Below are 60948 nucleotides of genomic sequence, written 5' to 3'. Positions count from 1 at the left end.
CTATGTAATTGAATGGCCAATTCTAAGCAACTTTGCAGTTGGTTTTCATTTTTTATAGTTTAAGTTATTTGCAGTTTTCTTCTGACTCTTTGCAGCTTTCAAATGGGCATCACTGACCCCATCTAAAAAGCAAATACTCTGTGGCTACACATGTATTGTTACTTATTACTCATCTTTCTATTCAGGCACACTCATTCATATTCCAGTCTCTTATTTAAATCAATGCATGGTTGCTAGGACAATTTTGACCCTAGCTACCAGCTTGCTTAAAATGCAAATTGAAGATCTGCTGAATAAAAAGCTAAATTACTCCAAAACCTTAAACAAATGAAAACCAATTGTAATTTATCTCAAAGGTGAACAACCCCTTTAAGCAGATTAAAAGACAAGGCCTCATCTGATGAAGTATCGACATGATTACGGTCTGAAAGAGCAGGTTTTGCCATTGTAACAATGTATTTATATTTTAATATTAACAGTATTTCCATGTATTTGAAAGTTAAATGAATGGAAATTGCAAAAAAGTTGAAAGATTTCAGTAAATTTTTATGATGTTTATTCATTCCTAAATTACACTGCAAATAATACTCTACAGCAGGGATCCCCAACCTTTTGAACCCATGAGCAACATTCAGAAGAAAAAGGAGTTGGGGAGCAACACTAGCATGAATAATGTTCTTGGGGTGCCAAATAAGTGCTGTGATTGGCAATTTGGTAGCCCTTATGTGGATTGTCAACCTACATTGAGACTCTGTTTGGTAGTACACATGGTTTTTATACAACCAAAACTTGCCTCCAAGCCTGGAATTCAAAAATAAGCACCTGCTGTGAGGCCACTGGGAGCAACATGTTGCTCACGAGCTACTGGTTGGGGATCACTGCTCTACAGGCTCTTGTTCATGCTACTCAATGTAACAATGTGTCGCAGTAGGACCTGGATTTTACCATTGAGTGATGTTCTTAGATCTACAAGGCAGCTGTTAAATTGTGTTAGGGAGCTGTTATCTGGTTACCTTCCCATTGTTCTAAAGATTAAACAAGGGTAACGGGATAGGTAGAGAGGAAAAGAGTTCCAGTGCGAAAAAGATGTGGGCAGTAAGGTAAACTCATCAACAACATCAGGGGCTCAAACCACAGACCTTCAGTTCGGGGAGGCAATGCTAGACATGCAGATTTCAGTGGTAAACTGGCCTTCACCCCAAAAATAGATGCAAAATTAAAGTTTTATATATACATATACATAAAGGAACATCTCAGAGGGAGGCCTTCTGGCACGAAACGCACAAGGCCTGCCTCGGAGAGGTTCCTTTTTATATAAATAAAACTAATTTGCATCGATTTTTGGAGTGAAGTCCAGGTTGTGCCAGTCTACCACTGAAATCTACATTCCCATTGTTCTGTTAGGCTGCTGGGAAGGGGTGATATCACTCCAACTTGCAGTAGAGCAGTAAAGAGTGAAGTTTATCAGAGCACAATTCACATGCCTGGGGGCAGCTGGGAAACTGTCTAGCCCTCTGTAGATTCCAAAATTAAATATAAAAAAAATCTGTTGGTGCTTTTGAGAAAGATTTTAGTGCAGAATTCTGCTTGAGCAACACTATTAACTGATGCGTTTTGAAAAAATATGTTTACCCAAGACAGTATTCCTTTAAATAGCTCATAAATTTTACACTTATTTTAAACACTTGCTTATCCTTTAAAAATAATAAGTATCTTACATGATAGCACATAGACTAGCATGGGTTAACATTCACTAAGCGTATTATATCTATCAATCTATATATCAAATCTATATATAATATATATCAAATTCGATAAGAGGACCAACAGACTTTTTTGTGATGTCACAAATTTGTTACATCACAGTGCCTCAAACATTGGAGGCACTGTGATGTAAAATAAATTTGTGACAAAAAAAACGCTTACTGGTCCTCTTCGAATTTTACACATTATATTTGACCAAGCACCCGAACAGAGTGCAGGTACCATCCATATTTATCTTTGTGCATTTTAGCCAATGTAAGGCACACAGAAAACCAGAACGCAGATTCACTGTTCACTTTTTAATTTCATTATGAATGCAACCATATAAAAACCATAAGTTATGAAACAGTCACAATGGGAAGCTTTGAAGGATCCATGAAACAAATAAAGGGCCTTTCCATACCAAGATCTGAGAAACTTACAAAAACAGTAGAAAACACCAAGCCAAGTGAGTAACCCATTTGTTCCTCAATAGGATGGATGTCTGCTCCACAGAAGGGATAGACGGCAATATTGGTGAAACCAGCAACTGCCAACAAGACAATTCCCAACCAAATAAGAAAAAAAATCCTGCAAAAATAGTGAAAAAACGGGAATGCACAATTTGGAGCTTAATTTGCTGCCCGCAGGGGCTGAATACTTTTGCAGTGTAGACATCCCCTAGGCCACTCAGTAACTGAGGTTTAGGGGTTTCCTATGGTCAAAAATTAAAGTTAAATTCTAGCTATCCATTCTGACTGAATTCCCTACTAAAACAAAAAGAAATGCCTCCGGAGAGACCTGCTAAAAGCAGGACAACTGTTGTGGGGCTCTGAAATGGTACAGTCTATTAAACAGATTGTTTGTTTGTATCCACTATGGATCTTTATTTACATGAGGAATCCAGCAGAGCTGAATAGTCTAGCCTAAATGGCCACTGTGGAGGACAAGATCAGTGCTTTTGGTATAACCAAGGAACTTCTTGCCCTCTACACTGAACTAGGCTTCTAAAACATTCCCCATTTGTGGCTAGCAGCAGGGGTTAAAACTTTTGTACACTATGTAAATAAAACCACACAGCTAAATGTTATACATGATGCATTGGGTTTCAGTTTTCTTCAGGAAGGTCACGACTCGTTTGTTGTTTCAACGCATTCTGTAGTCTGTTGAACACGACAACTCACACAACTGGCCCTTGAAGTCAATGTCAAAGGTAAAATCCAGGTCACGCTGCAGAAAATAAAACATTCAGTTACTTTCCATTCCACACACATTGCATGAGATTAAAACACTAAATAAGTTCTTACATTGTTTTTGGCATTGGGCTTCATGCCGATGGTACCAAAGATCTCCTCGCCAGTCTTAACAGTGAGATAATCTTCCATGTAGAAGACAGTTTGCTTCCAGTGAGTGTATGGAGACTCTGGACCTACAGAAAACGTTTGTTTTTATTGAAAACTTTACAAAAAAATATGAACATAATTTAGGGAGGCAGAGATCAGTTTATACTGTCAGACAAAAGGTCAAACTTGCAAGAGCTCAGCATCACTGAACTGACTGCCTTGCCAACTAGAGCTGCCCATACATGCGACATTCCACTCATTTGGCAACACTCTCCCAATATCAAATCCAGAGGTGGACAATATTGGGCTGATCTGAGTTTAAATCCTGGGCCAATGAGCAGATCATAATTGCAGCTATGCCGACAGTTGGACCAGTGTCTATCAAACTATCAGACCTGACCTTTCAAAATTTCTATTTATGGCCAGTTCTGTTTATCAGGCCAGTCAGTTCTGATCGGTACCTCTGTCAGCCCATGTATGCCCACCGTAAAAATAAGTGAAAGTAAAATTGATGAGGGGTGCTATTCTAAGAACTTTTGCAATGTTAATTTTTTTTTAATTTCCAGGATCTTAAAGGATACATGTACTGTTAATATGAATCAATTGTTACAACAGCACCACCTGCTGGCCATTTTAGTCAAGGAAATTGTCAGGAGAAAGGCTACTCTGATGTTCTTCTGGTATCCTTTTAAGAAAGATTTACATTTTTTCCCCTAAGCAGAATATCAGAGTAGCCTCTTTCTCCCAACAATTTCCTTGACTACTTGGTGGTCAGAAAATGACCAGCGGGTGGCAGAATTCTGCACTGAATCCATTTTTCAAAAGAGCAAACAGATTTTTTGTATATTCAATTTTGAAATCCGACCTAGGGCTAGACATTTAGTCAGTTTTCCAGCTGCCCCCATTCATGTGACTTGTGCTCTGAAACTTCAGTCACTCTTTACTGCAAGCTGGAGTGATATCACCCCCTCCCTTCCCCCCCAGCAGCCTAACAGAACAATGGGAAGACAACCAGATAACAGCTCCCTAACACAAGATAACAGATCCCAGGTAGATCTAAGAACAATACTCTATAGTAAAAGCCAAGCCCCACCGAGACTGATTCAGTTATATTAAAGGAACAGTAACGTCAAAAAATAAGTGTTTTAAAGTAATGAAAATATAATGCAGTGTCGCCCTGCATTGGTAAAACCGCTGTGTTTGCTTAAGAAACACTACTATTGTTTATATAAATAAGCTGCTGTGTAGCAATGGGGGCAGCCATTCAAAGGAGAAAAGGCTCAGATTACACAGCAGATAGCAAATAAGCTCTGTCTGTCTAATTGTACTATCTTTTATCCATTAGTTAACCTGTGCCATATAGCTATTTCTAATTATGCCATTGCTCCACAGCAGCTTGTTTATATGAACTATAGTAGTTTTTCTGAAGCAAACAGATCAGTTTTACCAGTGCAGGGCAACAGTACATGATATTTTCATTAATTTAAAACACTTACATTTTTTGGTGTTACTGTTCCTTTAAGTAGGAGAGATCACAGCCTGACAGAAAGTAGTTCAATCCTAAAGTGCAGGCACAAGTCACATGACTGGTGCAGCTGGTCAGTTCTGTCAATCTGTTTGCTTTTGAGAATTTAATTTCAGTGCAGATTTCTGCTTGAGTGGCACTATTAACTGATTCATAAAAAAAAAAAACTATCCCATGACAGTGTCCCTTAAAAAAAAAAAATATACATGACAAAACTTCTTAGAATAGCACCCGCCTCATCAATTTCACACTATTTTTAAGGTTTACATTTTAAGTCTGTAAAATGAAGCCAACAGAGCAGCATGTGCTTTATTCACAAGATATTTAAACATGTTCTTACTTGTAGAGAAGCCAGTTCTTTTATGGCAGCGGGTGAATTCAATGTTGAAATATGCAACCAGGGCATGGATGTAGTCATTTCGTTTCACTTGCAGGCAGAATGGAGAGGTAAAACTCAAGTCATCCACTTTGACAGTATAAATATCAACTTCCTAGATGTGCAAGAGAAAAGTTAAACTTAATGCCAGTTTCTGCTTTTTTTTAACAAACATTGAACCCTATTGCACAGGTAGTGTCCTAGCTTTTCACCCCAAGACTTTCAAGAAAAGGCAAAAGTCATGGCATGCCTGAAACACATTTGTAACAATGATTTAGAAGGGCAATATGAAAGATGCTAAAGTGATATCTGTACTGAAATAACATTTTAAACAATTACCCATAGATCACTTTTTCCACTAATACAATTGTTACCAGAAGTTCCTAAACCTGACCATCGCCCCATCTTAACTGGTTTCTAAGAATGCTGCAGCACAAATATGGCAGCCCCATCATAAAGAACATGGGGAATCAGATAGTTATTTATAAGCAATGGGCAAAAATGCATGGAAAAATGATCACATGCAAGGACAATGTTACACTTTAGTCAGTATCTTTAAAACATGCTAAATTGTCACTGCAAGAGATTACTCTGCTTATAGGAAAACTATACCCTCCAGACAATGTAGGTCTCTAAAAAGAACCATTTTTCATAATATACTTTTCTAGTAGTATGTACCATTGGGTAATCCTAAAGTTTTTTAAAATTGCCATTTTAAAAAATAAGGGCCGCCCCCTGGGATTGTATGATTCACTGTGCACACAAAGTATACTTGTTAGGTCACATGAGCCAATTAACAGTTCTGCCTTTTGCTTCCACATGTCTTCCTGTTACAGTTAGAGCTGTAGTATTTCTGGTCAGGTGATCTGAGGCAGCACACCACAAAATGGTGGCCCAAGGCAAGAGATGTTAAAAGGGCAAGATTTACTTATATATAGACCAGTTTGGTGAGATTCTTTAATATGCCACTATATGATGTAAACTATCCGTTGCTTAAGTGTTCATTTTTGGGGTATAGTTTAAGAGAAGTCAGGGAAAAACTTAAAAAGGAGGTCCTTGTTAACAGACATCACACAAGACCACAACAGATACAAACCTTTATAAGGCAAGCGTTTGAGACCAGTTGCTTGGGGTCAACAACATCAACCAGAGGCTCCTTGATGGCTACATCCTTAATGCAAGACATATCAAAGCCATAAACATTTTCCCACCCTGCAATAAAGAATGATATAATTATTTACTGAATCATGACTCAATGTTTAAACAAAACTAAAAAGGCGCCAAAAGATCACACTACTACAGATTCTATTTGACCTTTTAAAGCATTTCAAGAATGGATTTGAACAAAAGAGTTTGATGTCCCGTACAGTATAAAGAATGCATACTAGAGCCACCACTAATTCTGCTAGCCACAAAAAAAGCTGAACGCAAGCCATACCAATGACATGGACCATAAAAATTAAGTGTTAGGCAGAACGTAGTTTATTAAGTATTTTCAGGTGCACTTCCATTCATCTCAATGCAACAAAACCTGGGCAATGTTTAACATTACTGCTGGGAATTAGGGATGCAGCGAATCCACTTTTTTGGACTCAGCCAAACCCCGAATCTTTCATGAACGATTCGGCCGAATACTGAACCCTAATTTGCATATGCAAATTAGGGATGGGAAGGGGAAAGCATTTTTTACTTCCTTGTTTTGTGACAAAAAGTCACGCCATTGCCCTCCCCAATTTGCATATGCAAATTAGGGTTTGGTTCAGGCAGAAGGATTCAGATGAATCCTGAACAGAATCCTGGATTCTGTGCATCCCTACTTGGAATAAGTGTGTCTTTCAACGTACAAAAGCACAAGTGTCATTAAACAAAAAACAGGATAAGATGCCACTGGGTTCTTACATGGATTTGCAATGAATGAAAGCTGAATGCAATGGTACGTAAAAAGCATAAAAATGTACTCACAGTGAATCTTGTAGTCTTTGTATTGTCTATCCTCAATAGCTGTTATATACAGTGTAGCACGATCTGGAAATATTAATCCATCTGGAGTCTGGAAACAGAAAGATACACATAAGTGCATCATACTGCACAGCATGCTATAGATTTCATCTTTATGGTTTTAAGCATGAGGGTCACTAATAATTCTCCACAAAGACTATTTTTTTGCCTTTGACTAAGGTGTACACAATATCCAATCATGCAAGAGTAATTCACTTTTACCTGCTCCAGAATGGCACCACCTAGTGATTTTCAGTTTATTCTTTAAAGTTATACTGAATGTAGGAAAATCAGCGCTGCAGTTTTAGTCTAAAATATCAAGATGTTCCCTCAAAAATCCAGTGCAGATAATTTTGAAATAGCGTTATTTTAATTCAAAGTAAGATCACTCTGGCCACTGGCTGGTCAAATCAGCCATGAAACCTATCCCTACTTATGCAAACTCACCAGCCATTTATCACGTGCATAGATAACAGTGTTAAGCATTGATTCATAGAATAGACAATATCCCATCCATTCACTGATTATGATGTCCACTTTTTCTACTGGGAGCTCCACCTCTTCTACTTTGCCTTTGATGATGGTGACCACTAATGAGAAAAAAAAAAGCTGAAAGCAGTCCAGATAAAACATTTATCCACTTAAAAACAATTGCATGGTTACCTACCGTGATCTAGTTTATTTGCCTTCACGATTTTTATGGCGTAGTCAGATATACTTGAGCACTCAATCTAAAAAAACAAAAAAAAAAGATGCAGCAACTTTTTTAACCTGACATATTAAACCTACAAGTTTAAGTACAGTTGCACTTTCCTTCCCCAGCCTAGTTTTCACATCACACTCATTCTCTACTTCCCCATCACTGAAATATACTACATCTATTTTTTATTAAAGCATTCATAGCTGTTCTAAGCTTATTTAAAAATCTCAGCTGTCAAATATTGTCAGCCATGTCCAGAGGCGGGGCAGACCATTACTTTCACTTTCCTTTCATCACTTCCTAGTTGTCAATGCTCTCCGCATACTCTCCCCGTTCGCTACCATTTAATTGTGTAACCAGGTCATAGGAATGGACATCGGGTCCCCCATTCTGGTGCACAAACAAGATTCTGAGATAATGCAAGGCTTGTCTTAACTGTCTACAAAATTGCTGCTGCCTGCTACTATTTAATTCTCAGACTGAAGGAATCAAGATTCAAATCATTTATAGTGTAATTAAAGTTAATTTTGTTTGACTTATGCGACAATAGGATTTGGAATAATTTTTTTGGGTGACTGGTCCACTTTAAGGGCAGTGACGCCAGGAGATTAATCACTAGCAATAAATTGCTGCTTCTCTGGGCAACTAATCTCCTGCACTATCCAGTAAAAACCTTTCCAATAGGCAATAATGTGAATCGCTGGTGGTAAAGCCCATGTGTTGCTCCAGTCTCCCAAAATTGCTACAAGAGGAAACTTCAATAGATTTTGGGAGACTGGAGCAACACATGGGTTTTACCACCAGTGATTCACATAAAAATCAAGACTAAGTTTCTAAATCTCTGCATCTCCAATATGGGCAAAGATTTTCATCTTACCCCAATTACTTTCTTGGCTCCGGCCTTTGCTGCAAACATGCAGAGAATACCCGTGCCACTCCCAACATCCAAGACAACTTTGTCTTTAAACAGGTGTCTGTTGTGAAACATTGAGTTACGGTAGGTCAGTGTCCGAACTTCATCTTTTAGCATCTCCTGCAGAAAGAAGAAAAAAAAATAAACATTTGGTTTGGATTTTAACACATTTGATTATTTTTAAAGATTAGTCTGAGCAAGCGTTCACTTACCTCATGGATGCCAAAGTGAGCATAGGAGTCAAAGTAGTAATCTTTTGATGTCATGTCTTCTGCATTTGTTTTCACACCGCCCTCAGGTGGAGCACTATTAACCTTAAAAGAAGAAAATGCACAGAAGTCTTTTAACAGCCCTATGTCCAGGTGAGAAGCACAAACAAGCATTAACAGTGTCTATAGAAAGATATAATTGGGCCTAGTGATCAGCCTTAAAACTATGCACGGATGATTAGATAAAAAGGTCACTACATGCCAAAAAGTGACAGAATACAGTTTTTTTGTTCATTGGGGTACAAAAGTAAACAAATGGTAACAAAACTTCAGGAATGCCATGTTTACCAGCTGTGGGTAAAAACCCTGAAAAACTAGCACAGTAGCAGTCATTTTCTAAGACTCCAACCCTCTATATATTTAGTCTTCAAGGAACAAAATAGGTACTTTAAAAAATAAATGCACAAATTTTTAATTTATTCCTGCAACTATTATGTTCTTGAATGGCAAAGTCAGTGGCCAAACCTCAGCCCAAAAGGATAACTTAGTACAAACCAAGACTGAAAGTTCAACTCATATTGTCAAATATGGTTTTATTTAAACCGCTGATCAGTAAATGCCAACTGCTGACTTGTGGCTAAATTTGACAGCCATTCATCTTTTATAGCAAGTACTAGATAAACTGGTCCTCAGGTGACCCTAACTGGGAATCATGGCAAGACTGCAGTTAAAATACTTTCACAACTGCTCAGATATTTCAATTCAACCCCACCCCCCAAAAGAATGTACGGCTATAAATGAATGTGTAAAGTATAGGTAAAACTCACTGGGAGAGAGTGACAATTTGTCACCCCTAGAGATACTAATTATGAACCCGCTTCCCCAGGCACCGCTGATGGGTTATCTGATCATCTTTTTATCCTATTTTCCTAGAATCCCATATGCAGTACAGAAATAGCCAAAGGTATGTTGTAGTACACATCTACAGTCCTTGCAGAAAAAGAAGACTGTTGTAAGGTAAGGTACTCAGATGATGGTGCCCAGGCTGCTTTCTTCGGAGATCAAATCAGGAATTAGAAGCAGTGATTTTTACCTGTACTTCTTTAACTCCGCTATAACACTAAGATACAATGTAGTGAAATGCCATTTGTTACATGAACTCTAAAGCCAAGTTGGCCAAAACACAACTAGCCAAAAATTAAAAAAGGATATTTACATCTTCTATTGGAGTCCGCAGGCTCATTCCATTGGCCAACTTGGCTACAAAGTTCTAGAAAAAAGTAACACGAAAAAGTTCAAAATGTAACTTGTTTTTTAAGTTAGCCACGAGTTAAGCCAGCAATTTTTTTTTAACTACCAAGCCTCTGTTTTCAGAAAGACATGGGGTTGACACTAAGAAAGACACCATTCAGTAATCAACAGTTGACCCATCAGGTCATGCTCTTCCTTGGACATCCAAACTTTGGTCAATAGCAAGTTTACAGATATGATAGATGTAAATGCTAATCAGATAAGCTATCCAGACAATTACAACAATATCTAGATCAAGTACTTTACACCCCAAATATCCTGATCAAAACAGGACTTAAAATGAAAATAAAGAAGCAAATAGGCATTGCCTCAAATTTCACCCAGACTTCAGGAGGGCATGCCCTCATTTAAAGGGACACTAACCCAACCATAAAGCTGTCCCACCACACCCCATAGTTCTCTAGAAGTTAAGAAAAAAAAGTGCAATTACACAGAAACCTATTCACCTATGAGAACTCTGACTTAAAGTTTAATTACAAATGCAAGAGAATCTACCAGTGAGAATGCTGATCACCAGCAAGAGGCCATCCATCTTGCTATTGCTATTATCTGACATACAGAGATTGTGTTATTTTATAGGGTCATTACATTACACTGGAATCAGACATGGGGGACAAAGGACAGACTTGGTAGTTCACCTTCCAAACGGTTTCAGGTTGATCACAATAAACACTTTTTTTAACTGCTTTCCATTTTTTATTTACCATTTTCCCAAAATGTAAGTGTTCATGTCTGGTCTGGCAGCTCAGTGATGCAGGAATAGTGGAAATGGTTACAATTTGCTACATTTAGTTGATACAATTACTTGCTATATTTCTAAGCAGTATCTGTGGAATTTTAGCAACTATATCAAGTTGAACAGCTGCCTCTAATGAAACTGATTCTCAGGGACAAAGAACAAATGTATCAATTTAAAACGGTTAAAAAGTCTGCGACCCCCACTCCCAGGGCTACTGTAGAAGGTGAAAATAAAAGTTTACTCTTCAATATTAAAAAAATGTTCATAAATAGAAAGTAATTGGATGAAGTTCTTATTTCAGGTGAACTGTATGAAACCAACTGAACTGACAAAGTGTTTGAAGGTGAACAACCCCTTTAATGATTCCAACTCCAGTCACAGGAACAAAACATGGAGTCAGATTCACCCAGGTCAACTAGGATTCTGACTGGAGGATTATTTATCTGCTCTGGGCACTGAAGAGCTGGGGAAAAGCTTTTTATGCAATACTGCTTTAAGAATACAAACCTGGGACTACAGCTCCTAGCAGGTACTAAAATAAGGCTGTTAAACTGTTGTATTAACTAAAGACACGAGGCCTCAATAAAACGCCTACTTCTGACCCTGTACTAAGTAAATGGCTCCTTAAAGGGCCCCTTCACCTTAATAGGTTATAAATTGCCAATTCTAGGCTACTTTCCAACTAGTCTTCACAATTTATAGTCTTTAAAATGTTTGCCTTTTATCCTCTTTTCCAGCTTTTTCTAGTGGTGGGGGTCACGAGACAACATAAAGCAAAATTAATCTGTTCACGGTGGCCATAAAAGTTACAATTATGATCTTGCCTGGAGAAGATCTTTCCAGGAAAGGGCATTAGTTTTTAATAATTGCTTTTAGAGAAAAATCATCACATATACAGAGAGAAAACAATAGCACTGTATCCGACTACAATGGCCGATGTTTGGTGCCTTCAATTTTTCTGGCCAACCTGACTGATATCCAGATCTGTTGACTCATCTCCCACCATAGACACTGAAAATCATGCGAAAATTTGTTTTATTGGCGCAATATCCGTTAGTTTATGGATTCTTTTTATTATTCTTTCTATTCAGAACCTCTCCTCTTTATATTCCAGGCTTATTAAAATCAGTGCATAGTTACTAGGGTAAATTGAAAGAGGGCAGCCGGATTGTTGCAATTTCATTGTAATTAACTCAGATGCCCAAACACTTTAAAGTAGGGCAGCTCTACTGCACAAACAGACTTCACTTGGGATGTTGGTGGAGCAGAAACCCCAGATTAGTTTTAACATAATGATAAATTCAGTAGCTGCTAGGAGCTGTAATCCCAGCAAAATCAGGGCTGTATTAAAGCAATATTGCATAAAAAGCTTTTGGCATAATTAACAGGGGAAGGAGCCCTTTACTTAGTACAGGGTCAGAAGTCAGCGTTCTATTGAGGCCTTGCGTCTTTGTTAATACAGCTGAGAGTTTAACAGACTTATTTTACAAAAGCAATCAACATATAGACAAGAATTACTACTATAGGGCGATGATAAAGGAACACTACAATCAATAAGCCATGGCTTGGCAAGAACAGGAAGGCCCGGGCTCCGCCAGTAGATCTCAGCGTGGGACCCACGTGCGCAGCCTCGCCTAAGGCCTGGCTTTGTGCTACCGGCATGTGGGCGGGGCATCGCTGCGGGAACACGTGGCCGCTGATTCTTCAGAACAGACGCGCCACTTACGTCACGATATCTCCCCACGCGTGAAATTCCCCGCAGTGGACGCCCGTGAGTGGAAGAGGCGCCAAGCCGCCATTATATCAAGTCCCTTAAATACAAGCGCGGCGCCATTGTTGGACTACAGCGCCCACGTCTCCCCCTGCGGCTGCCGGGAACATTTCAATGGACGCTGGTGAGAAGGAAACACCCCGGGCCTAGGGCACTCGATATACCGAGGCCAAAAGCCGACCGCTAAATGGCGGATTAAGATATAGGAATTTAAATTCACCGGCATTTAAAGAGAAAAGGGTTAAAACGTGATAAGGCCTCAATTCGCGTTCTGCGGTGCCACAGACACAACCCCTCCCGCCCGAATACTCTTTCACTCGGATAGTTACCTCCATGTTGCAGGTGGTCGCTTCAGCCATCCTTGTGTCAGGCTCCCTCACCAATCTGAAAACCCCACCACTGACTTTGTACGAGGGAACTGCGACATGCGCCGCGGCCCGTAGCCTTTTATATAGACACGCAAGCCCCGCCTACACGCGTCACCGCCCGGTGTCCTTCGCGCGTTTTTCTCTACCCCCTCTACAAGAGCCGATTGTCTTTCTTTCGCGGAAACAAACCCGCCCCTTCCCATCCTTGCACACCGATTGGCTGGGTTCTCTAAATCTGGACACGCTCACTGGCAAAAGGCTCCGCCCGTCAGAGCTTTTGCTGGTCTTATTGGCTAGTTTCGTTTATACGTAAAACATCGCGTAATAAAATGGTGTCTTTGTGGATTGAGCCAACGAGGTTCGGATTTTGGCCGAGCAGCGCCGGTTCGACAAAGCTATTGTTGAAACTGGATTTCCTTTCTGCCCATTGCGTGACAGGAATCACAGATAAATCACACGAGACAGAACAAGCCAATAAAAACCTTTATTAAAATCACTGCACAAGACTCTTTTCTATTGTTATTGTGCCCAGGGTTGCCACCTTGCCGGTAATTTAAATGCTGGCTGATCCTATACCTCCCAACATTTGAGAGTAAGAAAGAGCAACAAAAAGTTGTGCCCTGCTCAGTGTGGTGTAATTTGTTTTTGCCCATTTAATACAAAAACACCCCTTTTCCTTGGTTGGAGTGGTAGCATCTGACTCACCACTAGCATTTAAAGGCATTCAAAGTGGCCCAGTCTAGGGTTGCCACCTGGCCGGTATTTTACAGGCCTAGCCAGTAAAAATGATGGCTGATCCCAATGTTATTAATAGGGAAAAAAAAAACAACCCTAGGCCATTTCATGACAGACTTCTGCCCCTGGCCTGCTCTGCTGATAACAGTGTAAAAGGCCTTCCCGGGTAACTTCAAGAGGCTTATTTCCAGTAACGCTCTGAGCAGTAGCCACTTATTCCCTCTCACCCCAGTCTGGTGCCATACAGCTTATCAGGGGCGGATTTACGTAGCAGACACCCCTAGGCCCACTGTCGTTAGTCTGCCGCCTCCCTAATATTCAACAAATTTTTATTATCAGGACCAGAGCAATGGGGATTGGCGTACAGGGAATTTTAAAAACAATCGTATCTCCTGTGCATCCCCAGTGTTTCTGAACCAATGTGGGTGTGGTTGGGCAGCATTCCTGCCCCCTAAAACCCTGCCACCCTAGGCCCGGGCCTTGTTGGCCTCTCCACAAATCCAAGCCTGCAGCTTATAGTGCCATTGGCCAGACCAGAGACCATCAGAGGAATCACCACCACTGAACTGGTACAGATTAAAACTAAATGATGCCTTACATTTACCAGCTGTAGAACTGCAGAAGCGTGTTCTCGTTAGGCGTCTCCTCCTCTGAAGCATTAGCATCATGACGTTACGGTAATAGTAATTTCTCATGAGACTATGCTAGTTCCGGTAAGCGCACCCAGTGTAAAACAAAACAAAAGACCCCAAAGAGCTACAGAAAAGCGAGACAATTCGGGACAGCAGAATGGGCTGTCGAAAGCAGGACTGTCCCTGTGAAAAGCTGGATAGTTGGGGGGGGGGGTATGTGATCCTAATGTTATTAATAGGGAGAAAAGATAAATAAATAGGCATATGCAAATTAGGATTCGGTTCAGTATTCGGCCGAATCTTTCACTAAGGATTCGGGGGTTCGGCCAAATCCAAAATAGTGGATTTGGTGCAAACCTAAATTTAAAACACATAAAAACCACAGAAATGTGTTAAAAATGTCATAACCTGGCAAATTTGTAAAATGGACATCGTAATCAGGGGGCATGGCCACAAAATGGGCATGGTCAAAAATGTTTGCCGCGATCAGCAGTCCAGGTGTATGTGTCAAAATCTTCAGGAAGCTTTTGTCTAAAAAAAGATTGTTTGTTGTGCCCATTAAAATTTTGCTGTGCCACTTAGAGAAACAACATCCTCATCTCCTATATACAGTCAAGCGCTGATTTTAAATTTTCCAGGGTTTTGGAATATTTTTTTTTTTTTTAAATCTCGCAAAATATGGTATGTAAAGTATGGATTTTTTGGTAAAAACTGGTGCACGCTATAAAAAAACCAAAAAAAAAACCACTTACAATGTGGGAAAAGTCACATTCGCAGGGAAATAGGGAAACATTTATGATGTAAAATGTGGGAAAAAACCTGTGTAATTCTCCAAGGGAAATGTATTAGAACTTGAAATCAATGAACCCCAGCAGAGCCTTGTAAAACACACAAGAAACAATCCAAAGAACTACAGCCAATCACTATCTGATAAATAAAATGTTGTACAGACACTTCACCTTCAAAGTCTATTTTAATAAATCTTCAACAGTGAAAAATCAGGACAGATATATTTCCAAATAAGGTGCTAATCACAGTTGTAACTCCACAGCACTGTGGAGGGCATTAATCAAATAAGACATTTACAGGAAATTTTAGTCAGTTATAAAAATATTACATTTACCTTAAAAAAGGGCACACATATTAACTTTAAAGAGCTTCTTTACCTTTCCCATCTATACCCTGATAAAGGAACAGATTTAAAAAAATTGAAGTGGAGAATCCTGAAGGGTTTAACTCACAGTCATATTTATCAAAGCAAATGAATGTGCCTCTATTCTGGTGAATGGGGTGTTAGAGCTCAGAGACAGCACTGAACTCTAACAATGCTCTGGATCATTTTTGCATTGGAACAAATTATTCTAGCATATAAAAGGACTGGGTGAAAAATACTGATGTGTAGTAAATCAGCCCTTAAATCTTGAAATCAGCTTTGCAACCCAAAAACTAGTTTGGAATGAAAAATAATAATATAATATTCACATTGAATTATTATGTGCTTTAACAATTTCACGTGGTAGTTTCTAGTAGCCACAGAAAAACACTGACCACACATTTCTTTTTTTTTTCCTGCTCCAAAATGTGTCATCCTAGTGCATAGACACCTAGGAGGTTATTTATCCCTGAATCAGTGGTACAGGCCGATACATTAGATAGCTTTAAGAAGGGGTTGGATGGTGTTTAGCAAGTGAAGGAATACAGGGTTATGGAAGATAGCTCATAGTACAAGTTGATCCAGGGACTAGTCAGATTGCCATTTTGGAGTCAGGAAGGAATTCCCCCCCCCCCCTCTGGATCAACTGGCAGTTACGCAGGTTTAAAAAAAAAAAAAAGTCAAAAGTTTGAACTTGATGGACGTTAGTCTTTTTTCAACCTAACTTACTATGTTTTTTTTTGAAGTGTAAACTTTATTTAACAGAAAAACTCAGAAAGCCTATTAACATCTTCAATTGGTTCACCGGACCTCTGCCATAGACTTCTACATTAATTCTGCAGGTATCGAATTAGAACTGTTTCCAGGGATGAGATGTGATAAATCTCACATTCCAATTCAAATTCGAGTTGGTGGTTTAAAATTTGAACTTGTGAGTTTTGACCAAAAAAAAAAAAAAAAAAGATTCTAAAATTCGAATTTGAATTGAACTTTCAAACTTTAGTAATTCTGCCCATTAATGTTTGTGACAAAGCACAACAGAGCTTGTTGCATCTTAAAAAAAGCAAACCCTTTTAACGCCTCTATAAATCAAATCAAGTTTATAAAATGAGTTAAAGGAAAACTATACCCACCCCAAACAATGTAGGTCTCTATAAAAATATATTGCATAAAACAGCTCATATGTAAAACCTTGCTTCATGTAAATAAACCATTTTCATAATAATATACTTTTTTAGTAGTATGTGCCATTGGGTAATCCTAAAAGAAAACTGCCATTTTAAAAAATAAGGGCTGTTCAAGGCAAGAGATGTAAAAGGGCAGTTTTTACTTAAATATATATTCCAGTTTGGTAACATTCTTTCATATGCCACTTAATTTGATATAAACTATATGTTGCTGAAGAATTCATTTTGGGGGTATAGTTTTCCTTTAAAACAAAATCACTGATTCCTTTAAAAAAAAAAATATCCAACCATAAAAATATGTACGTCATGTATACATTGCATTATTGACACTGGCAGCAAATACAGTTCAAACCAGTTAAACACAGTACAAAGAATACTGCCAGCTTGGTCTGTTAAAGTCTGATGGCATATGTCTAGTACCCCGAGAGCACCATGGACTGTCGCTGAATAACAAATTGGTATTAAATGTTCTGTCCCATGGTTTTACCTAGCATTCCCTTTTTGAACAAATACATTTAAAAGATAATTAAAAAGAAAAATATGAAAATTTCTGTATTATACATTTGGCCTTGTCATTTGTCTACTCTTTTTTTTTCTCTCTTTTTTTTCCCAAAAGGTTAGTTGCATTCACCCAGAAGACCATTCCTTGGATAAAAGTAGCAGAAGATGTGGAACGTGCAAACGTTGACAGTACAGTAATGGCTTTGCTCTGTTCTTTTATTGCAGAAAATGGCAGCAGTAGCTCACCTAGTAGCCAGCGCTAGGATCAATTGTCCTCCCAAAGCTGAAGCATCCATGTTTGGAAGTACCAAAAGCCTTAGAAATTGCTTTGTGCAAAGGCAGCGGGTGCATTTTTGGTGAAAAATCAATTCTCAAGTCAATAGAACAGCAACTTTTGGAAAAAAGCAAAAAACAAAAAACAGCTGCATAGCCTCTTTCAGAGTGCAAACTGCTTGTGGGGTACTAAAACCCACTAAGTGCCAGCTCAATAGGGTTATACTTACAGTTTTAACTTATTGTCATTTTTTTTCCCTACAGCTGCAAACGATAGCAAAAATTCTCAGATTTGTTCCATACCCTGTATGCTGTTTTTTCTATAATTCCAAAGCGGGGATCCTAGAACTAATTTAGTATTAAGGTTACTATCTGGAAGGCTACTGGCACGTTTCGGAGGAACAGCAAAGTCACCCATGCGGCTTCCCATTTATGTTGATAAAAACGTCTTTATTACGTTGATACAGTCAGTTCTCGCCTGAAAATATGAATTGGACCAATAACCACCTTTGGTGTCAGTTTCCATTAAAGTTCTTGGGAAACCGCATAGGTACTTTCAGGAGAGAAACTGCCACATGTACCATTAGTCTAATGGTTTGTAAAACCCCATATGTGCAAATCACTCCCCATTAGTATGAACTGTACATAAAGGCACATGCCTCAGTTTTAACATAGGGCATTGCTTTTCTGAACCGTTGTCAGTAAGTAGCACCCAAACCCTAGCACATCATTACTTCCTGAGGAAAAACAACTGGCTTAAAGGGGAGATTCACCTTTAAAGGATCACTAACTTCAAAAAGTTTTAAAAAAAAATAGTTTGCATACTATGAAAAAAAACCCACCAACACATATTAAACGTTAAAATCGTTTATTTAGAAATAACTTACAGAATCTCTGCTTACGCTCCTCTTCAAAAAAGGTGATTGGGTGATCCATCGTGCGGCGCTCGATTTCCCCTCCCTGCCTTCCTTATAGGAGATAGACAGGGAGGAGAAATGGAGCACCGCACGATGGATAGTCGTCCTGCCGCAAGACGAGATTCTGTAAGTTACTTCTAAATAAAGACTTTGCGATTTTAAAGTTTAATATGTGCAGCGCCGAATTTCAATGTCGGGCGCCCCTAGGCTGCGCGGTCCGACCAGGCGCAAATCCGGGCCTGCATATGTGTTGGTGCTTTTTTTTCGTAGTATGCAAATAATTTTTTAAAAATTTTTTTGATGTTACTGGTTCTTTAAGTTAACTTTTAGTATGTTATTGAACTGCCAATTTTAAGCAACTTTTTAATTAGTCTTTTGCCTTCCTCTTCTTCTGACTCTCTCCAGCTTTCAAATGGGGGTCACTGACTCCTTCTAAAAACAAATGCTACACATTTATTGTTATTGCTACTTTTTATGACTCATCTTTCTATTCAGGCCTCTCCTATTCATATGCCAGCCTCTTATTCAAATCAATGCATGGTTGCTAGGGTCATTTGGACCCTAGCAACCAGACTGCTGAAATTGCAAACTGGAGAGCTACCGAATAAAAAGAAAAATAACTCAAAAACCGCAAATAAAAAATTAAAAACAATTGCAGATTTTCTCAGAATATCCTCTCTAACCGTTATCTTGAAGGTGAACAACCCCTTTAAGTGTCTGTATGTTTCAGTACAAATTAAAAAGTATTTAAAATATATTTCAATAAAAAAAAAAAGTTTGATGAGAATCCATCCCCTGAGCTTTTCTTAAAGTTGTACAAACATTCTTTTGTCTTTCAAGTAGCTAAGTGCCACCAGCACCATGTGTGCTACAGGTCCAGCCTTCTAGCTTCTGTAGTTCCCAGAAGAGTTGAATATATTAAAAAAAGCCGTCATAGTTAGCTTCACGCCTTAAGTGCTGTAGACAGTTCTGAGGTAGACTAGTTTCTGGCGTTAATCGATCTGAGCAATATCATCTTGAGAAATAATGTTCTCCTGTGGAAAAAAAAGCAAACACAGCAATATTCATTATTGTGGCATTTTCTAGTGCTGGCAGTTTGTACATTTCACATTTATCCCACTGTCATAACAAAGTACCCAGTGTAACTGTGCTGACCAGCCCATGCTCTCATGCACACAAGGAGCCCCTGTCTTCAAGGGCCTGCAACTGACAGCAGGGTGCTAGCAATTCGTTATGAAGGCAATAGACCTATTCTCTCTTAGTTGTGCTTCCAGTAAGGGGAATTCTGGTGTTTCTAAGCATCGTCGCCATTAAAAAATGAATTCTGTGCTCAGGTCTTAGCCTAACTCCAACAGGAACATTTCTGAGGCCAACGGCTAAGATTGCCACATTTAAGTAAATAATAGTAAAAGAGTCTAAACCCAAAGTGAACATTAATGTAACTGCTAAGAATGTTCCTTTAGGTATGTTTGCAATACAAATCAATGTGCTATTTTTATTGATTTGTAAGATATTAGCAGTTTAGAATGCTAATATCAGACTTGCAGCAGTATTCATTCAGAACTGTTGACCATAGGGGTTAACTGATTTTAAAAAGGTAGTGTCTATAATAAACCCCCACTCTGCACAGATCTCTTTGTCTGACTTAGATTTCAGAGCTGTATTGACAGCAGGAGGGAAGCTGTTGCTTCCTTCCAGCTCAGCTTGTTAAAACTAGGGATGCATGGAATCCACTATTTTGGGATTTGGCCGAATCCCAACACCTTCATGAAAGATTTGTCTGAAACAGAACCCTAATTTACATATGAAAATTAAGAAAGGGTTAAACAACAGTGTGCAGTTAAAAAATTTTTGAACTTCCTTGCCTGTGTGAAGAAAAGTTATGTGATTTTTCGGCTTTGGTTTGGCCAGGTACTAGGATTTAGCCCAATCCTGCTGAAAAAGACGATCCCCGGCTGAATCCCGAACTGAATCTTGGATTCGATGAATCTATAGTTAAAACCCTCACTAGCAGACATACTGGCTAACATTCTTCAAGTATATGCATCAGCAATCTCAGCTCTGATTGAGAGCTGATGAGCCAAAAACTTAATTTTAGCAGTCTAAAACTGATAATATTGCAGCAATTTCACAGATTTCTGTTTGGGTTTAGAAAGATTTTTTTGCTAAACTTCAGCAATAAGTAGCAGGGCCGCCATCAGGGGGAACTGAGAGGACAACCGTCCCGGGCCCGATGGCTTCTATAGGTTAAGGGTGGTCCGGCCATGCTGCATTTCTTGGATTAGCGAGGCCCCCTTGAGCTGCTGAAGTAGGATAGGAGCTGTGCAGTGCCGAAGTAGGGAGCCAGAGCCACAGAAAGAAGCCGAGGAAGAAGAAAGGTAAGTTCCACTGAATACCGTTATATATACTGTTGGGCACTACTGTTGGGGGGCCCTGGCAACTGATGTTTTTTTAAACCTGGGGGGGGGATCTGGCCACCAATGTTTTTTTTTTTACTTGGGGGGCCTGGCCACCAAGGGCTTTTTTAAAAAAAATTTGTATGGGTGCCTGGCCACCAATTTTTTGTAACTTGTATAGGGGCCACACCATCATTGTGTTTTTGAACTTGTAGAGGGGCCATGCACCAATGTTTCTTTTTTTTTTACTTGTACAGTGCCAGCGGAGCTGACAAGTAGTACAGTGACCCAAGCAGCTATGAATCCACGGGGCACAGCAGTGGAACCCCTACCAAATGAGGATACTGCAATTTTTTACTTCCTGCATTTCTTTGCCAAAATAAAATGTCCTTGTGCGGTTGAGGTTACATTGAAATATCAAAGTAAAGATGAGTAAATAGTAATTTGCTTACCCAGCCCCCCTGCTTCTGCAGCCACGGTACAAACATATCCATGTATTCCATACTATAGCCCATCAGCTGGTGTACAGCATGGCTGTTGATTCCGGCAACCTTCCTGGTTAACTCCATAGTGAGGGCAATCTTGGTCAGTTCAGGGCTCACACGGACTCCAGCTACTTCAGTCGGTCCCTCAGTCTGGCTGGTAAAAACCTCTGCTAACTTGGAAAAGCTGCCATACGACATCCTGCTGAGTGTGTTCCTCAGAAAGGGATCATTGTTAATCTATATTAGAGAAGAAAAAGAAATGGTCACATACACGAGAGCAATGAAAGCCTGAGGTTCTAGCTTGCCAAAGGACAGCTGATGCGACAAATGAATTTAGCAGATAACTAAAACACTATTAGGGGGGTCGCTTATTAAAATCCAAATTTATCTAATTTTCTGAAATATACTTCGTCCAAATCTGCACAGGTTATTTCACCTTATTTATGAATACATTTTCCCTAAAAATTCCAGTGCGAGCAAAAAACTAGATTTGTATGAATTTTTCAGACTTTCCACCAGAAAAATCTGAATTTTCTGGATTATTGCCCAATAGCCAAGTAATGCTCGGATTATTGCACGAAACCCAGCACAGATCAAGATATCTTCAGGAATTCTCCTATTGACTTATATAGAACCTCAGCAGGTTTGAGGTGCCAGATTTTCGGATTTGGAATTTTTCCATCCTTAAGGTATAATAAATCCTGAAAAATTGGAGGGGTTTTTTTTCACAAAAAATTCTGATTTATTTGTCAAAACTCCAATTTTTCAAGTTTTTGGCATTCGGACTTCAATAAATAACTCCCAATAAGTACACACTACAAGAGTAAAAAACATCTTATGTCTCAAGTAAATATAATCGAAGTGAGTATGAAGATGAGAAAACAAAAAGTGTAGATTTATAAACTCTTGGCACAAACACCAATGATCCGCCATAAGGTAAAACTAAGCAGTCTGGAACTTCAAAATGTCAATTATTAAATTTAGGGATGCACCAAATCCACTATTTTGGATTCGGCCGAACCCTTCGCAAAAGATTTGGCTGAACAACGAAAAAATATTTGCATATGCAAATTAGGGATGGGAAGAAGAAACCATTTTTTACTTGTTTTGTGACAAAAAGTCACGTGATTTCCCTCCCCACCCCTAATTTGCATATGCAAAGGATTCGGTTGAATCCTGCTATAAAAGGTCGAATCCTGGATTCGCTGCATCCCTAATTAAATTTGGTTACCAATGTCTGTTCATATGCTCTATTGTTCACTAGAGAAAGGGCTTTGTCTGAAACATGTAGCAACACATCAATAAATTAATTTGCAGCAGTTCTGCAGTGCCAGGTGTCCTCCATCTTCATATATAATGCTGGTGTTATGTAGTGCTACAACAGGGGCACAGGAGCACCAGCCTGTTTATTCAAGGATACAGCTGTGTAAAAATACTGCGGTTTTGAAGAATTTCGTTACCCATGTGCATACCTCCCAACTGTCCCATTTTTGGCTGGACAGTCCCAATTTTGACAGCTCAACCCGTAGTCCCGGATTGTTGCTGAAATGTCCCCACTTTCTCTTTTCATCTCCTGGACTGAACAGCCAGAAAAAGATACAAAGTTTCTTAAACTGAATTGGCTATTGACAGAGAGCCCAGAATAAGTGGCAGATGCACTTAGATACTTTTTTAACAACTTAAGATAAGCAAAGAAACAATTGTAACAATTTAAGATAAGCAGGTCTCTTGGGGAAACGGTGACTTGCAGGGCAAGTCACCTTCATTAGCACAACTGTTATAACACATAAAAAAACAAAAAAATGTGTTGAAACTTTCATAACCTGATTTTGTAAAATGAACATGGTAATTAGGGAGTGTGGCCACAAAAATGGGCATAGTCAAAATTTTTGCCAAAAATTTCGGCAAATCTTCTTATCCCTCTTTCTATTTCCAAAATGTTGGGAGGTATGCATGTGCACTGCCAATATGAATGTTGCCTGCAGGTCAATTCATGGATATCCCAGTAAGAACTACGTGCTGAATCCCTGCTATATCGTTCTATATCATAAGGTAAAGCTAAGAATCTAAAATGTACTCCTTCATGTCTTCCTTTGCCCAAAGCTGCGGATTGTCTAAATCTGACTTGAAGGTAGTAAAGAACCGCAACAATGCAAATTAAACAGAAAATGACCATCTATATACTCATATTTATGTTACACATATAACCGAAAACGCTGCATTTGCCCATTCCTCCGTGGCGCAGGTAGGTGCTACCGAGTACAAACACTGACTGAGTTTTTTAAAGGAGAACTAAAGCCTAATTAAAGAAGTAGCTAGAAATGTTGTACATTATGTTTTGTGCTTCTGTACCAGCCCAAGGCAACCACAGCCCTTTAGCAGTAAAGATCTGTGTCACCAAAGATGCCCCAGTAGCTCCCCATCTTCTTTTCTGCTGATTCACTGCACATGCTCTGTGCTGCTGTCACTTACTGAGCTTAGGGACCCACTCACAATATACAGTACACATAGAATAGAAATGTCACAATATAAGGCTGATTAGTCATTAATGCAGATAATTACTACATGGCAGCACAGAAACCAGTGCAATAAGCATCAGAATTTAATAATCAGCCCTGTAGCATCAGCTTATATTACAGACCAACCTCATTTTCTGCTGGATAATTAGTGACGAGCCCTAAGCTTAGCTTCTCAACAGCTGCTCAGAGCCCACTGAGCATGTGAGTGTCACAGACACTTTCCAAGATGGTGACCCCCTGTGACAAGCTTGAAGTCCTGGATCATTGCTGCTATTGAGAAGCTGAAACTTTAGGCTGGTGCAATAAGTTCAGTATATAAAAGATGCCAGTTTTAGCCATATTAATTTTTAAGGTTTAGTTCTCCTTTAAGGTCCCTTGCCTGTCTCCCCCAATATGGCACGCTTACAGCAAAAACTTGAGGAATAGCTTGGAGATGTAGATTTTGGAACATTATAATGAGACCATGCATACTGCCAGTGGTTGAAACTGAAATACACACAAATTAAAATGAAGTCATTTGGTAAATGCTAATAAACTCCATTAACATATCACAGGCTCATAGAAATGCTGATGCTTGCACTTGCCTGCCTTCTCTTTCTTTTCCATTGCACTGCCCTGTTCTGTAGCAGAAATGCATTACTTTTTCCTTCTTAGATTTCAGTCCGTTGTTTTGTCAACGGTCCAAGAGGAGGGTGAGCAAAAAGAAACAAGTCTCTTATCTCCATATGAAAGGTGTCAGCCCAGTCATATAAGAGAGTTTATTACCATACTTGGGAAGCCCCACAAAGAAGCCAATTAAGTGTCTGCACACAGTTCCATCAAGTCAAGAAACAACCTCTATTCTTCTATCAATAGTAAAAAGGTAACAGCAGAATAAAATTTTATGACTAAAGATGATGCATCTTAAACTACTATTAATTATGGATAGTGGGGTATGGCAAGTTTATAGCACACCAACCTGACTAAAGCTGGCCATACATGGGCACATTTAAGTTGCTAATTAGGGCCCTTTAGTCTGAGTTGGTGGCTTATCTGCCCATATATATGGGGCTGTCCGAAAGGCTTACTAAACCGATGTCTGGTGAAAATTGGCCAGATATCAATCAAACCGGTTTGATTTTTAAGTTGCATGGATGACTGTATTGGCTCAATAATGATAAAATGGCAATATTTCCGTCATTGTAAGCCCACCGTTTGGTCCAAGGGCCAATTGATTGGATTAGCCCAATATCACTCAGCTTAGGTGGGAAAAATCCACTTGCTTGGTGACCTTGCCAAATGCAGGGATCTTATAGGCCAGTGGCTCGCGAGCAACATGTTGCTCACCAACCCCTGACATATTTCTCCCAGTGGCCTCAAAGCAGGTGCTTAGTTTGAATTCTGGTCTTGGAGACAAGTTTCGCATAAAAAACAGGTGTACTGCCAAAAAGTGCCAACTATAGGCTGCAAGTTAATATATGGGCCACCAAATAGTCAATCACTGCCCTTATTTGGTAGAGAACAGGAATTTTTTCATGCATATGTTGCTCCCCAACACTTTTACATCTGGATATGGCTCATGGATTGGGGACGCCAGTTATAGTGTATGGCCAATTTAACCAGTAAAAAGCTTCATTTCTAGGGGTCTCAACTGCAGCACATTTCTGATTTTACTATCCCATGTACTTGAGAGGTGGGCTTTGAATCAAATGACTCCTTATGTATAACTATATTTCAAATTTGATCTAAATTTTCCCTTTTCATTCCCTCTAGCTAAGCTACAGGCCGGCCAGAAGCCTGTGGGACCCGCGTGTTTACCCGACACGCAGGTCCGGACTGAGAATTAAAATAAGCCCTGTCATTTCAGGTACACAGAGGCCCAATCAGCCCACAAAGAGGCCCAAACATCCCCCACCAGCCCACTTAATACTGAGTTTCTATGGGACCTTATAGCAGCCCCTCTGGCATTTGCCAGAACCCACAGATTGCCAGTCCGGGCCTGCCCGACAGCTTTGGGCCTGGCTCCAGCATAAAATCTTTGGCTTCTGGTGCCTACATTTATAGACTTAGACCTGCCCCTTTTGTGACATCACTGTGGGCCGGGTTGGGCTTGGATCTATAAATAGAGGGGGGAGACGCCGGGTCGGGTGCGGGTTGGGAGATGCCGGGTTAGGGTCAGGTACGGGTCGATAATTTCTCGACTGGCACACCACTACTATGCTGTAGTGGCTCCATTATTCATGTCTGATCATTCTCCAGGTCTTTTAGTATCACATAGATAATAATATTATGAAAATCTGCAATTGGTTAATTTTTTTGTGGTTTTTAAATATTTTGTTTTTTGTTCAGCAGCCCCCCAATTAACATTTTCATCAGCTATCTTGTTGCTAGGGTCCAAATTACCTGAGCAACCAAGCAGGGACTGGAATATGAATAAGAGATGGCTTGATTAGAAAGGTAAGTAATACTAAGTAACAATAACTTTGTAGCCCCATAAAGCAATAGTATTTTGGTTGCCAGGGTTAGTGACCCTGCCGCCCAATTTGAAAGCTGAAAAGAGGCAGATGATGAAAGCCAATCATTTAAAAGGGATAAAAACATTAAAACCAACTGAAAGGTTGCTAAGATATTCAATACCATACTAAAAGGTGGAATGTGCTGTACCCGTCCTACTGTGATGTTTACCATGCCTTTTGCACAAAACAGAAGTATCTAGAGGGGATGGGCAGCTTACCGTATCGTTGATAACATTCGCCTGCTCCTGAAGCAGCACTACCAACTGGCGAATCACCTCCTCTTTATTTTCACTATGTGAGACTTCGCTTGCTGCAACATTGTTGTTCTCTGCAGAAGTCACACAAGTTAAAGGAAAAGTATACCCCAAAATGAATACTTAAGCAACAGAATTTTACCAAACTGGTATATATACGTTTAAGTAAATCTTGCCCTTTTACATCTCTTGCCTTGAACCACCATTTCGTGATGGTCTGTGTGCTGTCTCAGAGATCACCTGACCAGAAATACTGCAGCTCTAACTGTAACAGGAAGAAGTCTGTCTGTTAATTGGCTCATGTGACCTAACATGTATGGTTTGTTTGTGTGCACCGTGAATCCTACGATCCCAGGTGGCGGCCCTTGTTTTTTTAAATGGCATATTTTCTATTTATGATTACCCAATGGCACATACTACTAAAAACATATATTATTATAAAAATGGTTTATTTACATGAAGCAGGCTTTTACATATGAGCTGTTTTATGCAAAATATTTTTATAGAGACCTACATTGTTCGGGGGGTATAGTTTTCCTTTTAAGAAATACAATGAGTTTAAATTATCAAAGAATGCCTCCAGGGGCGTAACTACAGAGGAAGCAGACCCTGCGGCTGCAGGGGGGCCCAGGAGGTACAGGGGGCCCCATGAGGCTCTCATTGATGAGCAATTTGAACATATATTGGTAAAACAGGACAAACACTGGATATGTTGGGGGCCCTAAAATTAATTTGCTGTGGGGCCCAGCAACATCTAGTTACGCCACTGAATGCCTCTCCTACCAGGGCAACACATGGGTGGTACAGGGAGTATAGCAGCCAGGGGCCCAGGGCAGGGGGAGTGCTTGAGATGTAAAAGTGTAATTCATGGGTCATGAAAGGGGCCATTTTATTTGAGGGTAATGCCCACCAACCAGAGGGTCCGGGTGATCAGTGGACTAAAAACTGGGGTCCCCTGGGGGTAGAACTTAGTATGGGGCCCTTCCTCCCACGAATATCAGCATGCAAAGACTTTGTAATTGAATTAAAATCACTAGGGTGCATTGCAATCACTAGGGGTGCTGAGATCCCAGCTGAGATCTGTGGGTGTGCCCCCCCCGTTTACCCAAGGGAGAGTAAATGAGATAGGTAATGTCCCTTTAGGCTAGGGCCACACGGGAAGATTCAGGGAGATTGGTCGCCTGGCAACTAATCGCCGCGTCTTTGAGGCGGGTGCAAGATTCCAGCAAGCCATTCAGGTAGATTAGACGCGGCGATAAGTCGCCAGGCGACTTATCTCCCTGAAATCTTCCCATGTGGCCTAGCCCTTATACCTAGCTGGGGAGCTCATCAACTGCCTATAAACCTTATGCATAACATTCAGTCTAATAGTTCACTTACCAATTAACTGTGGCTTCCGATCATTTATTTCAGCACTTGGTGGGAGAAGAGGTGCAGTGGTTGCTGTTGGGCTCTTCAGTCTCTGGTGCTTCACTAGTTTGTCCAACTTCTTAGCAGCTAAATTGTAAAGTTCAGCCTCGCCAACTTTCCCTTGAATTAAATCCAGAACAAAATCAGTGGAAATAAATCTAAACACAACTGTAAACAAACCCAATACTATGAAGCAGCATAATAATATGTTATATACCATTGTATAGATCATTTGCTGCTTGTTAGCAATCCCTTAACTGCTCAAGATTTGAATCTTTATTATACTGTTTGTCTATTTTATACCTACAAGGACAGTTTAGAGGGATTAGCTAAATCAATATTTATATTGCCCCTTTATAATGCTACTTATAAGGGCAGAGACACATGTGGAGATTCATCGAGATTAGTTGCCCAGTGACAAAGTCGCTTCTTCTTCAGGCGACTAATCTCCCCGAACTGCCATCCCGCCGGCAATTTAGATTCTAGCTGGTGGGAAGGCAGTTCAGAGCGATTGGTTTTGCGACGTCACCAAAGTTTCCTCGTGAGGCAACTCTGGGCGACTTCGGAAAACGAAGCCTGCAGGTAGGCAGTTCGGAGAGATTAGTCGCTCGAAGAAGAGGCGAATTGTTGCCGGCGACTAAATCTCCCTGAATCTTCTTGTCTGTCTCTGCCCTAATGCTCACTTATTTCCAGGTCGATTCATTCACAGTGCTTAAATTACATTGTGAAGGAAATGTATAATCACTGGACAGTGCCTGAATGTTAGGCATCACTGTAGAATCTCCACACTGCCATCTTCTTCCTGGATCCTCTCTATGGTCCTGACCCGTGGACATGCCCATGTGCAGTAGAGAGAAAAGTAATTTTTAAAACAAAAAGCTGACAGCAAATATAGAAGTGGAAAAGGACTGCAATATGGTGATCCTACAGAAGTACTCCGGGACCAGAAAAAAATGGAAAATCCAGGAAAATGTAAAATTAGGGAAATGTATTATGCATAATATACAGGTGGGACCACAAAACAACAATGTAAAATGATTGGGGGATGCTTAACATTTAGAACCTTTAGTGATTATCCCTTCCCTACTTATTTAAATGTCAAGGATGTATAAGTGAATACAAGGTTATACGGATATTTTGGATCCATTATGTGAAAAACAGTTATCCAAAAAAAGTCTATGGCCATATCCCATAGACTTTCATCCCAAATAATCGATATTTTTCCAAACTATTTCCTTTTTCTCTGTAATGATAAAACAGTACCTTGTACTTGATCCAAGCGAAGACATAATTAATCCTCACTGGAGGCAAAACCAGCCTATTGGATTTATTCAATGTTTAAATGATTTTCTAGTAGACTTAAAGGAGAACTAAACCCCTCTCCTAAAGACAGCCCCCATTCACCTCCTCCCCGCATAGTCCGCTATTTAAAAAATTGTCGCGGAAAGTTGCACAAACCTTCCCATGCAGAGTAGCGCAGCCAAGCTCACATGCACCATCCTCCATATCTTCGGATACGTTCGCAAAAGGGCTGACGTTTTCTCGCATGCGTAGTTGGAGCTGTTTCCTATACACGTCTACTGCGCATGTGTCGGAACGTAAATTGCAGAAGGGAAGAAGAGGATCCGAAGATACAGAAGATGTCACCTGTGAGCTCCGCTGCGATAATCTGCATGGGAATGTCTTCGACAATTTTTTAAATAGTGGACTATGCAGGGAGAATAGTATATTTAATAGTATGGCAGCTAAAACAGGCTTACCACACATAAGATTACCAGAATTAGCAGTGTATCCCTTGACTTTATTTTGCCATATCCAGTTACACACAGTCCATCAGGGGTTTACACTTTTATGCCTCTAAAATGTTAAGTGTAGTTGGATATGGTGAAATAAAATCAAGGGGTATTCCCTGCACACTTTGGTAATAAAGTGCACTTAGTTAATGCAAACTAAGCCATTCTCCTTTCACCAGATTTCATAACCCTTGCTTAACTTTATTTTGTCATATTTAATTTCACTGCACATTAAAAATAAAAGCTTGATTAAAAAACAAGGTTTTCTAGATCTGATAGTACAATCACAGAAGGGCGCATAATGCATAACTTTGTCTAGCCATAAGCAGTGACTTGTTTGCATGTTTGAAAACCTGTCAGAATTCAGCTCTTTACAGTTAATATAATGGCTGTATTTGTTTATATGCGACATACTCCAGTTCAAGTTCATCGTTGCAGCACTGCCTCTCTACTTCTGTGACTGGGCGAGTAGTGGTGGTGCTGCAAGGCTGTGACTGGCTGGAGGTACCATTTAAAGTAGAACCTCAACCAATCACAGACTGGCAGCAGAGTATATATTTGATGTATGCAGGGTCACTGTGTAACCTCTCAGAACCAGAAAGATAGTAGGGGCTGATAAGTTCAAGCCTCTATAGCAGGAAACTAGAGAACTAAACCATTAAAAAGTAGGGATGCACCGAATCCAGGATTCGGTTCCGAATTCGCATATGTAAATTAGGTGTAGGTAGGGAAATAACGTGACTTTTCGTCACAAAAGAAGGTTTTTTTCACTTTTTCCTTTCCTGTCCCTAATTTGCATATGCAAATTAGGTAGGGATGCATCTAATCCAGGATTCGGTTTGGGATGCAGACTTTTTCAGCAGGATTCGGATTTGGCCGAATCCTTTTGCCCGGCCGAACAGAATCCGAATTTGCATATGACTTTTTGTCACAAAACAAGGAAGTACATTTTTTTCCCTTCTCATCCCCAAATTGGAATATGCAAATTAGAGATCGGATTCGGTTCGGTATTTGGCTGAATCTTTCACAAAGGATTTGGGGGTTCGGCCAAATCCCAAATAGTGGGTTTGGTGCATCCCTATTTAAAAGAACCCTACAGAGGCCTCCCTCCCAAAACCGCATACACACTGGACCAGATTGGCTTTAACTCCATTTATTCCTGGCCACCATTAAGCTGAGAACAGGACGTCAAGAAGCCAAATAGGACTGCCAGATATCTGTCAACCCCACTGCTCTATATTTTATTAACAGGTACAGGACAGTACTGAGGATTGAGTGGATTGAGAGGGGGAGGCCCCTGCAAGGCGCCTAAATGATGGGGTATAAATGATTTCATTTTTCTAACACTTGGCATTTTTGTTATGGTATTTGTGCGACAAATTGCTTGTTTTGATTGTATACGTATTTTACATTTGTAACTAGTTTTTTAAAGGGCAATGGCACGCAGGGCATTTTGTGCCTATGCATGTTTTTGGGTTGAAAACAAAACACCCGAATTACATTTCCCTCTTTATAGGTAAACAAATACCTCACAGCATGAAAATGGAATCACTGTATCCTTGCTGGTAGCAGAAAGTTAAAAATAATGCCACATTTTTTGATTTTGCCAATAACCAAGGTGTCAGTCACTTACTTAAAGGTGAACTAAAGCGTAATTAAAGAAGTAGCTAAATATGTTGTACAATAAGTTTTTGGCTTCAGTACCAGCCCCAGGCAACCACAGCCCTTTAGCAGTAAATATATGTGCCCCCAAAGATGCCCCAGTAGCTCCCCATCTTCTTTTCTGCTGATTCACTGCACATGCTCTGTGCTGCTGTCACTTACTGAGCTTAGGGACCCACTCACAATATACAGTACACATAGAATAGAAATGTCACAATATAAGGCTGATTACTAATTAATACAGATAATTACTACATGGCAGCACAGAAACCAGTGCAATTAGCATCAGAATTTAATAGCTAGCCCTGTAGCATCAGCTTATATTACAGGCCAACCTCATTTTCTGCTTGAACATTTGCAACGACCCCTAAGTTTAGCTTCTCAACAGCTGCTCAGAGCCCACTGAGCATGTGAGTGTCACAGACACTTTCCAAGATGGTGACCCCCTGTGACAAGTCTGAAGTCCTGGATCATTGCTGCTATTGACAAGCTGAAACTTTAGGCTGGTGCAATAAGTGCAATATATAAAATATGCCATTTTTAGTCATTTTGATTTTTAGGGTTTAGTTCTCCTTTAATATTCCTGTCCAAACCCATTCCCGCGCTTACCCATATCCTGAGCATGAGAATGTGGGTCATCTTTTTTGTAGCAAGGGTCCAGCGGCAGAAAGCTCGGTCTCGCATGCGGAACATCTGTCCCTGAACCATGATCTTTATGTTTTTTCTTCCAAAGATTTTTAATGGAAAAGGGTCGGCTTTGTTTCTTTTTTGCCCCTTGAAAATCTTTGTCTGGAATCTCTGTTTTCATCTGGGTCTCCAGCACCAAAGAGTCGACAGAGCCAGCTATAGTACAAGCGAGTAAAGGGTTGGGGGATTTGGGTCGCTTTAAGGAATCTCTTTTGCTGCCATTTTTACTCGAGTCATCGAGCACTTTGTCTAGAGACTCCCTGGATTTGCTGTGAATGCTTCCCTCCTTGTATTTAAGGCTAGCTGCTTTCTCCTTCGACTGACTGTGTCTTCTCAGGAGCTTCTTGAAGTTTGTTTTGAAGCCGTGCTTGGACTCTTCCACCCGGTTGATCTCTTCATGAAGAGAATTCCAGTTGCTATTTTCCTCCTGAGCCGAGGTTCCACCAAAAACTGGGCTCTGGCTTCTCTCATCTTTTCCTCTGGCAGGTTCTCTTGACTTTTTTTTCTCACTTTTCTGGGGTTTCTTTGAAGACGCTTCCTTCACCTCCTCTCGATTGGACCTTGGTAAAGATATAAAATTGTGAAGCATGAGTTACATCTCAAAATGAACTGCTGGTAAATGCCAAGTGCAAATCATTGAGCCAACGTGCACCGCACAAATGATAGTAGCCTTTTTAAACGATGCAATTTTCCCTACAAAACATACCCCTTGCTATTCCACCAATCACTGCTTACCTGTGGCTGTATTTTTTAGGGTCGTGGTAAGTGCGTCCCACGTGCCCAACATTATCAGCCTGTTCGTGGCTCAATGATCTCTTTAAAAAGGCTTCAAGCACAAGTTTGGTTCCTTCCTTCACTTTGATCAGGCTGATCCCATCACAGTTTTGGTTGACTATGGCATCCATTCCATATCCTAGCACAACAAGCAAGAGAGATTATCAAGGGTCTATTGAGGGTAAGATGTGTACAAGCTGGAAAGAGGAAGGTAAATAATTTAAAAACAATATCAAATAAAAAGACCAATGTAAAGGTGCTAAAAACAGGCCAATATTTAACATACTATAACTTATACAGTGTCAGTAACTTCCCCTTTACACCCCTATAAATCAAAATATTAGTCAAGTTGCTTTTACATAGCCAAGTATTCGCAACTGACAGCTGTTCAGATGCTGTTCGACTACAATTACCACCGCTCAAATTAATTAACTACACTTTTTCAATGGTCAGAGCCACCATAGAAGAGAAGATAAAGGGAAAAATACTGGTAGCAATGGCATTTACAGATAACTTTAAAACCAGTGTCAATTATTAATGGCCTTATGCATAGCATAGAATTATATTTACTAAAAAAAAGCTCTGGGAGCTTCATACCAACCTGTGTGAGCATTCCATCATTTTTTTTGTAGTATATTTATTAAGACAAAGATTTTTCCTATTTGGAACAATCATGCCACAGACACAAGTAAAAGCAAAAATACAAATAAAGTCCTTTTAAGGTCAGGGCACATGCTCAGATTTGGGGAGATTAGTCGCCCCGGCGACTACTCTCCCCACACAGCCTCCCGCCGGCTAGAATGTAAATCGATGGCGGGATTGCATAAAAATGTGAGGAACTAAAGCCTTTTAACACAATCACTTCATTTCAGGGGCTCAAAAGTTACTGGACACTGACTCAAAGGCTATTTCATGGGCAGGTGTGGGCAATGATCAATGAAGCAGATAAAAGATTAAAGGGATACTGTCATGGGAAAAAAAAAAAAATTCAAAATGAATCAGTTAATAGTGCTGCTACAGCAGAATTCTGCACTGAATCCATTTCTCAAAAGAGCAAACAGATTTTTTTATATTCAATTTTGAAATCTAACATGGGTCTAGACATATTGTCAATTTCCCAGCTGCCCTAAGTCATGTGACTTGTGCTCTGATAAACTTCAATCACTCTTTACTGCTGTACTGCAAGTTGGAGTGATATCACCCCTCCCTTCCCCCCCCCCCCCAGCAGCCAAACAAAAGAACAATGGGAAGATAACCAGATAACAGCTCCCTAACACAAGATAACAGCTGCCTGGTAGATCTAAGAACAACACTCAATAGTAAAAACCCATGTCCCACTGAGACACATTCAGTTACATTGAGAAGGAAAAACAGCAGCCTGCCAGAAAGCAATTCTCTCCTAAAGTGCAGGCACAAGTCACATGACCAGGGGCAGCTGGGAAATTGACAAAATGTCTAGCCCCATGTCAGATTTCAAAATTGAATATAAAAAAATCTGTTTGCTCTTTTGAGAAATGGATTTCAGTGCAGAATTCTGCTGGAGTAGCACTATTAACTGATGTGTTTTGAAAAAAAATATGTTTTCCAATGACAGGAACCCTTTAAAATATTAAATGCACAGGAGTAAATGAGTGCAATAAGTAACTTGCCGCACTGGTTTGACATGTCCCAGAAAAGGAGATTCAAAGCACAACAATGTCCCTGCTTCTAGGAAACCAACCCTCAGATCTTGAGAATCCTGTTTCTTTTCAGAAAAAAACAGAGACCATTTTAAAAGAAAAAAAAGCACACGCAATGCTGGTATTTAAGGCATGTGGACATATAGGTCTGTACAAGCAGCCAAAAAAAATAAAACCGTCATCCAAAGGTCAACATCAAATTTAATGTAATGTGCCTACTAATCTACTACAATATTTCTTCTGCTTAAAGGGATTCTGTAATGATTTTTATGATGTAGTTTTTATTTCTAAATTACACTGCAAATAATTCACTACCATATAAAATTTCCTGAACCAACAAGTGTATTTGTTAGTTGTAATATTGGTGTGTAGGCGCCATCTCTGGTCATTTTGCCACAAAACAAGGAAGTAAAATGTTTTCCCCCTTCCCACCCATAATTTGCATATGCAAATTAGGATTCGGTTCGGTATTCAGCCGAATCTTTCGCAAAGTATTGGGGGGTTCGGCCATATCCAAAATAGTGTATACGGTGCATCCCTTATCTATTTGTCACATTCATGCACCTAACAAGCAAGCTGGGGCACTTTTTCATTAGGTACATTCTATGGTTTCCCTCATCTGAAGTGCGGGCTCGCTCACCTCCAGTGGGTGAAACTATTGGCAATAGGTGCCCTTTATTATATTACATTAAAGCAATACATAATGCAATACATATTGCTTGGTTGCTTGGGGTGTGAATGAAATTTCTAGCAAACAGATCCACTTACTACCACTACCTATAAATGAGGCGAGTTCTGCATAAACAACACCCTGCACCCTTCATCGTGACTGTTTTGGTTTGCAGAGATGCAAAAGTCCATTATAAGAGGAGGGGTGTTACATGTGCACAGGAAGCAGGATAAACTACCTTCTCCTCCTCCTCCAACTGCTTACAAAAACTAGGAAGTGAGAAAGTAAACATAGTTTCAGTTTAGTTTGTCTTGTTTAGCTCAAAATATAACAGGAAAACATATTTTTATGTTAGAGTTTTAGCACAACTCCTATTCAACAAGGAGTCATATGATCCCTTTAAGTTGAGGATGAAATTATTGCCCCATATTCGTCTGGGATGGGGTTTGAGGACAAGAGAGGCGGGACTTCTTAATGGAGGCAGAGTCCATTTAAGGCTAATAAAGCAGTCTTTCTATTTGGATCACCATACCTTATGTCTGATAAAAAAAAAACTCATTTAAACATTTAATAAATCTAATAGGATTATTTTGGCTCCAGTAAGGACTAATGATATCTTAGTCAGGATCTAGTACAAGGTACAGGTATGGGATTCATTATCCAGAAAGCTCTGAATTATGGAAAGGCTGTCTCCCATAGACTCCATTTTATGCAAATAATCCCAAAATTTCCTTTTTTTAAAAAAAAAAAAAATATTTCCTTTTTCTCTGTAATAAAAAAAATATAATTAATCCTTTTTGGAAGCAAAACCAGCCTATTAGGGTTATTTAATGTTTGTTTATAGGATTTTCTAGTAGATTTAAGGTATGAAGATCCAAATTATGGAAAAATCAGTTTTCCGGAAAACCACAGGTCCCAAGTATTCTGGATAACGGGTCCCATGCATGCAGTTTTTTTAAGAATACAGAGGAAAAAGTGATGGCCTTCCTGTAACTTAGAGTTTTTTAGATTTCCATACCTGGAATTACCTTGTAATTCATGGGAACTAAGCTGCATGAATTCATATTAGGGCGAACAATCCTGCTTCGTTTATTTAGGGGCAGATTTATAAAGGGTCAAAGTGAAAATTCAAGTAAAAAAAATTTGAATTTCGAACTATTTATGTGAACTTCGACTATCGAATAGGCCAAAATTTGATTTGAATTTGAAAAAAATTAGTACATGATACATTTCGATATTCGAATAGTCTGTCTCTTTAAAATAGGGATGCACCAAATCCACTATTTTGGATTCGGCCGAACCCCCGAATCTTTCGAGAAAGATTCGGCCAAATACCGAACCGAATCCTAATTTGCAGGTGGGAAGGGGAAAATATTTTTTACTTCCTTGTTTTGTGACAAAAAGTCATGAAATTTCCCAACCCACCCCTAATTTGCATATGCAAATTAGGATTCTGTTCGGCCGGGCAGAAGGATTCGGCTGAATCCGAATCCTGCTGAAAAAGGCCGAACCCTGGCCAAATCCCGAACTGAATCCTGGATTTGGTACATCCCTACTTTAAAACTTTGACCATTCGCCATGTAAAATCTGCCGAATTGTTGTTTTAGCCTATGGGGGACCTCCTAGAACCTATTTGGATTCATTTGGTGGACTTTGCAAATCCTTTGATTCGAATTCGATCGAATGCGATAAAACTTTGATTCGAACGATTCGAATACAGCCTATTCACCAGAAGTTAAAAATTTTGATTTTTTTTTAATGAATTTCGATTGGTCTTTTTTTTTATTCGCATTTCGAAGTTATGGGAGTTCAAAAAAACTAAAGACTTTTAAAGCTGGCCATAGATGTTGAGATTTTTAAAAGATCCGACCCTGATCGTGAGACCACGATTTTCTCGGAACGATCGTATGAATTGACCATCAACTAAAAAGACCAATTTGCCAGGAAAACAAAGGGGAGCTGCCTGCTTGGCCCTGTAAACATAGATAGATTGCACTGGGACCGACAAAGATTTTTTAACCTGGCCGATCAATTTCCTGACAGATGTCGGCCGAAAAATCGTAAGATGTACGATCGTTCGAATCCCACTAACCGCACGATAATTTCGAAGGATTGGTCAGACTTCCCTAAAATCGGTCGTTCATCAAGAAGAATCGTCTCGTCTATGGGGAGCACTATTGAGACGCCACCTCGGAAATTTGCCAATTTCCTAACGGGCGCAGGTGTCATTTCGCTAGCGAAGGAGATAGACGCTAGCGTTGCTTCGCACTCTAACGCAGGCATCTTTTCGCTCTGGCGAATGGACGTTACTAAGATGCGGATTTTACTGAACGTTACCTCATTCGCCAGACTTGCCTTCGCCACCTCAGACCAGGTGAAGTGCAATGGAGTGCATAGGACTTCCTCAATTTTTTGTCCCAAAAAACACTGGTGTCTTTTCCTTTTTTCAGAGTGATAGCCTGCAAAGGTCCATAAAAGTTTTTTTGGGGTAACCGGCTTCCGTACTACATTTCCTAACATATGGCACACAAACTAGACAGTGGGCTCATGCATAGGGCAATGTAGCAACTCTATTTTATTTATTAAGGTTCCCTGGGCTTGTGTAGTGTAATGTATTTGCTTCAACATATACGTCCATTCAACTTTATAATTTCCTGCTGTATGCAAATTAGGCAACGCTAGCGCATCTTCGCTTTGATTGCCGAAGTAACGCTACCAAAAATTCGCCCGCGTTCGGCACCCTGGACGCAGCTTCGCACTTTAGTGAATTAGCGTTGTCCTATTAAATTTACGACTGGCGAAGCGTTACGATAGATGCAAAGCTGTCCCTGCGAATTTTCGCCGGTTAGGGAATTTGCCCGTAGGGGAGAGCAGATCTGGGCTGGCAGGGCCCATGAGGTCCGGGGGCCCACCGGGTTTTTTCCCGGTGTCCCGCTGGCACAGTCCGACCCTGCGTTTGTACATTTTCTCCATCCCTGTATTAAAATCCCACATGCCCTTATAGCAGAGCTGCCTCACACCTGTCTGATATTTTTTATTTAGTGCCAGCACCCAAGATTACACTCATTTTCACATCATTTGAAAGGGACTCATAATATCTCTTGCTAAATAAAATTCATTTCCTGGTGCAGGTCAGGGTGCTTGGCACACCTTGTTGTATTACTTGCCAATGAGGAAAGAAGTCATAAAGATGCCCATAAGCATTCCAGCAATTTCTCCTTTTATGAGATTAAGGACAAGTACAAATGCTAGGAACCATTGTGGGTCGGCCCTGGTTTAGTACAATGGGAAGTGGCCCATGAAGATTCAGGGGGATGAGAATTAAAAATTGGTTTTATTAAAACTGAAACTGAAAGCAGGGTTTTGTTAAAAGGGGTGGTTCATCTTTAACTTAACGTTTAGTATTTTTTAGGATGGCCAATTCTAAGCAACTTTTCAATTAGTCTTTATTATTTATAGTTTGTAAAGTATTTGTCTTCTTCTTCTGACTCTTTCCAGCTTTCAAATAGGGGTCACTGACCCCATCTAAAAATAAATGCTCTATAAGGATACAAATTTACTGTTATTGCTACATTTTATTCCTCATTAGTGATGTGCGGGCCGGCCCGATCCCCGCGGGTTCAGCCCGACCTCACACTCCTCTTCGTAGGTGGCGGGTTGAGTTCTTCTCCTGCTCTCCCCAGCCGCCACATTGCAGTGCCAGCTTCTGACTTCCAGGTTCTTCTTTTATAGCGCTGCACCTGCTCGCCCCGCCCCTTCTGTGACATCACCAGCGGTTGGCGCGGGTCTATAAAAGGAACCCAGAAGTCGGGCTCGGGCAGGCGTGGGTGGAGGGAGTTCAGGTGGCGGGCAGGTCGGGGGAAATCCCAACTCCCATCTTTCACTGCATTGTATCACAAGTCAGAACCAGTACTACAGAGAATATAATTCGGAAAGCTGCAGTTGTCAATAACAATTACATTTACATATTGTATGTAACAAGGTTTACATGAATATAACAGTGGAATAGCCACACTCCCTGCATCCCCTGTGAACCTGCTGTATCACACAATATTACCATTTGGGACTGGTGTTAGGTTTATGGTTCATGGACACAATAATGAGATACACAATGGCACAAAGTGAATTATTTACATGCAGGAAAGGGATAGAGTTTGGGCTGTCATTCTCAGCTCTCTGAATGTCATTATCCCAATGTATAATTATTATCATGTTTTATAAAGCGACAACCTATATGGCAGGGCTGTACAATAGAAGGGCACATATATCCAACATAATACATTATATACAGGCAAAGACTTGGCCTAGAGCTTACAATCTAACAGCAAAAGGGGTGTAATACACAGGCACAGACTTGGCCATAGAGCTTACAATCTAACAACAAAAGGGGTGTACGACACAGGCTCAGACTTGGCCCTAGAGCTTACAATCTAACAGCAAAAAGGGGTTTAAGATACAGGCACAGACTTGGCCCTAGAGTTTACAATCTAACAGCAAAAGGGGTGTAAAACACAGGAACAGATTTGGCCTAAGAGTTTACAATCTTACATGAAAAGGGGTGTAAAACAAAGGCACAGATTTGGCCCTAGAGCTTACAATCTAACAGCAGAAGGGGTGTAAGACACAGGCACAGACTTGACCTGAGAGCTTACAATCTAACAGCAAAAGGGGTGTAAGACACAGGCACAGACTTGACCTTAGAGCTTACAATCTAACAGCAAAAGGGGTGTAAAACAAAGGCACAAACTTGGCCCTAGAGTTTACAATCTAACAGCAAAAGGGGTGTAAGACACAGGCACAGACTTGACCTTAGAGCTTACAATCTAACAGCAAAAGGCGTGTAAGACACAGGCACAGACTTGACCTTAGAGCTTACAATCTAACAGCAAAAGGGGTGTAAGACAAAGGCACAGACTTGGCCCTAGAGCTTACAATCTAACAGCAAAAGGGGTGTAAAACACAGGCACAGACTTGACTTTAGAGCTTACAATCTAACAGCAAAAGGGGTGTAAGACACAGGTTGAGGCCATCGGATTCCACACCAGAGAGGATAAAAATGACATATAAAATGACACATTTTCCCATGTTGGCAGAAAAGTACTTGTAAATGAAAGGTCTAGTTTACATACACTGCTGAAACATAACCTTGATATTCCATCAGAAGCTCAAGCTGAACTACAACTCCCATAATCCCCTGCTGACTCAAACAGGCAGGAGTTCCAAATAGAGGGCAAACTCATACCGGCTCAGTAGCGAATGAAAGAGTTCGGCCACCAAGCAACACCAGTGTTACCTTATTCGCTCGAGATCTGATCGTACGGTTCCACGCACCGGCTCAACTCACACGGCTGGACCGAACGCATCTAAAGAAATCTGCAATAGCAACTTCTTAGACTCAACTCCAGAAAAGCGCATTACGCATGCGCAGTTCCGCCCGGCAGCAGCGGAATCCGGACTCAACAATACAATAAGTAGATGTGCGGACGGGCGGGGCTTCAGTGACTTTCCTGGGGCGGGGCTAGAGGATGGTGCGAGGCGTGGCTTGTACAAATTGCACTCGTCCGAATTGATTTGTGTGTTTGGTGGGCTTTATGCTTCCCTGAGCCCTCAGTCCTCCGCCATCCCAGGGCCGGGGATGTTGTTTGCTTGTAGGCTCTGCTAGATTCCTTCCCCACCCCCATCCTCATCCAATGCTGGGGATATTGGAGACATTGATTTGCTGCGCCCCTTTTGTCTGCGGACCCCCCTGTTTCCAATGGTTTTTGCCATTATGAAGCGCTGTTTTGTTTGGCGCCCCTTTTCTGTAATCGTTTTAATGGGAGATAAGGAAGAACAAACCCCAAGCTGAGATTAAGGGCAGAGACACGCAGAGATTCAGGGAGATTTAGTCGCCCAGTGAGAAATCGCCTCTTCTTAGGGTTTAAGCACATTCGGGTAGATTCAGGTAGATTCCGCCTGCTATAATGTGAAAGCGCCAATGTACTCGATTTCCGAAGTTGCTCGAAGTTTCCTCGTGGGGCGACTTCGGAAATCGCGCTGCAAGTGCATTGCCCCAAGCGATTTTTCATTTTAGCAGGCGGCAGGCAGGGGAGTTTGTCGCCCCGAAGAAGAGGCGATTAGTCGCCAGGCAACTAAATCTCCCCAAGTATGCCCGTGTGCTAGCTCCCTAAGGGTGACTAATCTCTCCAAACTGCCTTCCCGCTGGCTAGAATCGAAATCGCAGACGGGATGGCACTTGGAGCGCTTCGTTTTCCCAAGTCGCCCAAAGTTGCCTGCTGCTGCCCCCACTCCGCGCGTCTAACTTCTAGCGTCACAGCCAGTCGAGGAGGGGCCACATCACTAGTGCAGTGAGCTCTATTGTGCTCGCTGCACTAGCAGAGCCGAATTTTGAAAAACAGAAAGGGTAGGGGTTTTATAATCAAGGGTTTGGTTCTCCTTTAAGCCAGTGATCCCCAACAATGGCTTGAGAGTAACATGTTGCTCAACAACCCCTTAGCTGTTGCTCCCAGCGCATACCTCCTAACTGTCCCGATTTTGACAGCTCAACCCACATTTGTTACTGAAATGTCCCGACTTTCCCTTTGATCTCCTGCACTGAACAGCCAGAAAAAGATGCAATGTTTCTAAATGTTAATTGGCTTTTGGCAGAGAGCCCAGAATATGTGGCAGGTGCACAGAAACGTGTTCAAACTTGCCAAATTTTGTAAAAGGACAATGGTAATTAGGGGGTGTGACCACAAAAATGGGCTGGTCAAAAATTCTTTTTTTTTTTCTGTTTCCTAAATGTTGAAAGGTATGCCCAGGACCGCCATCAGAAATCGCAGGGCCCCATACGACAAAATTTCCTGGGCTGCGCCCACCGCAAGCCCCACCTACAGGTCCGCCCTCCCCACCACACAGGTCCGCCCCCCACCACACAGTAAAAAAAAATATTGGTGGCTAGGGTTCCCACATGTTAAAAAAAAATAAAAAGATATTGGTGGTCAGGGACCCCCATAAAAAAAAACATTTGTGGCCAGGGCCCCCCCCAATAAAAAATATTGGTGGCTAGGACCCCACATGAGAAAAAAAATTTGGTGGCCTAAATTGGTGGCCAGGGCCCCTAAAACGTCCATGCCTTCTCGAAGTCAGCAGCTCTCAGAAAGATGGAGGGCCTGACTAATCAAGTAAGTGTGGCGTGGCCGGGCCCCCCTTACCCTCGCGCCCCCTACAACTCTCCCCCCTGTCCCCCCCTGATGGCGGCCCTGGGTATGCCCAGTGGCCTCAAGGCAGGTGCTTATTCTTGAATTGCTGCCTTGGAATGCCAAATAGAGCCTCCTGTAGGCTGACAGTCCACATAGGGGCTACCAATGGTCAATTACAGCCTATAATTGGCACCCACAGGAACTTTTTGCTTGCTTCTGTTGCTCTCTAACTTTTTATACCTTTTAATGCTGCTCACTGGTTAAAAAAAAAAGTTTGGGGATCATCATGACTTTGCATTAAGATACTAGCCCAGCAGCTGGATGGGCCAAACAGGAAAGTGCAGCCGAGTAGTATTACCGTAGGACACAAAGTACTAATTGGCCCAATTCTGATCTTTCTGCCCTATTAATAACTTTAAAGGAGTGATTAACATTAAGGGGCAGATTTATCAAAGGTCAAAGTGAAGTTTCGAAGTGAAAAACTTTGTGTACTTCGACTAGGGAATAGTCATACTTAGATTCGAAGTCGAATTTTTTTGAAGTACTGTCTCTTTAAAACTTCAACTTCGACCATTTGCCACCTAAAAGCTGCCAAAGTGCTGTTTTAGCCTATGGGGGACCTCCTAGAACCCGTATGGAGGCAATTGGGGGAGTTTGGGAGATCGAAGGTCAAAGTTAAAAAAAGGTCGAAGTAGCGCTACTTTGAATCGTACAAAGTAGGCCCATTTCGACCCAAAAAACTTCGACTACCATTCGGTTGGTCTTTTTGAATTCGAAGTTCGAAGTTTTTTTAACTTCGACCTTTGATAAATATGCCCTAAGTATGTTATAGAATGGCTTATTCTAAGCTACTTTTTAATTGTTCATCATTTTTTATTCCTATCAGTTTTGAATTATTCGCCTTATTCTTCTGACTCCAGCTTTCAAATGGGGGTCACTAACCCCATTTTAAAACAAATGCTCTGTTTATCTTATTGTTGCTTTATATTACTCATCTTTCTATTCAGGCCTCTCCTATTCATATTCCAGTCTCTTACTCAAATCAGTGCATGGTTGCATTGAATTGCGCACTGTCTCAAAATATCACTCTCTACATTATACTAAGGGACACATTTACTAAGTTCGAGTGAAGGAATAGAATAAAAAAAACGTTGAATTTCGAAGTTATTTTTTGGCTACTTCGACCATCGAATTGGCTACTTCGACCTTCGACTACGACTTTGAATTGAACGATTCGAACTAAAAATCGTTCGACTATTCGACCATTCGCTAGTCAAAGTACTGTCTCTTTAAAAAAAACTTCGACCTCATACTTCGTCAACTAAAACCTACCGAGCATCAATGTTAGCCTATGGGGAAGGTCCCCATAGGCTTTCTAGCAAATTTCTGATCGAAGGAATTTCGTTCGATCGATGGATTAAAATCCTTCGAATCGATCGAACGAATAGCGGTAAATCCTTCGACTTCGAATATCGAAGTCGAAGGATTTAACTTCGATAGTCGAATACCGAGGGTTAATTAACCCTCGATATTCGACCAATAGTAAATGTGCCCCTAAATGTTTATTTGAAGCATTTTTAGGGCTAAATGTCAAAATCAAGGCAGTCTTTTGCTTTTGTTGAACTACTGCTGTGCGTTTGCCTATCTATGGGTGCTGAATGTTGTACTGAAGCAGGGCCAATCAGGGGTCGTTACACTCCCCACACTAAAAGTAACTTAAAGGGATACTGTCATGGGAAAACATGTTTTTTTCAAAACACATCAGTTAAAGGATCAGTAACAAGTGTTTTAAGGTAATGAAAATATCATATACTGTTGCCCTGCACTGGAAAAACTGGTACTTTAAAACAGTTTAATTTTTTGGTGTTAAAGTTTCTTTTAAAGGAGATTTCAATCGTTTAAAAAAAAAAAAATCCTTACCCCCACCCAACGTTGGGGGAGGGGGGGAGGGTTTTTTTGGAAAACAGTTGAATTCTCCTTTAATAGTGCTGCTCCAGCAGACTTCTGCACTGAAATCCGTTTCCCAAAAGAGCAAACAGATTTATTTATATTTAATTTTGAAATCTGACATGGGGCTAGACATATTGTCAGTTTCCCAGCTGCCCCAAGTCATGTGCTCTGATAAACTTCAGTCACTCTTTACTGCTGTACTGCAAGTTGGAGTGATATCACCCCTCCCCCCCAGCAGCCTAACAACAGAACAGTGGGAAGGTAACCAGATAGCAGCTCCCTAACACACGATAACAGCTCCCTGGTAGATCTAAGAACAGCACTCAATAGTAAAATCCAGGTCCCACTGAGACACGTTCAGTTACATTGAGTAGGAGAAATAACAGCCTGCCAGAAAGCAGTTCCATCCTAAAGTACTGGCTCTTTCTGAAAGCACATGACCAGGCAAAATGACCTGAGATGCAACTACACACCAATATTACAACTAAATAAATACATTTGCTGGTTCAGGAATGACATTTTATATTGTGAATTATTTGCAGTGTAAACAGTGTAATGTAGAACAAAAAAAAAAACATCCTAAAAATCATGACAGAATCCCTTTAAAATCTTAAATTTCCCAGGGTCAGTTGTTTGCTGTCCAAAGAAAGCATTTTGCAATACATCAGCACTGTACAAAACATACCGAATACAAAGAATAATAAAGATAATTATTCATGTTTTCATGAGGGGCTGGAGTGGGGAGGCATCCCCCCTATCTCACATGTAATTTGGCAGGGAGAATTGCAAGTTAAGGGCCCTGTATTTAACTCCTGCCTGTGGTACCAGATACTAACACTGCGCTGAGTGCAGACGGACCCGGGAGAAGTGCTCTCTACATAATCATAAGCTGTACATTGCAAAGTTGCTTAGAATTGCTTTTCTATTATTATAAAAGAAGGTGGAAACCCCCTTTAAATTCCACTGCTCATTGAGACAGCAAATAAGGCATCCCATTTCCATATTCAAGAACAATGTCTCTGAAAAAAAAAGTTTCTCTTGCCCTCGCATTTATTCTTTCTCAAATCCTCCACCTGATCCGTGTTATATTATGTCCCCAAATATACAGCAAAGATGTCTCCCTTCTCTATTTCTTTAATCCTCTCTTTGTCCGGGGCAGAGTTTTTTTCTTATACAGGTATGGGACCTGTCATCCAGAATGCTCGGGACCTGGAGTTTTCTGGATAACGGATCTTTCCGTAATTTGGATCTTCATACCTTGTCTACTATAAAATCATGTAAACATTAAATAAACCCAAAAAGCTTCCAATAAGGATTAATTATATCTTAGTTTGGATCAAGTACAAGGTACTGTTTTATTACTACAGAGTAAAAATAAATAATTTTTACAAATTTGGATTATTTCATTATAATGGAGTCCGTAATTCAGAGCTTTCTGGATAACAGGTTTCCAGATAACAGATCCCGTAACTGTAGCACTTTTGAACTTGAAACCAGAGCACTCCGCAGTGTGAAATTCTTCTGCCCATTATTCGTTTCGATGGGATTTCTACTAAAAGTGCGAATTCACCATTTCCTAAATACGCCTCTAAAAATCACATAAAAATTAACAGAGTTTAATTTATAAATAGAATAACTTTCATTTTCCTTTTGTTCTTAATTTATCAACCGATATACTGTATACACTTGTAGGTAGTATATCAATCGCTCAGGAATAAGGGAATTATATATAAATTATAATATAATACATATGATATAACATGGTGTGGGGAGTACAGTATTTGGCAGACAGGGGTAGTGGGGGTCCAGGGTAGCCGCATTGCTAGCGCAGAGAGATAGGGACAGCTCTATCAAAGGTCGAAGTCAGGGGCGCCCGCCAATGAGGCGAGCTGAGCCGCTCGCCTCAGGCGGCAGCGCCTGAAAGGATTCCAGGACCAGCAAAAAGCCGCTCCTGCATCTTTAAGAGCCGAATTTCCGGTTTTTGAACCGGAAATTCGGCTGTACTATTGCAAGAGAGCGCAATTGCGCTCTCCGCAATAGTGTTTCTGCCTCCCCTCCCGACACGTAAGGGGGGGCGGCATTGCAGTAGCCGCCTCAGGCGGAATCGGTGCTGATCGAAGTGAAAATTTGAATTAAAAAAATTCGAATTTCGAGCTAATTTTTGCGACTAGGGAATAGTCCAAATGCGATTTGAAGTTAAAAAAAATGGAAAATTCGAATTTCAAAATTTATCATGTACTGTCTATTTAAAAATTTAACTTCGACCATTCGCCATCTAAAACCTGCCAAATTGCTGTTTTAGCCTATGGGGGACTTCCTAGTACCTATTTGGAGTCAATTGGTGGACTTTGAAAAATCTAAGGTTTTTTTGGGGGGAAAACTTTGAATCGTACGTTTCGAATTCGATCGAAAACTGACCTATTCGGCCAAAAAAAACTTAAATTTTCGGTTGGTCATTTTGAATTTGAATTTCGAAGTTTTTTCAAATTCAAAATTTGACCTTTGATAAATTTGCCCCTTAATGTACGTTTTTTGGATGCCCTCGCTATTTTCTTTGTATCTGATATCTGCCCTTCTCAGTCTGTCCCCAAAATAAGAGGAAATAAATGAGGACTTTACCATACACCTTGGGGGTCATTTATAAAGTTTCCACAGTGCGGCCACTGTGCGAGGTTGTTGTGTGCAAAAATAGCGTTTACAGTCATTTAAATTCATAATTTGCAAAATTGTTTTGCAAATATTTTCTCCACCACAAAAGTTGTGGCATAAGTCAAACGCAGGTTGTCTGCATAAATATTCACAATTTGCGATTTTTGCCATTTTTAAAATAAAAATTTGCTCTTCTGTTTGCACATTAAAGGAGAACAACAATGCCATATTTTATATACTGAACTTATTGCACCAGCCTAAAGTTTCAGCTTGTCAATAGCAGCAATGATCCAGGACTTCAAACTTGTCACAGGGGGTCACCATCTTGGAAAGTGTCTGTGACACTCACATGCTCAGTGGGCTCTGAGCAGCTGATGAGAAGCTAAGCTTAGGGGTCATCACTAATTATCCAGCAGAAAATGAGCTTCCCCTGTAATATAAGATGATGCTACAGGTTTGCTGATTATTAAATTCTGATGCTAATTGCACTGGTTTCTGTGCTGCAATGTAGTAATTATCTGTATTAATTACTAATTAGCCTTATATTGTTATACTCTATATGTACTTGTATATTGTGGGTCACTGGGTATTAAAAGCAGCCCTGGCTAAAAAATCTAAGCATCCCACGTGCGAGCAGAATATACAGGTTTTATATGGCAACAAATGCTGTACATAAAACACTATATTCAATAAAATGCACAAAGTTTGCTCAGGAAAAGTAACGCATGACATCCAAGCTCAAGTTAGAATGCAGTTATGGGACCCTGCAAAGCTCTGTGACATTTAAGTTTTCCTATATGTGGAATTTCTCTGAATCTAACAAGATCACGATAAAGCATGCATTCACCAAAAACCAAGAGAGTTTGAAACCACATAAAAAAACCGGCATTTTGGGTAATGGTATGATATAACCTGCTGCACTCTTTGAACCATTAAGGCTAAGGGAACACATTAAGATTCGGGGAGATTTAGTTGCCCGTAGATAAACCACCTCTTCTTTGAGCAACTAATCTCCCCCAAAAATCCTTCCCGCCGGCTAGAACCTAAATCGATGGCGGGATGGCACTCCTCACGAGGAAACTTCGGGCGTGTTCGGAAAACGAAGTGCTCTGAGTGCCATCCCGCCATTGATTTAGATTCTGGCTGGCAGGAAGACTTTTCGGGGAGATTTAGCCTCCCGGCGACAAACCGCCTCTTCTTCGGGTGACTAAATCTCCCCGAATCTTAGCGTGTGCCCTTACCCAAAGCCTTTATCATCACCCTGCATAAGTGGCTATATAAACAGTAGACATTATTGTAAACATTCTTTGAAAAGTGGCCTATCAAGTGCAGTAATAGATTAGCTATACAGCATCAGGATGCCACTATAAAATGCTGGGAGTTGAAATTCAACGATTACAGTCTAATGTCAAATATGAGAACTAAGAAACTGTACCAGTAATGGTAAGTATACATTATTGGCCCTATGAAGACTTTCAACAGCAGGGACTCAAATAAACAATGGCACAAACATGGGAAACATCTTGTCTGATAATCTATAGTCTGTTAAATGTATTGGCACCATCAGCAGCCTATTTGCATAATGGAAAGGTCTCAGGGGTCCATTTACATTATGAAGAGGGTGGCCCACCAGGCATTTGTCCAATCAAACAGATGGCCATTCTGGCCTGGTGAGTGGGTCCCTAAACTCAGTAAGTGACAGCAGCACATGTGCAGTGAATCAGCAGAAAAGAAAAATATCTTTACTACTAAATGGCTGTGGTTGCCTTGGGCTGGTAAAACATAACATTTCTAGCTACTTCTTTAGTTAGGGTTTAGTCAGGGCCAGAACCAGTGTCGGACTGGCCCGGCGGGATACCGGGAAAATACCCGGTGGGCCCCGACCCTAGTGGGCCCCGCCGGGCCAGTCCCCCTCTCCCAAACTGTTTTTTAAAAATATTAAAAAATAATTCGGCGCATAGTAGCGCCGTTTGCGCATGCGCGCCGAGCGCCGTTTCCGTTTGCGCATGCGCGCCGTTTGCGCATGCGCGATGCGCCGAGCAGGGATTCGCCGAACAAGTAGGTAGCGGGGCCAGAGGGGGGCCCTGGACACCAGTCCCGGTGGGCCCCGGACCCCCCAGTCCGACCCTGGCCAGAACTAGGGGTAGGCAGAATAGGCACGTGCCTAGGGCGCAAAGCTGGGGGGGCGCCAGGCATGTAACTTCTCTCTACTGCCTGCCTACTCCTAGTTTGGTCCACTCTCTCCCCCGGCTGTCGATTCTCTTACCCCGTCTATTCGCGCTTGCGCCCGCGTAGATTCGCCCTAGGCAACTTGACAGGCACCGGCTGTGCTTGCCCGGCCCTGGGTTTAGTTCTCCTATAAATACACCACCCTTATCCAGCTTTAAAAATATAACTATGCTCCGGGCAAATATATTCACTGTGCAAATGATTCTGTGCTGCGCAAAGTCTATAAATGAGCCGGCACTCATTTTTTTTTTTTATTTATTTCTCACAATGCCTTGTATATTGCTTTTTAAAGCTTTTTTAATTACAGATTATAGAATATGAGAGTCTTGGTTGTGTCACATTCAGCACCCTAAATCCAGAACCAGTGCTAGGCTCCCTGGTCTCAGCCTAAAACAGCCGCCTTTCACTTCGGGATAATTGCCCTCGGCTAATTGGATGCTGCCAGGTCTTACTAAGAGAGGAGCAAAGCTAAAGGTTCTGGATGAGCAAAGGGGCACAATCGTTTCACCGAGGATACTGGATGGAAGATAACACAGCTTGGAAGACAGGCCAGACAACACAGTGTGGACAGACAGGCCGGGCCAGCACAAGCAGAGTTGGTAATAGTCAGACAGGCCGGGATCAGGATTGGAGAGCGAAGAATAATCAGCAGGCAGGCAAGGATCGGATTAGAGAGTTCAGAATAGTCAGCAGGCAGGCAAGGGTCAAACCAGGATAATCAATCAGAATTCACTAAGACTACACAGACCAGGAACCAGCTAAGTAGAACCTAACAATGGGCAATGAGTTTTCATTCAAAGCCCCTTTAAATAGTTTGAATTTCGCGCCATTGCGCGATGACATCATTACGCTGGCACATAAACCCGGAAGTGCGTGGCCACGTGCACCATATGAGAGCCGGCGCTGAAGAAGAAAAGAAGCACGCGGGGGCGTCCCCACCGGCCACTAGGGTAACATATCGGTACAGGTTGGTGGAGAGCTGACTGCTGCTACGTTGTTCAATGGTACATGTAGTCAGAATGAGCAGTGCAGAGAAGAATAACTGCTTTCAGTAGCTTTTTACATTTACTCTCTCTCTGCACCTCATTTTCTCTCAGGCCAAAAAATACAGACGTTCTTCCCATTTTTACCAGTTTGTTTAACTTATTTGCTCTTAGTTTCTAGTAAACTACTTACTGGACATATTCTCTCTTCCTCTTTTCTTTCTTAGCTTGGTGAGATGAACCAGTGCACACCTTCCACAGCTCAACCCGCAGTCCCTCATTTGTAATGGAAAGTCCCATTTTTCTCTGCACTAAACAGCCAGAAAAAGAAACAAAGTTTCTAACTTAACTGGCTTTTGGCAGAGAGCCCAGAACAGCCACAGCTTAATATAAGATACTTTTGTAACAATTTCAAGATAAGCAAATAAGTAATTATAACAATATAAGATAACAGATCTCTTGGGGAAACTGTGACAATATCTGTTGTATTGCACTAGATAAAAGGGACAATATATAGAAGCACTTGCTTTTCCATACAAATTGGCACAGATAATGGCAAATTAATACACCAAGGGTAAAAGAAAAACACAAATGCTACTAGTAGCTGGCGACAAAAGGTTTTCTTGCTTTCTGTGGTGCACATTACTATAGAAGAGTTAATGCCTATATCCTGGACTCAGGTAAGTGTCACATAAGCCTAAGACCAGTGAACAAAGATACATCTGAGGCCACTAACTAGCCCCACCTGCTGTTTGTATGGGAAACCATAAATGTAGCACAAAGATAAAATATGTATTAGTGGAGAATCACTTCCCCAAAGAAATACAGGTAAGTATTCTGGTAACCCATGAATCTTTGCACTATGATTGGACAGGACACTGGTCAATCCCCCATTGAGAAAATTAAATCAATTTTAACGCTTTTTGAGAGTAGGATCCATATTAAAGGAGCAGTTAAGCTTAAAATTATTTCTAGTATAATTTTGATCTAGATGTTATATAACTATGGGGTAGTGATGGATGAATTTATTCGCCAGGCATGGATTTGCGGCGAACTTCCCCACTGCGAATGTTTTCGTGAAACTGACTTGAAAATTCACTGTGTTAAAATTTGCTGCAACGAAAAAATCATTGTGCGTCAAAATTGACTTTCATGCATTTGGACAAAAGAGTCGCACGTATAAAAATTGTCAATTGCGCCAAAATTATTTTGAAGCCCATTGACTTCAATGCGTTTTTCGATTTTTTTGTGGTTTCTCTAATTTCTCCGGCGAAGCAAAACAGAACAGATTCGCTCATCACTACTACAGGGTCTTGTTTCTCTTTTATTTTATTGTTTTATTTGCTACACTAAAATGTTTTCTGGTGAATGGGGTCAGGAAAGCCTGCCACATCAGGGCCCCCCAAGGGCCTCACTGCCCAGTCGCAGGGTCCCCTCTGTCTCTCTCCCCCCCCCCCGGCGCGTACCTGCTTTGTGTCGTCTTTATGTGATTGGAAGGGGGTGTTAGGAGCACTGGCTCTATGGGGCCGACGGGGCCCACCGGGTTTTTTCCCAATGTCCCGCCAGCCCAGTCCGAAAAGTCTAAAGTTACATCTCTACCAGGAATAATATAATCGTTGATGGTTAAACATATGAGTTGTGTAGTTGCATTTTTAGCCAATCATCTGAAGACCCACAAATATCTTAATATGTTGTATTTATTGAATCAACACTCTTTTATCAATTTGAAATCAGCAGGAGCAGTATTTGATAGGGATTGTAAATCATATCCAAAATGTAAATGCAGTTAGAAATAGATTGTTTTGCATTTCGCTATTTTGCCTTTCACAGATGTGGAGGAATGTTAATTACACGGGCGGGAGCAAATTCATGGGGGGGCGCATATTTAATTAGATGCATTGGCATATTCTGCACAAACCTGCAGAGCTAAGCAAAGAGGCAGCAGCTTGGCCCATAATACAGCCATATTGACCCACCCATCTGTTTCTATAATCATATATCATTGAATACACAATATTTTACAGAAAACAAACCGAGACTTAATAAGGCTGATGTCACACATAGGGGGTTATTTATCAAGGTCCAAATTTATATCAAAATCGGCTGCTACAAACTCCGATCTAACCCGCTTTTTTATTATTACATTTTCACGAAAATTACCTTTGCGGGAAAAGCTCCGAATTTTTCGTAGTTTTCCTCTCAAAGCTCTGAAAACATCGTGAAATTGCCCAAAACCTCCGACACAACCAAAAATTAATGGGACTGTTCCCATTGACGTTTATGCAACCTTGACAGGTTTGAGATGCAGTGGTTTTATATTCTGGCTTTTTAGCCCTCGGGGTTTAATAATTTCCGAAAAAATCGTGATTTTTTTAAAGCCTATTATAACACTAAAAATCACAAATTTTTGGGATTTCGGGGAATTTCTGGCATATGGAGCTTAGTAAATAACCCCCTTAGCATTTGAATTTGCACTATGTCCCACTGGTAACTAGTTGCAATAAAAGACTAATATGTTTTACCTAGTTATAGAACAAAGTGCAACCTATGTACCCATGTGGCCTATGGAGAAATGCCCTATACCCTTTATGTGCCCTTATGTCAGTGGAAACCACCATGTGAGACAAATAAATTTCAGGCCAAAAATGTTCAAACATTCATCTGTTCGCATGAATGACAAGATGCCAGGTTGTATCTAACATTTATACCCTGGCTAAAATACAACCCTAAAGAACCCTGGGACTTAGCTTAGAGCAGGGGACCCCAACCTTTTTTGGCCGGGGACCAAAGAAGAGGCAAACTTTTTTTGTTCAGGGGGGGGGGTCGAGGAGGGTTTGGGGGGGTCGAGAAGGGGTCGGGAAGGGTAGATGAGAGAGTCGGAGGGGTCAATGTCCAATTTGGCATGCCACGCTCGGTGGCCCACTTCAGGACTGTCCGCAGCCCGGTTCTGGCCCATGGCCTGGCAGTTGGGAACCCCTGGCTTAAAGGGCAGCTTCATAGACAATATGATGGCAGATAATCTGCATTAATGAATATATTGTAATTATCTAATGGTTATAAAATGACAAATAACTTTTAATACAGAGGATGGTGATCACTGCAGGGGAAACAATTGCAATAATCCGTCTTAAGCTCCCCATAGACGCGGCGATTCTTCTTGCCGAACGACCGATTTTAGGGAAGTCCGACCAATCCTTCGAAATTATCGTGCGGTTAGTGGTATTCAAACGATCGTACACCTTACGATTTTTCGGCCGACATCTGTCGGGAAATTGATCGGCCACGTGGTCTCACGATCAGGATCTGATCTTTTAAAAATCTCAACATCTATGGCCAGCTTTAATCGCAAGAAAATGCCTTCTTCCATGTTTTCCTGCAGAAATGCAGATATGCTCCACTATCACAGGAGCATCTAACCTCATTTATCATGGGTACAATTCAGATTCTGAAACTATCTGGACTCTGGATGGATCTACCTGTTGAATTCCAGGCCTCTGGTGTAATCCTCAATTACAAAGTTTGGCCACATCCCTAGTATTTTTCGAAGCATAATCAATACCTTTATGTGCACAAAAGAAATCTGTGCCTGATACATTGTTAAACCAGCAGGGGGCACACACTCCCTGTAACTCTCTACCTTAGACACATTTTTAGTTTTTTTAATTTTAGTTAATCATTTTTAGTTATTTCGTTATCTTCCAAAAAAGCTTGCTCGTCTACCTAAAAGTGACTGCTTAAATAAACCAGGTAAACAGTCCTGTCTATGTCTACATCCATAAACCTCAGTGCAGATGAGGACTGTGAGAGACAGAAGGAAAAGGAACAAATGTGATTTAGCGTGAGAAAAACAGAAAGACAAAAACATGAGAAGATATATAGATGGAGATACACGTGGGAGAAACATGTAGGAGAAACAGAGAATATATGGCTATGAGCAGGATAGTGCAAGTAGAATAAGTACAGGTATGGAATCCATTACCTGGAATCCCATTATCCAGAAAGCTCTGAATTAAGGAAAGGCTATCTCACATAAACTCAATTTTAATCAAAGAATATGTTGAAAAATTATTGCTTTTTTCTCAATAATTTTAAAACAGTAGCTTGTACTTGATCTTAACTATTATTTAATCAATCTATATTGGAGGCAAAACAATTTCACTGGGTTTATTTAACGTTTAAGTGATTTTTTTGGTAGACATAAAGGAACAGTAACACCAACAAATAAAAGTATTTCAAAGTAATTAACATATAGTCTGGAATCCAACAGAACAGAAGAAATTGCCCCTTTAGGTGCCTATACATGGTCAGACGCTAAGATCAACGTTTGCCAAACTTTCCAAGTTGTAAATGTTTGGCCACCCGTAGGGTAAAATACCACCTTAAGCATTGACTTGGCAGCTTGAATCCAAGTTTTGATATACCTGAATTAACCAGAGATCAACAAAAAGTTATTTTCACATATGCTGCTAATTTGGTTCTATTTTTAAAATAAAATGTGTCTACATCATAAACTTTTCTTATCTTATTTGAAATACATTTTTCTACTCCCTTTTGACCCATGGGTTTATTTGTGCACAAAAGCCGCCTGAGGATTTTCATAGAACGCACCTCACACATGAACCACAAGGAGCTGGGCATAGTGGAAAAGTGTTGTTACCGTTCTTATTATGACTTGGAGCACTACTATAATCGTTAGCACTGACAATTTCTATAGGGAAGCCTCCATCCTTCATTGTGCTAAAAGGCAAACGGCACTAGAAAATAAACCAGTAACACAAGCCACTGACAGCTCCGAGTGATCACTTCTTTTAGGCTTTGTGTTTGGCCACTTGTTGACAAAGGTGTCCAGCAATTGTGCCCAAGGTGTTTTGTGGAACGTAAGATGGTTCTGTTATCTTCAAGGCTGAAAAACAACACAGAAAGAAAGGGAGAGCACATATACTTTCTGGAGAGACTCTAAAGCTGGCCATAGACACAAAGATCCGATCGTTCCAATCCTCAAACAATCGGACTTCCCCATCTCTCGATCTGCCACTAACCTTCAGTCTAAATAAAGTAAAAGAACAGATCAGCCAATGTTCTGTCCCTGACAGCAATCGTACAAAAGTTTATGTCCGACACTGGTGACAGTCGTCCTCTAAAAATCGTCTGATCGGCAATACATGCAGAGATATTATCAGCAGCCGACAGAAATCTTTTAACCTGTCCGATAAACTGAACGGCTGATCTTTTTCGGTTGAAAAATGTCAGGACTCTCCACATATGGTTCGAAAATTGTATCTTTGCATCTATGGCCAGCTTTATGCTGATGGCAGACACCTTTCTGTGCCACCTGTTATTTACATGACTGGATTTGCCTGCTAAAGGGCCAGTTTCAACACAAAAATCTCTTCTTTATGAGTGCTGGTCGGCAGGGGGCATGGGCAGTATTACACATTTATCCACCAGTAGAAAATTACTGGTATGGTATTAGCTTATTGGCTAATGCCGTTAATATGTAAAATCATTTTCTGTAACATTTGTAAATATTAAATTGTGTAAAGTAGACCTTAGGTGGACTTTTTCCATTCTTCCTAGTAACTGTGTTTTGAGATGAATGGTTAGTTTGAGTAATGTTACTAGACTTTGCCCTATGGTAAAATGTTTGTGGCTCTGTTGTATCATTAGTCTACCCCAGAGGTGCCCTCAGAGTTCCTGGAGCCCCTTACCCCCACCTGGTCGCACCATGATCCTTGATAAGACTTTCTCATATGTTTTAGTAGCTTCACAGCATTTGACCATTCTGCCTAATCTTCTGGGGAAGCATAATTACATAGTTACATAGTTACATAGTTACATAGTTACATAGTTACATAGTTAAATCATGTTGAAAAAAGACAAAGTCCATCAAGTTCAACCCCTCCAACTGAAACCCAGCATCAATACACACACCCCTTCCTACTTTCACATAAATTCTATATACCCATATCTATACTAACTATAGAGTTTAGTATCACAATAGCCTTTGATATTATGTCTGTCTAAAAAATCATCCAAGCCATTCTTATAGTCATTAACTGAATCAGCATCACAACATCACCCGGCAGTGCATTCCACAACCTCACTGTCCTGACTGTGAAGAACCCCCTACGTTGCTTCAAATGAAAGTTCTTTTCTTCTAGTCTGAAGGGGAGGCCTCTGGTACGGTGATCCTCTTTATGGGTGAAAAGGTCCCCTGCCATTTGTCTATAATGTCCTCTAATGTACTTGTAAAGTCTAATCATGTCCCCTCACAAGCACCTTTTTTCCAGAGAAAACAACCCCAACCTTGACAGTCTCCCCTCATAATTTAAGTCTTCCCTCCCTCTAACCAGTTTAGTTGCACTTAGTCTCTGCACTCTCTCCAGCTCATTTATATCCCTCTTAAGGACTGGAGTCCAAAACTGCACTGCATACTCCAGATGAGGCCTCACCAGGGACCTATAAAGAGGCAGAATTATGTTTTCATCCCTTAATGTTAATGCCCTTTTTTATGCAAGACAGAACTTTATTTGCTTTAGTAGCCACAGAATGACACTGCCCAGAATTAGACAACGTGTTATCTACAAAGACCCCTAGATCCTTTTCATTTAAGGAAACTCCCAACACATTGCCATTTAGTGTATAACTTGCATTTATATTATTTTTGCCAAAGTGCATAACCTGCATTTATCAACATTGAACCTCATTTTCCAGTTTGCTGCCCAGTTTTCCAGTTTAGACAAATCACTTTGCAAAGTGGCAGCATCCTGCATGGAACCTATAGTTCTGCACAATTTAGTATCATCTGCAAAAATAGAAACAGTACTTTCGATGCCCACCTCCAGGTCATTAATAAACAAGTTGAAAAGCAAAGGATGGCTATTCTGGAGAGGGTACTTTGGGGGCACTCTCCTGTGGTCTCGTCAGATGACTTTTGGTTTCTCCAAACTGAACAGTTCTCCTGCTGATGCAGATACAGAAATTAGAGAAGGAGCGATTATGCTCTTGAAAAGTTTGCTCAAATTGATGCCATTTATTAAAGGCGCAGGTTCTGCTGCTTTGTTTTCTATGCTGCTGGACTTTACATCAGTTTGGTGCACCCTTATGCCTAGCCCACTCCCCCCCCCATCTCTAACACTGCCACACTCACAAACAGCCCTCCAAAGGTATGAGATCTGTTATCCAGAAACCCACTATGCAGAAAACTGAATTAAGGAAATGCCCATAAACTCAATTTTAATAAAATAATGAATTTTTAATGATTTCTATTTCCTCTGCAATAGTAAAACAGTACCTTGTACTTGATCCCGGCTAAGATATAATATGATATTATATAAGATATAGGCAAAGCAATGCTCCATGCTTGGGCGCCTTATTAAAGTATTTTTTTTTCATAGTGGTTACATAGGGGCCCTAAGAAATATTCAAGACTGCTCATAAATCTTGATTCTATCCTTTATTTTGAAAAATTTCCTAAAGCTAAAAATAGATCTGGGTTTTAAAGCAACTTCAACCAATAAATATTAATTATAAATTTCGATGTATTAAAGTTATTTATATTTACAAATACTTTTCAAAGCGTTCAAATATACTGTAACTTATGTATAAGGGAAAATTGTTTAGAATTACATTTCTCTTGCTGCAATTAGAAATAAAATAAGTAAAACAGAGTTTCTTACTAAGAAAGAAACCTTCAAGTGTAAGTACCGTTTGTAATGGAATCCAGGTATGGGATCTGTTATCTGGAAACCCGTCACCCAGAAAGTTTTGAATTACAGGCCATCTCCCATAGACTCTGTTTTAGCCAAATAATCCAGATTTTTATAAACTATTTTCTTTTTCTCTGTAATAATAAAACAGTAGCTTGTACTTGATCCCAATTTAGATATAATTAATACTTATTGGAAGCAAAAGCAGCCTATTGGTTTTATTTAATGTTTAAAAGATATTCTAGTAGACTTAAGGTATGAAGATACAAATTACAGAAAGATCAGTTTTCTGGAAAACCCCAGGTCCCAAGCATTCTGGATAACAGATCCCACACCTGTAACGTTACTTTGAAAAATATGAATTTGTACCAATTAGCATCATTTTCAACTTTCAAACATACCAGACCACTTTACCAGTCGTGTAACTACCAAGGAAATGGCGGGTGTGATTGCACCTGGGTCGATCCCTCTCGGGGGCCAATGGAGACCACAGTGCAGCTAATGCGTTACTGCATGGCAGTGCAGTTGGTCCCATTGCTGTTAAACATTCATATCTCATGTTGTGACATTAAAACACTTTTTTTGATCCATAAACCGATCCACACCCTGCATGGTTACCTAGGAGTTAATTATTGCTAATTATTCATATAGAATGTGGATTTTATGTGCCTGTTTTGTAGGGGTTAGTTGGAAAACCTTGGTAAAACCTTAATTTATACTCTACATAGCAGGGGAGATCTTGACCATTGCTTGGACAAACCCAAGTTTAGATGCCCAGAAGTCAAAATGCCCCCTCTGGAGCCAAGACAGCGGGTGGATTTTGCTGAGAAGCCTCCTGTTTTGAACCTCCTATTAAAAAAAGGCAGGACATTTAGCTTTGGAACTAACACTTGGCCTCATGGACGTGCATTTAATTTCTTGGCCACCCCTGTAGGAGAGAGCTCCCGGAAACTGCCCAGATGTGTTATTCACAGCCTTTGGATGGGTTGATGGCTCAGCCTTTGACATGGTCACTTTCAGGCATCACTCTACTGTCCCGGATTTAACTGCCATGCGACAGTCTGAAACCTGAGACTGAGCTGAGGGTAATAGGTCAGGTGCAGAGAGACGGAGTTTGGTGTTGTCTCAAAGCTTGTAAACAAAATGATCTAATGAGCTTATTGGTAGTGTGTGCTGAGACACAAAATTTAGGAACTGTAAACCCCAAGAGTTAAAATAGAGAGATAAAAATAGTGAGATAAAAGGGATAGTCGACCTGTAAATTAACTTTTAGGGCTATTCCACACGGGGAGATAGCGACGCGTTTGCGGTCGCGGCGACAAAGCGCCGTGACAGTCGCCGCGACCGGCGCAGGCGACAGTTTTGTATGGGCGCCTATGTAAAAACGCCTGTGCTAACCACACGAGGCGATGCGCTTTTCAACAGTCGCCTGAAAATGCCTCGCCAGGCTTTTTCAGGCGACTGTTGAAAAGCGCATCACCTCGTGTGGTTAGCACAGGCGTTTTTACATAGGCGCCCATACAAAACTGTCGCCTGCGCCGGTCGCGGCGACTGTCACGGCGCTTTGTCGCCGCGACCGCGTCGCTATCTCCCCGTGTGGACTAGCCCTAAGTATGATGAAGACAGAAGGGCTGTTATTGGACATCTTTTTATCTTCATCTTGCTTATATATGTGCTGGGGCACTGGACATGAAAGTGGAACAACATTCTACTGCCATGTGTTCTTGGGCCATCATGCACGAAGGTGCCAATGTAGGTTCACTTTTAGTATTTTATAGAATGGCTTATTCTAAGCAACAGATTTTTTCCATTTTATAGTTGAATTATTTGCCTTCTTTTTCTGACTCTTTCCAGCCGACCCCATCTAAAAAAACAAATGCTCTGTAAGACTGCAAATATATTGTTATTGCTACTTTTTATTAATTCTCTTTCTATTCAGACCCTCTCCTATTCATGTCATATTGACATAATATATATATATATATATATATATATTATATATTCATATCAATGCATGGCTGCTAGGATAATTTGGACCCTAGCAACTAGATTTCTGAAAATTCAAACCGGACAGCTGCTTAATAAAAAGCTAAATAACTCAAAAAGCACAAATAAAGAAAACTGAAAACTAATTGATGACATCCCTATCCTTGTTTATAAAAATAAAAGACTTCTGGTTCATGCTATGCTATTAAAGCTGTAACCTTATCACGACACCCTTTTGTATTGTAAGGCTACAGTCTCTCAGGGCTGTACAGTTAGAAGACATTGCGCCCCTTGACAATGTAATGTCTGAAGCCCCCAAATATTACTGACTCTGTGGGCCCAGTACAAATGCCCCATACTTCTGGCACTGAATCTATCCCTGCAGTTGCTGGAGGACCAGCTCCAAAAAAGCAAGGTAATGCCTATCATAGTTTATTTAACGCTGACCAGCTGCAACCTGTTTTGGCAATTTATTGTCAAAGCTCGTAGCCCTGAGCCATAAAGTCAACAGAAAGGGAAAGGGAGACAGTCTCATTCCAGCGCTACTCTCTTGCCTCCCCCTGTTTGAAATTACACAAACAGGTGCAGCAAATGCAGGTTCCAGTGGCTCCTTTCCCAATCAGGAGCTGACAAACAACCGTATCTTTACACAAGACCACACAGGCAGGCTGGGTTGTTATTGCCCCTTACTGAGACTGAAATACGTGAAGGATCAGTTCACTTTTAGAGGAGGTGGATGAAGAAAAAAAAAGGCTGTTGAAGAAAATAACTTTGCACATTACATTATGAATGTATAACAACTTAACAGAAAAATATGTCATCTAAGGAAGTCAATGGTTTTCTTATATATGTTAGCATATATGTAAATCCCAGAAAGAACCCTAAAACAAAGACTGGTGATCAACTTTGTGAGTCTTACCAACAAGCCACATAGTCCCATTCCCTCCCAAATTGCTCTAGTTTACTAGATTATGATGTCATAAGGAGGACTTTAAGGAGGGACAGAAGTGTGTTAAATGAACTAGCAACATTGCAGAATG

At 40.6% G+C, this 60948-nt stretch overlaps 2 protein-coding genes across 4 annotated transcripts; both read right to left on the bottom strand.

Annotated features, from left to right (window-relative positions):
* Positions 1-2048: 2048 nt before the first annotated feature.
* Positions 2049-13112, bottom strand: prmt1.S (protein arginine methyltransferase 1 S homeolog). 2 transcript variants are annotated; one of them, NM_001090324.1, is given in 11 exon segments: positions 2049-2973; positions 3051-3172; positions 4952-5102; positions 6084-6199; positions 6950-7037; positions 7433-7575; positions 7653-7716; positions 8563-8718; positions 8811-8912; positions 10024-10077; positions 12958-13042. In NM_001090324.1, coding segments are annotated over 11 exon segments (1110 nt in total). In that variant the 5' UTR covers positions 12988-13042; the 3' UTR covers positions 2049-2889.
* Positions 13113-19053: 5941 nt separating this feature from the next.
* bcl2l12.S (BCL2-like 12 (proline rich) S homeolog) lies at positions 19054-40677 on the bottom strand. Of its 2 annotated transcripts, XM_041571598.1 has the most exons (8): positions 40512-40677; positions 32831-33008; positions 32018-32655; positions 27924-28073; positions 26508-26617; positions 21377-21512; positions 21040-21056; positions 19054-19428 (listed from the first exon to the last, which is right to left on the bottom strand). In XM_041571598.1, the coding sequence occupies exons 2-8, from the start codon at positions 32998-33000 to the stop codon at positions 19387-19389; spliced, it is 1263 nt and encodes a 420-aa protein (XP_041427532.1). In that variant the 5' UTR covers positions 33001-33008; positions 40512-40677; the 3' UTR covers positions 19054-19386. The 2 variants fall into 2 exon arrangements, with proteins under 2 accessions (XP_041427532.1, XP_018083647.1); XM_018228158.2 differs by lacking the exon at positions 21040-21056 and having other exon boundaries at positions 21243-21512; positions 40512-40676.
* Positions 40678-60948: the final 20271 nt, after the last annotated feature.

This window comes from Xenopus laevis, chromosome 7S, assembly GCF_017654675.1.
Source record: "Xenopus laevis strain J_2021 chromosome 7S, Xenopus_laevis_v10.1, whole genome shotgun sequence".
Classification (NCBI taxonomy): domain Eukaryota; kingdom Metazoa; phylum Chordata; class Amphibia; order Anura; family Pipidae; genus Xenopus; species Xenopus laevis.
The sequence above is the reverse complement of the archived record's forward strand: the minus strand, read 5'-3'. Positions and strand labels throughout refer to the sequence as shown.

Bases quoted from the DNA above. Each gene is read 5' to 3' on its own strand.
- prmt1.S (XM_018226875.2), bottom strand. From the start codon at position 12,987: ATGGCTGAAGCGACCACCTGCAACATGGAG. The intron at 8,913-12,957 runs GTAACTATCCGA...TCTTCTTTTAAG, and splicing joins CGACCACCTGCAACATGGAG to GTTAATAGTGCTCCACCTGA. The intron at 5,103-6,083 runs GTTTGTATCTGT...TTGCACATCTAG, and splicing joins CAAACGCTTGCCTTATAAAG to GAAGTTGATATTTATACTGT.
- bcl2l12.S (XM_018228158.2), bottom strand. From the start codon at position 33,000: ATGGATGCCATAGTCAACCAAAACTGTGATGGGATCAGCCTGATCAAA. The intron at 21,513-26,507 runs GTAAGCTGCCCA...TCTCTAATATAG, and splicing joins CGAATGTTATCAACGATACG to ATTAACAATGATCCCTTTCT. The intron at 19,429-21,242 runs GTAAGCAAATTA...TTTTTTCCACAG, and splicing joins TGCAGAAGCAGGGGGGCTGG to GAGAACATTATTTCTCAAGA.